The 70,985-nt window shown below is 50.5% G+C and overlaps 4 non-coding genes across 4 annotated transcripts; 3 read left to right on the forward strand and 1 right to left on the reverse strand.

Annotated features, from left to right (window-relative positions):
* Positions 1-4,220: 4,220 nt before the first annotated feature.
* TRNAT-CGU (transfer RNA threonine (anticodon CGU)) lies at positions 4,221-4,294 on the reverse strand. The gene has a single exon. It is a non-coding gene; the product is annotated as a tRNA-Thr (tRNA).
* A 7,684-nt stretch (positions 4,295-11,978) lies between these two features.
* TRNAT-UGU (transfer RNA threonine (anticodon UGU)) lies at positions 11,979-12,052 on the forward strand. Its single transcript has one exon. It is a non-coding gene; the product is annotated as a tRNA-Thr (tRNA).
* An 8,474-nt stretch (positions 12,053-20,526) lies between these two features.
* TRNAA-CGC (transfer RNA alanine (anticodon CGC)) lies at positions 20,527-20,598 on the forward strand. The gene has a single exon. It is a non-coding gene; the product is annotated as a tRNA-Ala (tRNA).
* Positions 20,599-51,806: 31,208 nt separating this feature from the next.
* Positions 51,807-51,878, forward strand: TRNAM-CAU (transfer RNA methionine (anticodon CAU)). Its single transcript has one exon. It is a non-coding gene; the product is annotated as a tRNA-Met (tRNA).
* The last annotated feature ends 19,107 nt before the right edge of the window (positions 51,879-70,985 follow it).

A 70,985-nucleotide genomic window follows, 5' to 3' on the forward strand; every position in this document is an offset into this window, starting at 1 on the left:
CAGTACCGGTCCCATATAGTCTAGTGGTCAGGATTCCTGGTTTTTCGTGCAGGAGGCCTGGGGTTCAACTCCTGGTGTAGGAACAGAGCAGAGCTTTTGCTCAGAGAGGAGGTAGGCCATGAAAGAAATGGGGAGGGATCCTGTCAGCAGGGGAGTTGGACAGTGCTGGGAGGGGATCCCAGAAGTGGGGCAAAGGTCTGGCTGGAGATCAGGGAAGGATCCCAGCAGGGTGGGAAGTGGGCAGCATGGAGAGCGCAGGACTGGCATGGGGCCTGGCGAGAGCAATTGGGTCCTTCTAAACTCACCAACTGCAGGCTTGGAAGAATTACATATTTGTTGGCAAATGTCAATTTCTCTCGAAACACACAACACAATGACAAAATATTTCCACCAATAATCATCAAAACTGACAGACGGGCAAAGTAAGAAACATGCTGCTTGAGAACGTATCCTAGTCCAATCCTACAGGGTTCCATTATGCCTTAGGTGCCACCATGTGGGTGTTTCATTTCCCTCCTCATTTCCACACAGAGAAACAATTTCCTTTGTGTGGCTCCATGAACAGCAAAATCTTCCTGTGTCTCTCCTCTGAGCCAGGGCATTCAATTCCAGTGAAACCTTCTCTCCGGCAATGGCCATGGCCAGACAGACGGGACGCGGCCACCTTCCCCCCAGCAGTGAGATGTTCCCTCTCCTCTTTCTTCATGCCGCTCTTGTTATTCCATGAATCATCAAGGATGGAATAAAAAGCTGAGTTTCCTCCAGGGTGAGGAAGGAAAGGAGCCACCAACTCCCCCAAAAATCTCAGTGTCCCAGAGAAAACCTGCTATTGGAATCACAGAGGTGCTGGGGGTATGTTGGGGACAGGGACCGTCTGAATTGTCATGGCAGGGAATGGACAATCTACAGCAACTTCATCAACCACAGACACGCTCTCCTCATGCTCCAGCCAGAAGGGAAACGGGAAGGAATTCTTGCGGTTCAGCCATGGACACACTTACACAACCGCACAGCAGTCAGTGTGGGTGTCTTGCCATCCACGGTATAAAACGGAGCCAGTCTGGACTTCTGGTCTTACTCTTAGGCAAGTCGACATTCAACGTGTTGCCCCGGCACAATGGCACTGTGTTAATGAAGATGCTCTAAGGCAATGGAGGTGGTGGAATCTCCTTCCTTGGAGGTTTTTAAGGCCCGGCTTGACAAAGCCCTGGCTGGGATGATTTAGTTGGGGATTGGTCCCTGCTTTGAACGAGATGATCTCCTGAGGTCCCTTCCAACCCTGATCTTCTATGAGTCTACGAATAGGAAAGAGCTATCCTATCCTCGTAGTTCATCAGCCTCCCCAAGAGGTGGTAGCTATGTCAGCGGGAGAATCCATGGCTGTGGGTGTGCAAACTGTGTTGTTTACTAAGGAGGATAGCTCAGTGGTTTGAGCATTGGCCTGCTAAACCCAGGGTTGTGAGTTCAATCCTTGAGGGGGCCGCTTAGGGATCTGGGGCAAAAATTGGGGATTGGTCCTGCTTTGAGCAGGGGGTTGGACTAGATGACTCCTAGAGGTCCCTTCCCACCCTGATATTCTATGATGTATAAAATTTAATCAAACCCCATTTTCAAAACCGCCCATGGTCTGGGAATGGAACAGAAGCTCCCTGAAGCAGGGTCTGTCTTTCACGGTCCTTAAGATCATTGACTGGAACATAGCATCATTTGGGGGGTTTAGCTCAGTGGTCGATTGTTGCACTGTAATTCAAGGGGTCCTGGGTTCAAATCCAAGGACCCCCTCAGAAGACTCTTTCTTAAATGAAAACTTTTTCAAGCATGTTAGTTAATGAGTTACACTGGATGGGGATGCTTGAAATGAATTTAAACACAACATTTCCCTGTGTAAATGCATAAAAACATCGTAAAGTTGTCCATCAGCTGAAATCAGTTCCAGTCCTCTAAGTGTCTAGTTTATGTTTTCATCAGTTAAACAAAGGTATAATATGAATGCACATTTGCAGATTCCTGTTCTTCAGGGGCTATGCTGTGTAGAATCATAAAATATCAGGGTTGGAAGGGACCTCAGGAGGTCATCTAGTCCAACCCCCTGCTCAAAGCAGGACCAATCTCCAATTTTTGCCCCAGATCCCTAAATGGCCCCCTTAAAGATTGAACTCACAACCCTGAGTTTAGCAGGCCAAATGCTCAAACCACTGAGCTATCCCTCCCCACCCCACAGCCAGTTGAGGTTCAAGAGTCTGATGAGCAAAGACACCTTGGTGAGGGAAAAGACACCAGCAACTTGCCTCCTTTACATTCAGGTAACGTCTGGGCCCCCAGAACAAGGCATGAGAAGGAGCCAGTAGCTCTGAGCAAGAATGTAGCCACTAAAATGCTGGCTAGAGTTCCCAGGATTCCCAGAAATGCCACCATCCCCTGTCCACGAATATTCGTAGATGGTGGTGTCTGCAGCAGGGACCACAAATGCAGAGAAAAGCCCTCAAAAGTTCTAAGCTGCCAAGACCCAGACGGTGGTCAAGATCCCACCTAAAATCAAGACAGGAGAGAACAAGGCTAAAGCTAACTCCAAAGCACCCAAAGCCAGGGCTAAGAAGGTGGCACGGAGAAAGAAGTAAAGAGATTTCCATTGGGATGACTCCTGCTCCCCAAATGGCTCTTTATGAGTCCCCATGGACTAGCCAGAGAGATCCAGGTCCTGCAGGACAAACAGCCCCGTGGATAGTATAATGAAGGGGTGGCGGGGGGCGGGGGGCAGGAAGTGTTTCTCTCCCAGAGGAGAAGTGCTGTGTTTTGTGAAACACCTCCCAGGGGAGTGATGCACTCAGAAGGCAGCTGCCCACACCTCCCACATGGGCTCCTTCTCTTTGATCTGCTTCTGCGGTTATTTCAGAACCAGCCCTAGCGGGAGTGTGTCCCTGGGACTTCACCAGCTGTACCATAGGCTGTGTCTGCATCTCAGCTTCGATTAACGCAAGTTTTTAATTGAATCTTATTGTGATACTTTCCCAGTGCTCTGCCTCGTTCTAACATTCTGGAGATAGATTGACTACGGGGAGGAATGGACTAGTTTGTGTGACTTTTGGTAAGTACGTTGCCTTGGTATGTGACTGAAAACAAGACTGGAGGTGGGCAGGTTACAAAAAGAAAATGGCAAAGCTGCTCACATCCGTCATCGAATTATACTCCAGATAGTGATGCTTTTCAAAGGTATAGAGCAATGTGTTAATAAACCATCTTTGGTTCAATAAACAGAGTGGCCGACTCTGGGGCTAGTTTTGAAGTGACTCTGGCTATGAATGCAGTAGAAATCCGGCAACAAGTCTCTCAGGTGGGAAGTTTGTGCAGTCACGTTTATTTAGCTGGTTTCTCCCAGCTTGTTTCTACAAACCCCGTAATCCATCACCTCAGTGTATTTTCCATTCCAGTGTGCGGGTCCAGAAAAGAAACCGAAGAAGACGGCACCGGGCAAACCCGATAAAGGTGCCCTGGGAAAAGGGTTTTGATTTTCATTCGAAAAAGTTTTTAAAGGGAAGCACCTGGATTTGAACGATCAGCCCATTGCTATGCGTGTAAATGCTCCACCACCCAACTATGCTCTCAATAAAGAGCTCGAGAAATAGCTCAGACCAGGGATGGGCTTGAACCTGGGGCTTAAAAAACTTTATATGTATACAAACATTTCAGTGTAAACACCTGGGCTCAGGCTCAGTACCGGACTCTGGGACCCCACAAGCTTGGGAGGGAGTTTCGCAAGTGAAAAAGGTAAAAGGGCAGTGGAGTATTCCCTTGGGCTCAATGGCAGTTTTCCATTGGTCTGTCTGCTCTGGGGCAGGGACAATAACACGTCCCGCTGCATTCCTTATTTCAAAGGGTGGTTTAGGATTTTCATTCTCAGACACGGTGCACAAAGCAGGACTCAACCCTGGGTGTAAACTAAATGAGCTGCCCACAGATTCTAGCAGCTACAATGAGCCATTTGGCGTGACAGCTCAGACCTGCCCCTGTCCCAGAGGGAGGGGGGTCATCTGCAAGGGGGCTGAAACACAGACCTACCAGCTCTTAACACCCAAACTTTCAATAACTCTCTTATCAGTGCCTGTGAGTGTAATTTAAACCATAGGAAAAAGCCATTCTTGGCTAGACCAAAGGCCCGTCTAGTTCTGTGTCTTTGTCTTCTGACAGCAGCCGGTACCAGGTGCCCCAAAAGCCACTCAACAAGGCACCACAGGGAGTCGAACCCAGGATCTCCTGTTTACGAAACAGGTGCTTTAGCCAGCTAAGCCATGGTGCCTGCCCGTCCCTGACTCCCTGCCAGACCCACCTGAGCCTGACAAGCTTTGCTTGTGTTTGACTTCCGCAAAGCAGGGGAGCAGGTGAAGTTTTCCTTGCAAGCTGGGGGTGTGTGAATCCTTGGCCAGGTCCGCATGACAAAGTTCTTTCAGCATCATTCTGTTGCTCAGGCGTGTGAAAAGCACACGACGCTCCCTCGGTCGGCAGCTTTTGGCTGGTGCATACACTGCGATGCCACGTCTGGTGAGAGAACGGCCCTGTTTTGGCGACAGAATAAAACCACCTCGACGAGAGGCCTAGAGCTTTTTGCAGTGCACTTAAAGCAACAACGGGTCAGTGTAGACGCTGCCGGTCATTAGATCACCATTACTGACCTCCGCCGGTATCCCACAATGCCCGCCCTGAACCCGCCTGCCCTGCCTTCCTGCTGCAGAGGCTGGGCCCCCCTCCCGTTTCGTCGCTCCGGGAAGCTCTGACGGCTGAGCCGGCGGCTCTGCTCCGGCAGCCAGGAGCAAATCGCTGCCGTGGGACGCTGCCCCCTCCCGCACTGCGACCACGGAGCAGGGCCGACGGAAGCTTCCTCACAGGGGCCGGGGGGGCCACCCGCATCCAAACTGCGGCACCCCCATAATGCCCCTTTCCCCAAGGACCTGCACTCATGCCACCCCTTCTCCCTCAGGCCCCAACCTTACACCGCTCCTTCCCCCCGAGTCCCCGCCCCAGGCCGTGCCCCTGAGGCCACATCCACAAAACACCTTTTCCCCCCAAGGCTGCACCTTGTCCCCCCCCGTCGTTCGTCCTTACGGCTGGTAAACCGTGGTGGGGCCGTGGCCCTCTACCCCCACGTTCCCGTGCCCCCACACAGAGCCAGGCAGGCGGCAGCAGGTGTGTGTGAGTGTGTGTCTGTGACAGAGACGGCTGGGCTGGGCTGAGCCAGCGAGGGAAGCAGGGGCCGAGGTCGGGGTTGTCCCCCTCCCCCTGCCTCCGTAGTGGGGTGTCCGCCTCCCCCTGCCCCAGGACTGCCGGCTTCCAGCGGCCGTCCGCACGTAGAGGCAGCGTGCCGACACACTCCCCGAAGACACACCCGGTCTCTGCTCACCCTGCGGCTGGAAAGCAGCTGGCAATCGAGTCGGATGCCCGTGGGACAGTGGGCGAGAGCAACCTGCCTCGCGCCATGCGGCACCGGCCCACGAGCCACCGCCAGCCCTTCCCAAAGCTCCCCGCGGCCAGTCGCCCAGTGCGAAGGCGACCCACAGTGCACGGCTCTCTGGGGCGAGGCAAGAGCTGCTAGCCTGGATGCGCTCCGCTGGCACAGGGAGGATTTAATTAACAGACTGCAACTCGAGCCACGTAACTCAGTAGCGGAGACGTAGCCTGAGAGCGAGGCAAGACCGAGCTCCGTTGGCCCGAAGGGCGCTCGGGCACTGAAACAGAAGAGCCACAAGTTCCTCTGCCGTTGACAGGGTTTGAACCTGGGCAGGGAGACCCCCAAGGGATTTCTAGCCCATCACCATAACCACCTGGCCACCGCTTCCTGGCTGATGCAGGTTTCTCACGACTCTCTAGAGCTGTTCTCACTGAGTGATCGTTTGGGGTGGGGGGAGAGAAAACCTTCTGAAGTGATAAACACCCATTTTTTCATGGTCTGTGTGTATAAAAACATCTTCTGTATTTTCCACAGTTTGCATCCGATGAAGTGAGCTGTAGCTCACGAAAGCTCATGCTCAAATAAATTGGTTAGTCTCTAAGGTGCCACGAGTCCTCCTTTTCTTTTTGCGTTTCCAATTGCTTCCTCAGACCAGCGTCCACAACACACTCACTGCTGTGCGGTTGTGTAAGTGTGCCCAGGGCTGAACAGCGAGAATTCCTGCCCGTTTCCCTTCTGGCTGGAGCATGAGGAGAGTGTGTTTGTGGTTAATGACGTTGCTGTAGATTGTTGTCCATTTCCTGCCTCGATAATTCAGACAGTCCCTTTCCCTGTCATATCCCCGGTCCATCAGTGATGGCAATAGCAGGGGGCAGGTTTTCTCTGGGGCACAGAGCTTTGCCAGGGAGTTGGTGGCTCCTTTCTTTCCTCACCCTGGAGGAAACTCAGCTTTTCATTCCATCCTTGATGTGTCATGGAATAACAACAGCAGCATGAAGAAAGAGGACGGCAGGGCAGGTCTCAGGGGAGGGTCAGGGAGGTGCGGGCGGTGGGCAGGGCGGGTCTCAGGGGAGGGTCAGGGAGGTGTGGGCGGTGGGCAGGGCGGGTCTCAGGGGAGGGTCAGGGAGGTGCGGGCGGTGGGCAGGGCGGGTTTCAGGGGAGGGTCAGGGAGGTGCGGGCGGTGGGCAGGGCGGGTCTCAGGGGAGGGTCAGGGAGGTGCGGGCGGTGGGCAGGGCGGGTCTCAGGGGAGGGTCAGGGAGGTGTGGGCGGTGGGCAGGGCAGGTCTCAGGGGACGGTCAGGGAGGTGCGGGCGGTGGGTAGGGCAGGTCTCAGGGGAGAGCCAGGGAGGTGCGGGCGGTGGGCAGGGCGGGTCTCAGGGGAGGGTCAGGGAGGTGCGGGCGGTGGGTATGGCAGGTCTCAGGGGAGGGCCAGGGAGGTGTGGGCGGTGGGCAGGGCGGGTCTCAGGGGAGGGTCAGGGAGGTGCGGGAGGTGGGCAGGGCGGGTCTCAGGGGAGGGCCAGGGAGGTGTGGGCAGTGGGCAGGGCGGGTCTCAGGGGAGGGTCAGGGAGGTGCGGGAGGTGGGCAGGGCGGGTCTCAGGGGAGGACCAGGGAGGTGCGGGCGGTGGGCAGGGCGGGTCTCAGGGGAGGACCAGGGAGGTGCGGGAGGTGGGCAGGGCGGGTCTCAGGGGAAGGTCAGGGAGGTGCGGGCGGTGGGCAGGGCGGGTCTCAGGGGAGGGCCAGGGAGGTGCGGGCGGTGGGCAGGGCGGGTCTCAGTGGAGGGTCAGGGAGGTGCGGGTGGTGGGCAGGGCTGGTCTCAGGGGAGGGTCAGGGAGGTGCGGGTGGTGGGCAGGGCGGGTCTCAGGGGAGGGTCAGGGAGGTGCGGGCGGTGGGCAGGGCGGGTCTCAGGGGAGGGTCAGGGAGGTGCGGGCGGTGGGCAGGGCGGGTCTCAGGGGAGAGCCAGGGAGGTGCGGGCGGTGGGCAGGGCGGGTCTCAGGGGACAGTCAGGGAGGTGCGGGCGGTGGGTAGGGCAGGTCTCAGGGGAGGGCCAGGGAGGTGCGGGCGGTGGGCAGGGCGGGTCTCAGGGGAGGACCAGGGAGGTGCGGGCGGTGGGGAGGGCGGGTCTCAGGGGAGGGTCAGGGAGGTGCGGGCGGTGGGGAGGGCGGGTCTCAGGGGAGGGTCAGGGAGGTGCGGGCGGTGGGGAGGGCGGGTCTCAGGGGAGGACCAGGGAGGTGAGGGAGGTGGGCAGGGCAGGTCTCAGAGGAGGACCAGGGAGGTGCGGGCGGTGGGCAGGGCGGGTCTCAGGGGAGGGCCAGGGAGGTGCGGGCGGTGGGCAGGGCGGGTCTCAGGGGAGGACCAGGGAGGTGCGGGCGGTGGGCAGGGCGGGTCTCAGGGGAGGGTCAGGGAGGTGCGGGCGGTGTGCAGGACGGGTCTCAGGGGAGGACCAGGGCGGTGCGGGTGGTGGGCAGGGTGGGTCTCAGGGGAGGGGGCAGAGAGGTGTGGGAGGTGGGCAGGGCGGGTCTCGGGGAGGGTCAGGGAGGTGCGGGAAGTGGGCAGGGCAGGTCTCAGGGGAGGGCCAGGGAGGTGCGGGCGGTGGGCAGGGTGGGTCTCAGGGGAGGGTCAGGGAGGTGCGGGCGGTGGGCAGGGCGGGTCTCAGGGGAGGACCAGGGAGGTGCGGGCGGTGGGCAGGGCGGGTCTCAGGGGAGGGCCAGGGAGGTGCGGGCGGTGGGCAGGGCAGGTCTCAGGGGAGGGTCAGGGAGGTGCGGGGCGGTGGGCAGGGCGGGTCTCAGTGGACGGTCAGGGAGGTGCGGGCGGTGGGTAGGGCGGGTCTCAGGGGAGGGCCAGGGAGGTGTGGGCGGTGGGTAGGGCAGGTCTCAGGGGAGGGTCAGGGAGGTGCGGGCCGTGGGCAGGGCGGGTCTCAGAGGAGGGTCAGGGAGGTGCGGGCGGTGGGCAGGGCGGGTCTCAGGGGAGGGCCAGGGAGGTGCGGGCGGTGGGCAGGGCGGGTCTCAGGGGAGGACCAGGGAGGTGCGGGCGGTGGGCAGGGCAGGTCTCAGGGGAGGGTCAGGGAGGTGCGGGGCGGTGGGCAGGGCGGGTCTCAGTGGACGGTCAGGGAGGTGCGGGCGGTGGGTAGGGCGGGTCTCAGGGGAGGGTCAGGGAGGTGCGGGCGGTGGGCAGGGCGGGTCTCAGAGGAGGGTCAGGGAGGTGCGGGCGGTGGGCAGGGCAGGTCTCAGAGGAGGGTCAGGGAGGTGCGGGCGGTGGGCAGGGCGGGTCTCAGGGGAGGGCCAGGGAGGTGCGGGCGGTGGGGAGGGCGGGTCTCAGGGGAGGATCAGGGAGGTGCGGGCGGTGGGCAGGGCGGGTCTCAGTGGACGGTCAGGGAGGTGCGGGCGGTGGGTAGGGCGGGTCTCAGGGGAGGGTCAGGGAGGTGCGGGCGGTGGGCAGGGCGGGTCTCAGGGGAGGGTCAGGGAGGTGCGGGCGGTGGGCAGGGCGGGTCTCAGGGGAGGGTCAGGGAGGTGCGGGCGGTGGGCAGGGCAGGTCTCGGGGAGGGCCAGGGAGGTGTGGGCGGTGGGTAGGGCAGGTCTCGGGGAGGGTCAGGGAGGTGCGGGCGGTGGGTAGGGCGGGTCTCAGGGGAGGGTCAGGGAGGTGCGGGTGGTGGGCAGGGCGGGTCTCAGGGGAGGGTCAGGGAGGTGTGGGCGGTGGGCAGGGCGGGTCTCAGGGGAGGACCAGGGAGGTGCGGGCGGTGGGCAGGGCGGGTCTCAGGGGAGGACCAGGGAGGTGCGGGAGGTGGGCAGGGCGGGTCTCAGGGGAGGGTCAGGGAGGTGCGGGCGGTGGGTAGGGCAGGTCTCAGGGGAAGGTCAGGGAGGTGCGGGCGGTGGGCAGGGCGGGTCTCAGAGGAGGGTCAGGGAGGTGTGGGCGGTGGGCAGGGCAGGTCTCGGGGAGGGTCAGGGAGGTGCGGGCGGTGGGCAGGGCGGGTCTCAGGGGAGGGTCAGGGAGGTGTGGGCGGTGGGCAGGGCAGGTCTCGGGGAGGGTCAGGGAGGTGAGGGAGGTGGGCAGGGCGGGTCTCAGGGGAGGGTCAGGGAGGTGTGGGTGGTGGGCAGGGTGGGTCTCAGGGGAGGGTCAGGGAGGTGCGGGCGGTGGGCAGGGCGGGTCTCAGGGGAGGGTCAGGGAGGTGCGGGCGGTGGGTATGGCAGGTCTCAGGGGAGGGCCAGGGAGGTGCGGGCGGTGGGCAGGGCGGGTCTCAGGGGAGGGTCAGGGAGGTGCGGGTGGTGGGCAGGGCGGGTCTCAGGGGAGGGTCAGGGAGGTGTGGGCGGTGGGCAGGGCGGGTCTCAGGGGAGGGTCAGGGAGGTGCGGGCGGTGGGCAGGGCGGGTCTCAGGGGAGGGTCAGGGAGGTGCGGGCGGTGGGTATGGCAGGTCTCAGGGGAGGGCCAGGGAGGTGCGGGCGGTGGGCAGGGCGGGTCTCAGGGGAGGACCAGGGAGGTGCGGGAGGTGGGTAGGGCAGGTCTCGGGGAGGGCCAGGGAGGTGCGGGCGGTGGGCAGGGCGGGTCTCAGAGGAGGGTCAGGGAGGTGTGGGCGGTGGGCAGGGCGGGTCTCAGGGGAGGGTCAGGGAGGTGCGGGCGGTGGGCAGGGCGGGTCTCAGGGGAGGGTCAGGGAGGTGCGGGAGGTGGGCAGGGCGGGTCTCAGGGGAGGACCAGGGAGGTGTGGGCGGTGGGTAGGGCAGGTCTCGGGGAGGGTCAGGGAGGTGTGGGCGGTGGGCAGGGCGGGTCTCAGGGGAGGGTCAGGGAGGTGCGGGCGGTGGGTAGGGCAGGTCTCAGTGGACGGTCAGGGAGGTGTGGGCGGTGGGTAGGGCGGGTCTCAGGGGAGGGTCAGGGAGGTGCGGGCGGTGGGCAGGGCGGGTCTCAGGGGAGGGTCAGGGAGGTGCGGGAGGTGGGCAGGGCGGGTCTCAGGGGAGGACCAGGGAGGTGTGGGCGGTGGGTAGGGCAGGTCTCGGGGAGGGTCAGGGAGGTGTGGGCGGTGGGCAGGGCGGGTCTCAGGGGAGGGTCAGGGAGGTGCGGGCGGTGGGTAGGGCAGGTCTCAGTGGACGGTCAGGGAGGTGTGGGCGGTGGGTAGGGCGGGTCTCAGGGGAGGGTCAGGGAGGTGCGGGCGGTGGGCAGGGCAGGTCGCGGGGGGGGACAGAGAAGTGTGAACAGTGGGCAGACCTTGGGGTAGGGGGCGGAGAGGAATGAGCGGCAGGCGAGGAGGCCTCAGGGGAGGAGAAGAGCGAGGGAAAGGTGGACCAGCCGGCCTCAGCGAAAGAGGCAGAGCGGGGGTGGGAAGTGGCCAAATGGGAGTGAGGGCAGAGCAGAGGTGGGGCCTCAGAGGGAGGAGAGTGAGCCATGCGGGGTGCTGTGCGGGGGGGCAGCCCCACGGTCCCGGCACCAATGGCCCCCCACTTCTAGGGAGCTTCCACTGCTCATGCCCAGCCTCCCCAAAGGCAAGAGTCACGGGCCACCTCTTCTCTGGGTCTTCACTAGCCAAGCAGCACCCCAAGCCGTGTTGATGGGAGAAGCCCTCCTGCCCCTGGGTTAGGTTGATATCACTGCATTGCTCGGGAGGGGGAGGGAGGGGTAAATTTTTACACTCCTGACCCGGCGTCCCCGGGCGATGCTCTGGACCTGCTCCCCGCAAAGCCAGGCAGGACTCTGGGGCAGTCTCCTCTCGGGGAGCAGCCTGTCTGCAGGACACACAGCTCCCCCGGCTCCACCTTCCTGGGTCTGACCTCGGAGCATCCAGCCTCCTCTGCCTCTCCGTGCGCTTCCCACAGCGAGTACACCCAGGCGGGTCCTGGGGGGGGCAGAGGGTCCTGCCCCCCAACTCCGCAGTCAGACGGGACTCTCAGCCAGCCAGTAACACAGAAGGTTTATTAGACGACAGGAACATGGTCTAAAACAGAGCTTGTAGGTGCAGAGAACAGGACCCCTCAGCTGGGTCCATTTTAGGGGGGGCAGTGAGCCAGACAACCCCGTCTGCCGTTCACTCCATGTCTCCAACCATCCCCAAACTGAAACTCCCTCCAGCCCCTCCTCCCCTGGGCTTTGTTCCTTTCCGGGGCCAGGAGGTCACCCGATTCCTTTGTTCTCCAACCCTTTAGCTCTCACCTTGCAGGGGGGAAGGGCCCAGGCCATCCGTGGCCAGGAAACAGGGTGTTGGCCATTCTCTGTGTCCAGACCCCTGCACACACCTGCCCTCTAGGGCTCTGTAACGATCATACACCCTTACCCCACCCCCTAGAGACTTAAGAACTGCCTAGGGGAAACTGAGGCACCCCCACACTATTCAGAGGAAACATTAAGAACAGTCCCACTTCGTCACAACTCCTAAGTATTGTACCTACACTGACTTAATTTTGTAGCGTAGACCTGTCTAAAGAATCACACACAAAACTTGGGAGCAAAAGTTCACCTGCTCCATTGTTTTACAGAATCCAAACACAAGCAACGCTTGTCCAGCCGTGGTGGGGGTGGACAGGGAGTCAGGTGTGGGCAGACACCATACGTTAGCCAGAGACGGGCACCATGGCTTAGCTGGCTAAAGCACCTGTCTTGTAAACAGGAGATCCTGGGTTCAATTCCCAGTGGTGCCTTGTTGAGTGGCTTTTGGGGCACCTGGTATTGGCTGCTGTCAGAAGACAAGATACAGAGATAGGTGGACCTTTGGTCTAGCCCAGTGATGCTGGTTTTGCTGTTTAAATTACACGCACAGGCACTGATGATAGAGTGACTGAAAGTTTGGGTGTTAAGAGCTGATAGGTCAGTGGTGCAGTCCCCTCGCAGATGACCCCCTCCCTCTGGGACAGGGGCAGGTCCGAGCTCTCACACCAAGTGGCTCATTGGGGCTGCCAGAATCTGTGGGCGGCTCACTCAGTTTACGCCGAGGGTTGAGTCCTGCTTTGTGCACCATGTCTGAGAATGAAAAATCCTAAACCTCCCTTTGAAATAATGAATGCAGCAGGATGTGTTTTTTGTCCCTGCCCCAAAGCAGACAGAAAAATGGAGAAATGTCATTGGGTCCAGGGGAATACTTCACTGCGGTTTTACCATTTCCACTTGCTAAACTCCCTCGCAACCTTCTGGGCTCCTAGAGCAGGGTCCTGAGCCTGAGCCGAGACATGTACCCTGCTACTTTACAGCCCAAGCCGCTGTCCTGGATTAATGTGATATCTGCACCCCAGTTTTGAGCCCCACAGCTTGAGCTCCAGAAGCCCACGTCAGCTGACCCAGGCCAGCCCTGCTGCCATCTTTATCCCGGGAGAGAGGGACTCTACGGGGACGTCTCCATTGCAATGTCAGCCCAGGGGTGGCAGGCTGTGCTCAAAGCAGCACCCTGGAAGCCCCATAGTCACCACTCTCATAGAATTAAGGTGTGGTTTGTACAGAGTCGGCCTGGTGAGCTATCATTGTAAAAGTCGTGATCTGTTGAAGGCTAATACCTGGGTGGATGGTGTGTGCTAGGCTTGTCTGGGAAGTGGTGGAGTTTTGCTCTGGGTGCGTTTTTAATACGAAGTGTAAGGAGGGTCTGAATGACCTCCCCCCTCACATCTAGTGATGAGCTGGGGGAAAGACTTCAGGAACAGACCATGTTTACATAGACAGGCCTCCTCTGCCTAGGTATGCAGCAAGTATCCTTTGTACAAAACAAACAAACAAAATATAAAGGTAATTCTTCGGTTTTCCTGCAGTCAGGCAAAAAAATGTGAAAAGAAAGGGGCATTTTTAAGCAATCATCTGTCCCCACCCAGGGGATGGGGAATGTTTATTTTGTTTTTCAGACACTTTCTGGTCAAGCTGGCGCCAGTGGAAGAAAACCCAGAACGCCGTGGGTCCCCTGTCGCAACAAAACATTGTGTTCTGTGTTTGTCTTGTTGTTCCTGTTATTTTGGTGGATACTGTAAATTCTTCAGGCGTGACACCCCCTTTTAATTGGGCATGTCATGCTGCCCCTTTCGGGGCCAAGGGAAAATGTACCCTAATTCAACCTCTTCCACCCTCTACTCCGCCACCTCCCTCCAAATTGCCTCTGACACCCCCATCCCCACGGTGGCCTACCCCCATCTAGAGACCTGTGGTTCTTAATGCAACTGGTTTACAAATGACTATCGCTCTGTTCCCCACTCACTGGTCTCTCAGTACAAGATTTCCTAACTGTTCTCAGGTTTCAGAGTATGCATCCGATGAAGTGAGCTGTAGCTCACGAAAGCTCATGCTCAAATAAATTGGTTAGTCTCTAAGGTGCCACAAGTCCTCCTTTTCTTTTAACTGTTCTCAGTTTACCAAAGTAGGTGAAAGAATGTTGCTATGAGTAATTTCAAACTCATTTGAATTGGATGGATGGGAATTAAACAAGAACATCCGAAAACGGCGAGCCCTCACAAGTTACCTCTGGGAAGGCTGAAACTCACTGCAGGAAGCTGACTCAGCAGCTCGAATCCAACGCTTGGAACGTGCCCTGGGGCTGCTGGACAGAGGGGGATTACGAGAGGGATTTGCACTTAGCTCAACGGACCGTTTGTTGGGAAATGTTATTCTAAGCCTTGATCAGGGTTGGACGAGACCTCAGGAGGTCATCTAGTCCAAACCCCTGCTCAAAGCAGGACCAACCCCAACTAAATCATCCCAGCCAGGGCTTTGTCAAGCCGGGCCTTATACACCTCTAAGGAAGGAGATTCCACCACCTCCCCAGGGAACCCATTCCAGTCTTCACCACCCTCCTAGGGAAATAGTGTTTCCTAATATCCAACCTAGACCTCCCCCACTGCAACGTGAGACCATCACTCCTCGTTCTGTCATCTGGTACCCTGAGAACAGTCTAGATCCATCCTCTTTGGAACCCCCTTTCAGGTAGTTGAAAGCAGCTATCAAATCCCTCCTCATTCTTCTCTTCTGCAGACTAAATAATCCCAGTTCCCTCAGCCTCTCCTCGTAAATCATGTGTTCCAGTCCCCTCATCATTTTTGTTGCCCTCCCCTGGACTCTCTCCAATTTGCTTCTGTAGTGGGAGGGGGCCCTGAAAACTAGGAGCAATGCTCCAGATGTGGCCTCATCAGTGCCGAATAGAGGGGAATAATCACTTCCCCCAATCTGCTGGCAATGCTCCTCCTAATGCAGCCCAATATGACCAGTTACCGATACTGAATGCAGGCTCAGCAATATTTGATAAATTGGTTACCGCTGATCTGCTTTCAATGCTTCTACTAATGCAGCCCAATATGACCAGTGTGACGCAGCAGGGAGTGGGGTGGATTGACTGGGGAATGTCGTCTAGTTCTGCTGGGACTGTCTGCACGGGGGATGGGAGAGCAGGGGATGACTGCACCTGAGTGAGGAGACCTGAGCCTGTAACCTGAGCTGGGAGGGGTTGGACCCAGGTGACACCTTTGCCCGGGAAACTGGACAAAGGCTGGAGGAGGAGCTGGGGGATGGAGGAGTGAGACTGGGGGAGGGGGTTTGTTTTCAGTTTTGGGCTGGGTGGTCGAATGCAGGGAACCCCAGGGCTGGGGTCTAAGCTCCCTGACCCCCAGAAGGACTTGACTGAGGGGTTCTGGTTGTACCCACAAGCTCTGTTTTGGACTGTGTTCCTGTTGTCCAATAAACCTTCTGCTTTACTGGCTGGCTGAGAGTCTCGGTGAATCCCAGGAAGAGGGGTGCAGGGCCCTGACTCCCCCACACTCTGTGACAACCAGTTACCCATATTGAATGCAGGCTCAGCAATATTTGATAAATTGGTTGCTGTCCATTCAGTCGGTTATTTCCTACTTATTCATAATTAATGAAGATGCTCTAAGGGGATGGGCGAGAGCTGTCCCGTCCGTGTAGTTAATCCACCTCCCCGAGAGATGGAAGCTATGTCAGTGGGAGAAGCTGTGTCGGTGGGTGGGCAAGCTGTGGGGTCTACATGTATAGATAAAGTTTAATCAAACCCCATTTTTAAAACTACCCATGGTCTGGGAATGGAAAAGGAGCTCTCTGAGCAAAATCCTTAAGATCACTGACTTGCCTATGACAATGCCATGGGGGTGTAGCTCAGTGGTCGAGTGTTTGACTGCAGCTTAAGTGATCCTCGGTTCAAATCCAAGTGCCCCCTTACAAGCCTGTTCCCTTAACAAAAATAAGCACATATCCATTTCCATTATGTTCGGGAGCTCCACTGAATAGGGATGAATGGAAGCACTCAGTGTTTTCCTGTGCAAATGCATAGAAACCTAGCAAACAGGTCCCTCATCTGAAATCAGTTCCAATCCTCTGAGTGTCTAGTTTATGTTTTCGTCAATGAAACAAAGACACATGAAGGCATATTTGCAGGTCCTTGGTCTCCATGGTCTACAATGCGTAGAAGAACAAGAACCCCATCCCCTTGGGAGGAATGGACTAGTCTGTGTTACATTCGGTAAGTAAGTTGCCATTGGGACTGAGAACTCTACTGGAGGTGGACAGGAGTCTGCTCCAAAAATAAAATAACCAAGATTTACCAAACTACCTGTTACACATTCGATCCTCTCTTTGTGCACACAATATAAATTGGGGCTTGAATAAATGGCCACCTTCCTTTAACACAGATTGTTGTTCCTTGTGACTGTCAGATGGCAGTCAATGGCAGCTGTTGAAAGGGAACGTGCTTCAAGTTCATGATCACCCGCAGCGTCTCTGTAAGGTTACCAACCACAGAGCCGGTTGTGGCTGCATCTAAGTAACCGCAGAGTTAGTGTAGTACCAGATCGTTAATTGCACAGCGTCACTTTCTGGTCTCATTGATCATTTGGGTAGAAACAGGAATGGTTTGGTGGGTTTGTTTTTGTTTTTTTCTCCCTTCATTTTCTCCTAAGGAATGTGTGATCTTGAGCGTGTTATGTTAAGTTCCCTGTGGGTCGGGAAAATTCCATCTCCTTGAAATAGGTGGGGAAGTGGCCTGTTTGTATCACCTAACATAAAGGAACTTTTGTAAAGCAGTTTCGTCTTTAAATATGCTGGGATAAAAATAGGAAACAGTAAATTCCACGGCCAGACGCCAGGCCAGGATCAACTGATGGGGCCGGGATTAATTAATTACAGAAGAAACAAACTCTTGGGAAGTAGCTGTAATTTGTCCCCAAACCTTTCTTTGTTCTCATATGCGATCAGGGATTCTCTTCTAGAGGGCAGAGTTAAGGTTATCTGGGAATGTACCGTCGCTCTGTATTCCCTGTTCTTCCAGAGTTTGAGTTTTACTGAACTCAGTTTCTGGAAGGGTAAGAGATATTCACAGTCAAAGTTAACTCTGTGTTAACAAAGACTGTTGTTAGAGACAAATAATGACACTAATCCCTCACTGCAGTAATTCCACTGACTTCGGTGTACTCTTTCCCCATTTCTAGCTCCAAAAACATAGCCAAATTAAAACAACCTTGAGAACTAAAATGCTGTGAGAAAGTGGAAATTTTAGTAGCTCACATAATTCCGTTTCTGCTGTGTCTCGTGCGTGTGTAAATGGCACAACACGTTAATTTATAAGCGCATCGTTCTTAACTTCTTTAAATATCATGTCGTACATTAACTATATCAAGTGGGTTGTTCAATGCCATGAGGTTTTCACGCACTCCCAAAGCGTATTTTTCATATTACTTAAACGAACACAACTCACTGAGCATAAAATTGTGTATTTCATGCTGTGAAGTGTGTTGGTAGCTCAAATTAATAGGTTTATTTTCTCTCTCCCTGTGAGACACAACAAAATAATTTAGTGATGCTGAAAATGTTCCCGTCTCCTCCAGAACTGCCTTGGAATCACTTTCCCTTTGTAGATTAATCTGCTCCTCTGTCTCTAAGAGGAAAATATGGTTTCTATGAAAAAAAAACAATTTTTTAATTCAAGGGACTGAGACAGAATGGCCACCTGATGGCGATACAACGTCAGGAATGAGAAAAGGAGTACTTGTGTACTCTGAAAAATGTCAGGAATGCAAAGCAACAGGTTCCTTCCTGGTTTGCACATTAATGGGGACAAGGGATTGAATTCGACTCCCCTCTTTTCACAGACACATTTGTTTAATTCTCTGAGGTCAAACATAAGTTTAAATGTTGTACTTAGTACTCTGCCTTGTAGCTTCAACAGATGCAAGATGAATTCCAGCAGCCTTGAGCTTGTTTCCATGTTTAGGAGATTTTCACCTAACTATTCAAGCAACTCACAGTAATGTCCCGAGCTCCCCAAGTCCCATTGACAGCTGAGCTCTTCCTGCCCATTGAGCCCAGCAGAGACAATGGGTGGTGGGTGAGTTTGTACCCAAATAACTGACAGAGCCGAGCAAAGAAATGTTTCCTTCAGTCACTAGGTCTCTGTCTCTATGGCTCACTCTCTCTCCCCTTCTCTGATAACGAGCAACGGTAAGAGAAGAAGAGGTTCAAACATGTGCTAGGTGGTGGCTAGGGTGGGATGACAAATTGAAAACCATCACAGAGCCCTCTACTGTGACACTGACATGATCCCATTCTGACCTTTTACTGACACTTCATTAATAACGGTTCCCCTGACGTACGTTGCTAAGATTATTTCAATAGCTCCTACACCGATACCTCCTGCCCCTTCTGGCTGGTTCATTGCGCTGTTTGGAACCTGCACCTAAAATCACCCCCTGCCTGGGAGCAAGATTCAAAACTGCCCAAGGAAACCCCATTGGGTTTCAAGTGCCGCACAAGTAGGGAGGCAAAGGGACAGTACAGGGTCGCAGAGCTTCTCCTTTGTCCCAGGGAGAAGGGTCTAGGGGGCTAGATTAGGGGGGCTAATAGTCATGACTCCTGGGTTCTATTCCTGGCTGTGGGAGGAAAGGGGTGTCGAGTGGATTAGAGTGGTGGGGGGCCTAGGAGTCAAAGAGAAAACACCTCCCTTTTTAGCTTCAATGCACATTGAACAAGAACATGGCTTCTCATGTCTTAGGTTCTGATGCCATCGTGTGGCCGTTTCATTTCGCTTCTTCTTGTGAAAAGGTTTGGGTGCCTTGCACAGACACGTTATTTCCTGGGGAGAGACGGAGAAGTGGAAGCTGCATGGATTTCATCCTCCGAAAAATAGATTAAAATAATCCCCAGACAGCTCAGTCTCACCCGTCCCCCCTCGCTGCTGCCAGTGAAGCTCAGTTCTGCCCCGCAGCCCCGAGAACTGCTGGGTGCAAGCCCTGGGCCTGGTGTGCAGTGGGGTGACGCTGTCTGCCTGGACTTTTCAGGAGAAAAAGTCAGACATGACGCCATGCCTGGTGCAGGAGATGCAGATGTGTTTCTTGATTGTTTTTCTCATTTTAAATGTACTTGATCATTTTGATGGCAAAAATATTTGAAAGAGACGATGAAAAAAGGAAGAAACCGTGAAAATACCCAAGAGAGAGAGGGGGTTTCTGAGAGCCGGGGTAGCGATGGAGATTTTCATGAAACGGGGACAGGCCAAAGTAGGGAGCAAAGGGGAAGGTTTTTTGTGCAGTTCTATTTTAACCAGCCTCACATCCTGGAGTCCCTAATGTCCCAGCTTACCCGCAACGTGTGACCTACAGCCTCCCCACTGGCAAAGCCAACTGTGACTCCTGAGACAGCCCCACTGGTCTGGCCCTCCTCCCCCCTGCAAAAACTGCAGATCCCCCAGTGCTCCCTCTCCGAGCCGGACTCACTAGCAACCAGATGTCTCTGCAGAACCGCCGTGGTTACTCTCCTGAGTGTCTGTTCAAGGATAGCTACCGGCTTCTCCTGAGAATGCAGTTGAGGAATGGCTCTCCCATCTCTAGATGCTTTCCTGTGGGCTCTGAGAAGGAGGATGGGGCGTGTATGATAAAGTCCACGCAACATTCCCCTTTCATCCCAGCCCTGGGACGTCACCAGTTGCCACCTATCCCCTGCCAGCAGTGAAGGATGTTTCCCACTGTCCAGGAGACACCAGCCTTGGACCAAAGGCAACTTCAGGCTTCTTCTCCCCCCCTTCTTGGAATCAAGTTCATGTTTTTTCCAAGAGTTAAAGCAGCCCAAACCCCCAGGGTCTGGATTAATGTCACAAGTTTGCAATCTCTCCCTGGAAGACAACTTCTTAATGAGAGGAGTTAAATGAGATGAGTGGAGTTAAATCAGTTCTCAGCCTGAGTCCTTTGCTCTTAATCCTGAGGATATTGTCCCAGCGTGGGGCCATTTCCTGCCTCTCTTTCACACAGAAGGACAATTTTCTTTGCGCAGACGCAGGAACATCAAGATCTTTCTCTGTCCCTTGTGGAAAGCAGAGTGTCAAATTCCAAGGAACCTTCCTCTTCTGCGATGGAAACAATGGAGAAGCAGGGGGCCCTGGGCACCTCTAGCCCTGGCCGGGAGATGTTCCCTCCCTGCTTTCTTTGCGCTGCTTGTTGTTATTTCATGGAGTGTCTGGGATGGGGCAAAAGCTGAGTTCACTCCAGGTGGAGGGAAAAAAGGACCCTGAGGATCTCAGGGCTTCAGGGAAAACCCAACCCCTGCTACCGGGATCACGGAGGTGCTGGGGATTTGAGCAGGAAAGGGACTGTGTGAATTGTCCAGGTGGGGAATGAATAACCACAGACAACTAGATCCACCTCATTAACCACCGACACAGGCTAATCGTGCTGCAGATAGAAGGGAAACTGGGAGCAATTCTTTGCTGTCAGCCATGGAAACAGTGACCCGAGTGCACTGCAGTGAATGTGCTGGGGAAAGCTGGACTTTACAGGCAGGTGGAAATAGCAGATCCGAGAAAAGCCTGGAGCCCCCCCGCACCGGTTCTTCCACCGGGGTGAGGTGTTGAGCGACTCACAGCGCCCCCCAGCGCCGTTACCTTTCAGCAGGGGCTGGCAGCTCCAGCCAGTCAATGCAGGGGAGAGGGGCCGAGTGTATCTCTGCACCCTGAGTCCAGGGCAGGCCCTCTCTCTCCCCCACATAGAGAAACTGGCCCTGCTGCAAAGTGACCCCTGAGAACCAGCAACCTCCAGGACAGAGGGTTTGGCCCTCAGAGCAGGGAATGTGTCCCCCATGCTGCCGTTAGGCCCCTGGAGGCTCTGGAAACAGGAGGGCTTTGAGTGTAACCCATCCCAAACAGCCCCCGTCTGGGGATGTAGCTCAGTGGTAGAGCACATGCTTCGCGTGTATGAGGCCCTGGGTTCGATCCCCAGCATCTCCAAGTTCTCTTTTCACCCTGCTGCTTTGCTCAGGCCCAGAGGGGATGTGGCCCAGCAGTCTCCCTGCAGGAGTTTCAGTCCTGCTCAGTGCGGGGCAGGTGCCCATTGCACGGAAGGTCTGTGGGGGTTTCTGCTCCTAAGTCACCTTGGTACATTTAAGATTCCCACCCAAGGGGTGGCTTGGGACAGTAGCGGATGAGAAGGGGGAATCCTCCAGCCCTGGAGGGAAAGGTCCCGTCTGCCCAGACTGAGGGGCAAGGAGACGGAGGGGCAGTCAGTGCTCAGAGAGGAGAGAGCTCAGTGATTTACACCCACCAGGGGACACTGTCTTTTTGAGGCGGGTGCAGCTGGCTTGGGATGGTGCTGACGATGGATAGAAAACAGGCTGGAGTCAATGACAGATGGGACCACAGAAGGGGAAGGGGAAGGGCAGCTCCACCGAAGGTCCTGGGTGCTCAGATGCTCCAGGTCTAGGCACCCTGGCCTGTCCTAGAGAGAGAAAAGACAAGGAGGGGCCCAGCCCCCCGACAGTCATCCCATGGAGAAGAATCTGGTTGGGAGTGGGGTGAAGGTTCCCGCTGGACAAAGGGGAGCTGAAATCCCGCAGCGTCCTGGAGTTTAAGCAATCAAGCTTCAAACCCTGCACGGGTGGGGGCTGAGGGGCACCCGCAGAAGGTTGGGCTGGACAGGGGCGGCAGGCTTGTATAATTTTTGGTGGTGCCAGAAGGGTCCACTGGGCTGCGGCCTCAGCTCTACCTTGTACTGGTCTGTAGTGATGCCGTACCCAAGGCAGGCCCTTTCAAAATTTTCTAAGAAGGCCTCTGTATCATCGCCTACCTTGTAGGTGGGGAATTTTTTGGAACGGGGAGCGGTACCTGGAGAAGGAGTGTTGGGGCTACCTGATTGATCCAGCTTAGTCTTTTCCAGCTCTAAGCGTTTCAGCTCCACTTCTAAGCACTTTACCTCTCTCCTCTCCTCCGCTTCCGCCTCTCCTCTCCTCTGCTTCCAAATCCAAGCGCTTCGTTTCCAAGCTCTTCTTCTCTCTTCTCTCCTCCAAGCATGTTGCCTCTAGGAAGAAATTCCTTTCTGCCTCAGTTGGAACTCGGCCTGGGTTGAGGGCATCCCTCCATCTTGGCAGCTGGATCTTGGTCAGGGGAGGGCTGACTCTTCCCTCCTGGGATGTGCCCATTCCCCCATCCGCTCCCTGCATTTCCGTCATGGAGCTGGATGTCTGGGCTTGATCTGGGTCTGTCTTGTCCGTGGCGTGCCGCTTTGGGATTTCGGTGCCCGACCTCACCCTCATGCACAGGCTGCCCTACTCTAGCCTAACTATTTCATTGCCATGAAGATAGAAAAGAAAAAAAAATAAAGCGTTTGTTGGACTCCCTGGCTTTGCAGGCTGCCAAAAGGAAAAATGTGTCCTTTTAAAATCCTGAGACCTGTGTTTCTGGGTTCAAAATGATCCCACCGCTCTGCCACCATGTCAGAGCTGATTCCCCACTCTGGCACTGCGAGTGCGGAAGGTGGGGGCCCGCCAGGATTCTAACAATTCATACGGGCCACTCCAGGCTGGTATTAAACTCCCAGGGTTACAGCTTCTCTCTGACCTTGGCTTGGTAAACGCTGCCACCACCCAAGTGAAAAGCTGCCTCTTGCAAATCCTGGAAAAACTCACTTGGGAAGTTTTCCCTGAGACCCCGCGGCTTTTTTACCCCTCCCTTGGGGAAGCCAAGAAAGAAACAACAAAAAGGAAACCCAGCGGTTGCCACCAGCTAATTGAAAAACATATGTACAGACCTTTTCAGACATAAAACCAATCAGGTTCTTTAAAAAGATAAATTTAACTAAAAACAAAAAGAAAGAAAATACATCCAGAACTTAGGCTTTTGCTAGATTTTAAAAGAAACAATTCCAAAAATTAAGCACCCAAACTAGCTTTCTGGGGGATTCAGCTTAAAGGTTACAAGCAAACAAAAGCATCTAGGGTTAGCACAGAGGAGTCCACAAGCCTTACAGAAAATAAAAGAAATAAACCTAATCGCATCTATCTAAACATCCCCTGTCCCAGTGAATTCTTCTAGGTATGGACAGTGAATTTTCATACCTGGTCCAAACTTTACACAGCATTCCAGATGCCCCTGTCTCTTCAGCCCAGGGAGAACAGCAGAGAGAAAAAGGGAAAACTTTTTTCCCATTTTAAAAAGTTCTAGCCTTCCCATTTGCTCTTTTGGTCAGGTGCCCACTCACTTTTCTTAACCTGGGGGACTTTTTAACCCTTTACAGGTAAAGCAAGCAGCCACCAAGAGGGACTTTATAGCTAACTGGCTGGCTGAGTGCCCATAAAAGGGAGCTCCCCCACCCCCCATTTATCACAGAGCCAGGTTGTGTTTGGTGTCTGGGGAAGATGCAGCCTTGAGCACTCTCAAAGATAAAGGAGAGTTCACAGAAGAAAGGGGCCCTGGGCTAAGAGACAATAAACTGTGACTGTATCAGAGAGAAGAACGGCCCAAGCAGGGATCCCTTACAGAGTGACTTTGCTGGGGGGGGGCTAACTCATGAAAAGTGGTTCTCAGCTCTTTGAACTGGACAAGTGATGCAAGGACTATTCTCTGGGTGAGAAACACCTTATTGGCCAGGAAAGTGACTTGTTAGTAAGTACAGGCTATAAATTGTGTTTCGTGTTTCTCCTTTACCTGTAACCTTGGGTTTTCAACTCCTTATACTGGCTTTGATTTGAATCTCTGTCTCCAGCTCTATTAAATAGATTTCAGTTGGGTTTTACTACAGCCATGTCCCATTGCCTACTGTTAAGGAGAGTGTTGGAATGAGGGGAAACCAGTGATCTGGGGTGCCCTGCTTGCACAGAGGCAGCAGCTGGTGGACATTGTGGGTATCCAGAAGATGGGGGACTGGGCACTCGAGTGTAACAAAGAAGGGGGGGCGGGTGTAGATTGCTAGCCTGCGTTGGAAAAGAGCAGGGCTCACAGAGCCTGGAGCAAAGTGGCTGGGGAGTGGACGCAGACAGGGCTCCCTCGCGCTGTGACTAGGTGATGGTGATTCATCCCCAGACGCCTCGGGGTAACCCTGAGAAGTGTCACAGACAGTCAGGCACAGAGGCCCAGATGCACAAAGGAGTTAGCTGACAGTCCCAGTTTCGGGACCACTGCGATGCACAAAACTCCTGCTATACCCTAGAGGCTCCTAAGTTTTCAGAGTGAAAAATTCCCTGAATGCCCGAGTTTCTGCCTTTGAGTGCGCCCCTATCTCCTGCCTAAGCCCCCCAGTGACTCTCTCAGCACCTAACTTGTGTGAGGGCCCAGCCCTAGAGACGTGCTGAGAGGCTGTTTAGTGGATCGTGTCACATTCAAAGTCCAGCTGGGGGAGGTGTTGGTGCCCACCTTTAACTTTTAGCCCAGTGGGCAGAGCATCTCTTGGAATGTGGGAGACTCAGTGTTAGGATACAGATATTCAGGCCTGTCCGTAAGGGCCAAGACTCTGAGAATTTAGGTGTATTCTTATCACTTGGCTAGTTAGAGGAATAAAAGAAAGAATCAAAATCACTGTCTGACTGTATAAGGCCTTTTCTCACTGTGACAGTCGGAGGCCCTGTGCTTAGGCTGAGATCTCTGGCTAAGCAGCAGAGGCAGCCATAAGCTGGGAAGCGACCGGTCACCTCCTCACATCCCAAACTAGTCACATTGAAAGGAAGGTGCTATGGAGCTGTTAGGATACAGTCCTGTCCTGATAATGCCTACCGCCTCCAGAGAAAGGGAAGTGCCTAGAAGATGTAAAAGGAAATTGAGGTTGATAGTTTTCTGTCTGGTAAGAACTCACTTATCAATAGACGCAGCTGGGAAACCCTTATGTCTTTATAGATATAGTTGTGAAATCCTCACTTCTGTATTGTTTTGTCATTATAGTTCCCACTTTGCTGTTGTTTATTGGCATGGTCTCTGTCTGGTTCTGTGATTGTTTCTGTCGGCTGTATAATGAATTTTGCTGGGTGTAAACTAATTAAGGTGGTGGGATATAATTGGTTCGCTAATCATGTTACAATATGTTAGGATTGGTTAGTTAAATTTCAGTAGAATGATTGGTTAAGGTATAGCTAAGAATATTACTATATAAATTAGGGGCAAACAGGAAGTAAGTTGGGATTCGAAAATAAGGAAAAAGGAACTTGGATTTAAGCTTGCTGGAAGTTCACCCCAATAAACATCGAATTGTTTGCACCTTTGGATTTCGGGTATTGTTGCTCTCTGTTCATGCGAGAAGGACCAGGGAAGTGGGAGAGTGAAGGAATAAGCCCCCTAACACTCAGGTTCAATTCTATCTCCTCTTGGATTTTAAATGGGGCCCTGCAGATGAGGTAGATGGAGAAGCGCCCATCCTCCTCTGATTTGTGAATCACCCTGGGGTTTAGGTGGGCAATGGGAATCTGGATGCACAGAGGGAGGTAGCAGTGTGCAGGGCCAGAAGCAGAAACATAGGCATCTAGAGCTTTTACCCTGAAAACTTAGGCACCGAGTGAGTTTAGGCACGTACAGGGTTAGGCAGAAGCCAAGCTGATGTTCTGTGGATTTCTGTGCAGCCTAGAACAGAGACTGGGCACCTAACTCTGATGTTTAGACACCTCAGTACATTTTTGGATTGAGGCCACATATCTAGGGCACGGCCTTTCCTATCAGTCCACCCAGCTAAAACTCTTGGCCAGGCTTTCATCTTCCTGCATCTTCATCACTCCAACATCCTTTTTCCTGGCCTGGGCAGAGGCCATCTTGCCCCACGTATATCCATTCAGAATGCTGCTGTGAAGATCGTTCTCCCAGACAGTTGTTTTGACCCCTCTCTTTGCATCCATCCACTGGTTCCCCCTTCTCTAGCACATCAAACAGAAGCTACTTGTGTTCAGTGTCAAGGCCCCTCACAGTCTGTCCACACCCTGCCTATCCTCTCTCATGCGGTACTGAAAGTTTGGCTCTTGCCTCTGATTGTCCCAGGACTCCAGCCTCCATCGCCCTCTTGTTATATTTTCAAAAAAACACCTTCTCCCATGCTGCTGTATTGATTGGAAAGAGCTGCTCATAAATATCTGCAAAACTTATGAATTAGCCTCCTTTAAACCCCAGCTTAAAACTCTCCTTTGCCCTGACACCTACAAAAAAAATGTGAGAACTGTTAGGCTACTGGGGAGCAGAGTCCACAGCCAATCATGCTGCCCAATATTATCTCATGGTTTCCTTGTTATCCACAACTTGCATGTATCCAAGTGTTGTCTTTTGTCTTATAATTAGATTGGAAGCTCCTTGGGGCAGGGACCATCCTTTTGTTCTGTGTTTGTCCAGCACCTAGCACAGTGGGGCCCTTACTCCACGATTGGGGCTTGTGGGTGCTACAATAATAAACAGCAATAATAAAGGGATAGAGGGGAATCAGTCTATGACTCTCCTATTCAGTGACTGCAGGGGCCATCCCAATCTTTGCATGTGGACTAGACTTTTAATATGCAGAGATAACCCAGTCACAAAGCTTTGCTGGACCCAGAGAGCACTGCGTCAAAGTGATGCCTAGGCTCTTATCACAGTGACATCTGTCTGTCTGGGCCCTGCTGTGTTTAGGTCTCCGATATCAGCGGGGAAACAAATCTCTGAACAAACCCTGATCCTCCCCACCCCCAGATAACTGCAGTTTGAAAACCAAACCAAACACTCAATCCTCATATGTGAGCAGAGAGGGAGGGTGGGACGGGCTGGGTCACAGAAACCCCTTGGGACCTGCCAACTGATGTGCCTAGACTAGCTCTGAGCCCGTTTTCCCTGCCAGCTTGGGACTCCAGTGCCCTGCCTTGTTCAGGCAGACACGCCAGCCTGCTGCAAACACAGACCCAGGTCTCAACCACGTCGCCCACAAGCTGCAGGCTTAACTGAAAACAGCTTAAGAACTGCTCCTGTCTCCAGCACTCAGATACCCAACTCCCAATGGGGTCCAAACCCCAAATAAAACCATTTTACCCTGTATAAGCTTTACCCTGTTTGCCCTCTATAACACTGATAGGGAGATATGGACAGCTGTTTCCCCCCCCCCCCAGGTATTAATACATATTCTGGGTTAATTAAAGAGTAAAAAGTGAGTTTATTAAGTATAAAAACTAGGATTTAAGTGGTTCCAAGTAATAACAGACAAAACAAAGTGAATTACAAAGCAAAATAAAATAAAACACGCAAGACTACGCCTAATACAGTAGGAAACTAAATGCAGGTAAATCTCACCCTCAGAGATGTTCCAATCAGCTTCTTTGACAGACTAGCCTCCTTCCCGTCTTGGTCCAGCAATCACTCACACCCCTGTAGTTACTGTCCTTTCTTCAAGTTTCTTTCAGGTATCCTTTGGGGGTGGAGAGGCTATCTCTTGAGCCAGCTGAAGACAAAATGGAGGGGGTTCCCCGGGGTTTATATAGTTTCTCTCTTGTGGGTGGAAACCCCTTTCTCCCCCTGTGTAGAATCACAGCTCAACATGGAGTTTTGGAGTCACATGGGCAAGTCACATATCCATGCATGACTCAGTTGTCTGCAGGCCAAGCCGAAAGCTCAGATGTGGATTGGCGTCTATCAAGGTCCATTGTGAACCAAGTACTTCCATTTACTTGAATAACTCCTTCACACTATGTTGACCAAATTTACCTTAAGTGCTTCCTACAGCAAACACTTTAAGTACAAGCATAGAGCCAACGCTCATAACTGCAGCTATAAAAATGATACACGCATACGAATAGGATGAATTCATTCAGTAGAACATAACCTGTGCAAAGATAGGTTACATGGCATTTCTAGCATAAAACATATTCCAGTTATGTCATATTTACACTCACAAGCGCATTTCTATAAAGCATTAGGGGGTGCAATGTCACAGAGGGTCACAGATCAGCACCAGTCTCTGGGCGATGCCTCATTTTCATGCCACAAGAGGGTTGAAATTTGGGAGTTGCAGCAAATAGTTATTTTCCCCCTAGTCCAGAAGGAGCTGATCCCCCAGAGCCTAACAGAGTCCAGGGGTGTATCCAAGCCCCACTGAGGGGTTGCCCATATCAAGGCGCCCAGGGGACCTCAGAGGTGCAGGATATTTTGAACATCTGCCTGAGTTACTTTGAGCAGCATCTCGGTTTGGTAACTCCCGTGGGAGAAGCTGATTCTGTGGGAGGAGCTTGGAATAGTATTTCCACCGTCATTGCAGGTGGGACTGCACACGAAGGCGAAGGAGGGACAGGAGGAGGAGATACAATATTGTCCAGATTCGTTGCTGTACGTCAGGACATGTCTGCACAACCTCCCTCTCCTCACGATGTGAAATGCAGGATGTTGCCCGGCTGCCTCCATGAGCCCAGCTGGCTCTAAGCAGGTCAGGTGGAAGATACCGGCCCCTCCCGGGGCATGGCACCCTGAGCGGTGGCTGACCTCGTCCACCCCTAAGGCCAGCCCGGCTTGTGAGCTCTGCCCTGAACGCTGACGTCCCCTCCCATGGCCACAGCCAGGGGAAAGAAGCGAGACGTTCGAACTGGATTTGGACATTGATAGAATCTGAATTTTAGTTACCTTCTTCTACAGGTGCTGCAGTTCTTCCCAGACCTGAAATCAGCGTTGAGGGCTCATCTGAACACGTGTATTAACAGAAGTCCGTGTGGTTGAGAGGTCACTCGTCCGGAATGAAAACGGACCATCGTCTTTTTGAGAGGTTTGTCCCCTGTCTAGCACTGGGTCAAAAACAGACCTGGTTTTGTTGAGTGTTGAATGCCCCCTCCATCTTTTAACAATGGTGTCCCGCAGGTGGTGTGAGCTTGCACAGGCTATCACACCGGCAGGCGTGTGGTCACACCAGAGGGGGTGGGGTGAGCCTGGCAGCGGTGGGCCCACGCCATTCCCGGCAGTCAGGAGATGTACGGTGTCACGTGAACGTGTGAGTGGCAACATTAATGATATAAATAAATAAAATCTCAATACCCCCAGTACCCAGCGTGTGAGCATTTCTCTGTCAGTGGCTACACTGTTACCAGACTCTTTTTTATGATCAGAATAGCTAGTCCCTATACAAGTGTTAATAACTATAAGTTAGACTTTCCCTTCTGTCGTGACATTGCAAGCCTGCTAACAAAGACCCCGTTCTGTTGCCGTTGATGTCACTGGCCAATCTCCCCTTGAATTCCATGGGAGCAGGTCTGGGGCCAGGAAGGGGAAATCTGAAAGGGGGTAGGAGGAAACTGTTTTCTTTTGACTCCTCTGAATATGATATGAAGGCTAGAGGGCAGCTGGGGCATGGGAGAAGATGTGATATTTCCCCTCCAGAGTTGCCTAATGTAGCAAGTTTTTGTCCCTGAAGACAGTCTGTTGGGGTTAGGGGTCACCATCCTTAACCAAAGGCAGAGAATGAGCATGAATGTGTTGGCTCCGGGTGCAATTTTCAAAATCTCCAAAGTGCCTAAGCCCTATTTTCCAAAGGCACCTAGGACACTAAGTCCAATAGAAACCCAGTCTTCTCTCCCCACCACCAAACTCATGCCCCATGTTACCCTTCATCTAGTCTAGTGACCCTGAATAGAAGCAAATGATAAAGGAAACATTTCTTTTGCTCCCATTCCTCTGCTGGCTTGTTGATTTCCCAAGCTGGATGGTTCATCTTCCTGTCTGACACTGGCCAAGGCCTGACTAACTCAGCAGACACATGTTAACACACATACACACCTCACACACCCTTTGGCTCAGCCTGATGCAATATCAGCCCCATCACACATTGACTGCAAAGATCACAGTGTTTCTGGGGTTGGACCATTAACCAGTCCCCCTTGTGTGTGTGTATTATGATACAATCTCCAATTACATGATCACACACTGATTTTGGCCACAGGACCCCTGCCTCATACTTTCACTGCCCTGGATGGAGGCACTAGGGGTGAGAATTAAGGCTGTAAAGGGAAGGATCAAACTGCCATTTCCTAACTAGCAAGTGTCTGACACATTGTAACCTACATCATTTTCTGTTCAGGGGTTTTGTGTAATATTCTATACGTTTACCATGTCCCCTCTCGCTCCTCTCTTTTATCCAGGACTTGACTAGCCTGAAGAAGTTTGTATCAGAGGGAAATTTTGCTACCTCACTTCTTGTCACGTCCTTCTTGTGCACAGTAGGTTGTAGGGCTCCTACTAACAGGTCAGGCTTCTGTACCAGATATGGCAAGACGTGTCTTTTCTTAGAGCTAGTCTGCCCTTGAAACGACTAACATGGCTGTTACTCTGAAACCTGTCATTATGCAAGGCACTGCATTTAGCCGTATGGAGTGGAAATCTATCAACTGCATGAAAAAACTTGCACAGATACAGACAGACATCATCTTCCTTTCCAAATGCAAACAGATGGACCATGTACATCGGTCAAACTGGACAGTCTCTACGTAAAAGAATAAATGGACACAAATCAGACGTCAAGAATTATAACATTCATAAACCAGTCGGAGAACACTTCAATCTCTCTGGTCACGCAATCACAGACATGAAGGTCGCTATCTTAAAACAAAAAAACTATCACTTTAGATAAGCTATTACCAGCAGGACAGTGGGGTGGGAGGAGGTATTGTTTCATATTCTCTGTGTATATATAAAGTCTGCTGCAGTTTCCACGGCATGCATCCGATGAAGTGAGCTGTAGCTCACGAAAGCTCATGCTCAAATAAATTGGTTAGTCTCTAAGGTGCCACAAGTCCTCCTTTTCTTTTTGCGAATACAGACTAACACGGCTGTTACTCTGAAACCTATCACTCTGGAGGGGCTTTCCCTTCCCTGTGGTTAATTCAACTCCCCAACTAGGGTAACCAGACATCCCAATATTATCGGGACAGTCCCGATTTTGGAAGATTTGTCCCGCCTCCCGAACTCACATCGGTCGGGACGCCCTTCGTCCCGACATCTGGACCGTCCGGGCCGCGCCGCCGCCGGTCACCGCTTCCTAGGGCAGCTCCCGCCGCCCGCCCGCCCGCCGGCAGGAGCGCCGCATGCTGCAGGGGCGGGTCTTGCAGGCGCCGGGCGGGGGCAGAGAGCCCTCCACCCCCCCCCCCGATCCAACCCAAGAGCCCTCCGTCCCCCCCCACCCCGACCTGACCTGACCCGTGATCCTAGGAGCCAGAGGCCTCCCAGCAGGGCTGGTGAGTGCGGCCAGGGAAGGGGTCAGGGTCAAGGCTGGTGCAAGAATGTTTTGCACCCTAGGCAAAACTTCCACCTTGCGCCCCTCCCCCCCCCCAAGCCCTGCAGCAGCTCCCCAATCCCCCCTCCACCCTGAGGCGACCCCCCTGCTGCAGATCCCAGCTGCCGCTCAGCCTCCTTCCCTCCCCCACCTTGGCCCGGGGACCCACGTGCGGCAGCTCCCGGCCCCAGCTCACCTCTGCCCCGCCTCCTCCCCGAGCATGCTGCAGCCGCCCCACTTCTCCCACCTCCCGGGCTTGCGGCCGATTGGTTGCACCGGCCCTGGGCAGGGTGTGATGGTGAGTGCCCGGGAGGTGTGTGTGGGGTGCTGGGCTGGGAGGGTGTGGCGGGCGTTGGGCAGTGTGGGAGGTTTGTGTGTTTTGGGGTGCGAGGCAGTGGGGGCCTGTTGGGGGGTGCTGGGAAGTGGGGGAGATCTGTGTGTGTCAGGGCACTGGGCGGGGGGGGGTCTGTGGGCGACATTGTGTCGTTGTGATGGTGGGGCTGTGGAGAAGGGCACTGGAAGGGAGGGAGGGGAAATCTGTGTGTATTGGGAATCTGTCTCTTCTTCCCCCCCCTCCCGGTCGCCCAATGTGTCCTGATATTTCACTCTTGCAATTTGGTCACCCTATCCCCAACAGGCGGTACCTGGTCAATGGAAGAATTCTTCCATTGATCTAGAGCTTTCTACGCTGCCGGTTAGGTCAGCTTAAGAACGTTGCTCAGGGCTGTTCACACCTGAGCATTGTTTCTGGGTCGACTTAGCTAAGGGCAGGTCTACACTGAAAAGCCACTTTAATGCACGGCTAGCTTGGCTGTTACTCGCTCACCGCTTACCGCTGGCACCACCTAGTAGCTCAATACTACAATCGTTTTATCATTCAATTGCACGGCTCCTGTCTCTGGGCTCCACGATCATTAATAAATAAATTAAACAACACTGGACCTAGTCTCTATAAACTTGAGGAACCTGCTGTTAACCTTTTCTGCGATAAGTGATTATTTATTTCTGTTCTTTGGTTTCTGTCTTCTGGCACGTTTTTTACCCTTGACAATACTTTGTCTCACTCCATTACTACGTAGGTTCTTGAATAGCCTCTTGTGAGGGACTTCCCCAAAAGCCTTTTCAAGGTCTAAGTATAGGATGTCACCTCATTCTCCTTTACACACTAGTTTACTGATATGATGAAAGAATCCTAAGAGATTAAAAGTGAGTCATGATTTTCATTTGCAGAAATGTTGCTGACTTGAAACTATCTTATCATGATCATAGAATCATAGAAGGTTAGGGTTGGAAGGGACCTCAGGAGGTCATCTAGTCCAACCCCCTGCTTGAAGCTGGACCAATCCCCAATTTTTCCCCCAAATCCCTAAATGGCCCCCTCAAGGATTGAACTCACAACCCTGGGTTTAGCAGGCCAATGCTCAAACCACTGAGCTATCCCTCCCCCAAAATCTCCCAGGTGTTTTGTGATTCTCTTTTTAATTATTGTTTGTAGTGATTTACCAGGTACAGTTGCAAAACCTCCCAGTGTGTCATTCCCTGGAGCACCCCTAGGTTCCTTTAAAAATATAGGTACCATGTTTGCTGCCCTACAGTTCTCCAATCCATCTCTTTAAACACCTGATCTCCTTCAGAACTCTTGGATGTGCCATATACAGCTGGTGAAATTTTACTTTATAATATCACTTTCTTCTGCTCATACCTCAGTCTCTGACAGTACCTGATGTAAAGAAATCTTTTAGCTTCTTAGCAACATCTGTCAACTCCTCCCTTCCCTCAACCCCAACCACACCCGTCTCTCTCACACTTCCCCATTGAACATCAGTGACATGATGATTGCATGGTTGGTGCCAACCTCAGCTACAGCCCCCTGGAAGAAGTATCATTCCTCTCAGGGCCCATGCTCACGATCTCCTGCGCATCCCTCCATTCTTCTCCCACTCCCTAGCCCTAAGCTTACTCATCCCCCATTACACTCCCTTCCTGTCCAACCTACTCCAAGAAATTCCAGAACTGTAATTACCTGGACAGACTATGATCCTTCTCCAGTCTGAAACCAAACACAGAGAGAGGGATGAGAACTCTGCTGAGCAAATGCAACAATATCAAGGCTTTGCTGATGAAGGCTTTGATGAAGAGCAGCAGGCTTAAGCTGAACCCAGGCAAGACCAAAGTGATTCTGGTCAAAAAGAGGGAAATATTTTGATGAACTAGATAAGACACTGCCCCTTCACTCCATTGAATTTCTACAGCCCCCGTTCACGAAAGAGGTGCAAAGCCTCAGGGTCCTATCTGACCCCTCCCTATGCTTAGGTGACCAGATAGCGTCAGCGACTAAAGATACCAGCTTACTAGGATGCTCTGCATCTTCCTGTGGACAAGAATCTGGCCACAGTGATCCCGGCCTCTGCCACCTCCAGCCTGGATTACTGTAGTTCACTGTACCTGAAGTTGAAAGTGAAAGCTCTAGCTGGTACACAGTGAAGCTGCCTGCCTTTTCCAGGGCTTAGGCCACCATGAAAAAATCAGCCCCACGTTCAAATCCCTCTACTGGCTCCCAGTCACCTTCTGATGCCGTGCCAATTTCAGGCCTTGGTCCTAAGCAGCAAATCAATTAAAGAACCTCTAGGAACGGCTGCAAAACCTTCGTGTTCCAAAATGCCTTTCCACTACAGCAAGAATGAAACCCTCAACTCTGATACATCTTCTACTAACCAAACAAAAAAAGCAAAAACCCTACCCCAAGCAGAGTTTTTACTGTCAAAAGGAGAAGAGCCAGAGACTCCAAGAAGTTGTTCAGGGACTTTGTTATTTGTATCGAATTTCTCTACAATACCTCACTCACCTTGTCTCTCTAACATCCTGGAACTGACATGACTATAACTACACGAGAGAGAAAAAAGAAAAGGAGTCCTTGTGGCACCTTAGAGACTAACCAATTTATTTGAGCATGAGCTTCAGCTAACTTCATCAGATGCATACCGTGGAAACTGCAGCAGACTTTATATATACACAGAGGGAGGAGGTATTGTTTCATATTCTCTGTGTATATATAAAGTCTGCTGCAGTTTCCACGGTATGCATCTGATGAAGTGAGCTGTAGCTCACGAAAGCTCATGCTCAAATAAATTGGTTAGTCTCTAAGGTGCCACAAGGACTCCTTTTCTTTTTTCTCTCTCGTGTAGTTATAGTCATGTCAGTTCCAGGATTATCACTTTGGATGGGCTATCACCAGCAGGAGAGTGAATTTGTGTGGGGGGGTGGAGGGTGAGAAAACCTGGATTTGTGCTGGAAATGGCTTTTAGATAAGCTATTACCAGCAGGACAGTGGGGTGGGAGGAGGTATTGTTTCATATTCTCTGTGTATATATAAAGTCTGCTGCAGTTTCCACGGTATGCATCTGATGAAGTTAGCTGAAGCTCATGCTCAAATAAATTCGTTAGTCTCTAAGGTGCCACAAGTACTCCTTTTCTTTTTGCGAATACAGACTAACACGGCTGTTACTCTGAAACTTATCTAAAGTGATCACTCTCCTTACAATGTGTATGATAATCAAGGTGGGCCATTTCCAGCACAAATCCAGGTTTTCTCCCCACCCCCACCCCCAACCCCCCCCACACACAAACCCACTCTCCTGTTGGTAATAGCTTATCTAAAGTGAGACATGTAGTGAGAGAGCTGAAAATAATAGGAGGTAAAACCCAAGGCACTGGGCCGGGTGGTGTGGCTATGTAGAAGAGGTACAGAATCCCTCTGGTCTCCCACTTCGTGGGGACTGCAACACTAGGTGAATTTCACTCTCAGTGAAGATGAAGTGAGCTGCAGCTCACGAAAGCTCATGCTCAAATAAATTGGTTCGTCTCTAAGGTGCCACAAGTCCTCCTGTTCTTTTTGCGGATACAGACTAACACGGCTGGGACTCTGAAACCTATTTTAAATAATGTTTTCTTTATGATTTGCTGCTACCTACATACTGAATTGTTATCAATTCTGTATCTCTGATATTTCATGTGACTTTCAAGTTGATGTAACCTTTTAATTATTATTTATAATTAATACGAATAATAGGGGTTCAATTAAGAGAAAAACTGAACTAAATATTTTAAAAGATATTTCCCTAAACATAGATAAATAAAGCAAAGAGAAATATGTAAAAGTGAATTTGGAATATTTTCAGTTAATGCAGACTGAAACGAGTGTTTTCATTATATCAATTTCTAGAACCTAGATACTAATTAAACATTTTATTCATGCTGAATAATTTTGTGTCTACACTACAGATAAGGATCAAAAAGTAACTTGTCATTTGCAAGGATTTATCATTCTAAAGTTTTGAATTCCTTATGAGATTAGGGCCAGATTTTTAAAGGTGTTTGGGGCCTACCCCGTTGATTTCAATGGGAGTTCCGTTTCCAAATATCATAAAAAAGGTAGCCCTTAGAGCCCAGTCCTGATTCCTTCTATATGATGTATTCCCATTCACTTTGCTGGGAAATTTAGGGGTGCAAGGAATGTAAGAGCCGTTTCTAAAATTATCAACATTGTTCTTTTAGTGATATGACTTGTGCATTCCAACACCCACTGAAATCAAAGTCACAGCTCTGATTCGCAAAAAGGAAAGGAGTACTTGTGGCACCTTAGAGACTAACCAATTTATTTGAGCATGAGCTTTCGTGAGCTACAGCTCACTTCATCAGATGCATACCGTGGAAACTGCAGCAGACTTTATATATACACAGCGAATATGAAACAATAGCTCCTCCCACCCCACTGTCCTGCTGGTAATAGCTTATCTAAAGTAATCATCAGGTTAGGCCATTTCCAGCACAAATCCAGGTTCTCTCACCCTCCACCCCCCCACACAAATTCACTCTCCTGCTGGTGATAGCCCATCCAAAGTGACAACTCTTTACACAATGTGCATGATAATCAAGTTAGGCCATTTCCTGCACAAATCCAGGTTCTCTCACTCCCTCACCCCCCTCCAAAAACCCACCCCCATACACACACAAACTCACTCTCCTGCTGGTAATAGCTCATCCAAACTGACCACTCTCCAAGTTTAAATCCAAGTTAAACCAGAACATCTGGGGGAGGGGGGTAGGAAAAAACAAGAGGAAATAGGCTACCTTGCATAATGACTTAGCCACTCACAGTCTCTATTTAAGCCTAAATTAATAGTATCCAATTTGCAAATGAATTCCAAATCAGCAGTTTCTCGCTGGAGTCTGGATTTGAAGTTTTTTTGTTTTAAGACAGCGACCTTCATGTCTGTGATTGCGTGACCAGAGAGATTGAAGTGTTCTCCGACTGGTTTATGAATGTTATAATTCTTGACATCTGATTTGTGTCCATTTATTCTTTTACGTAGAGACTGTCCAGTCCATAAACCAGTCGGAGAACACTTCAATCTCTCTGGTCACGCAATCACAGACATGAAGGTCGCTATCTTAAAACAAAAAAACTTCAAATCCAGACTCCAGCGAGAAACTGCTGATTTGGAATTCATTTGCAAATTGGATACTATTAATTTAGGCTTAAATAGAGACTGTGAGTGGCTAAGTCATTATGCAAGGTAGCCTATTTCCTCTTGTTTTTTCCTACCCCCCTCCCCCCCCAGATGTTCTGGTTTAACTTGGATTTAAACTTGGAGAGTGGTCAGTTTGGATGAGCTATTACCAGCAGGAGAGTGAGTTTGTGTGTGTATGGGGGTGGGTTTTTGGAGGGGGGTGAGGGAGTGAGAGAACCTGGATTTGTGCAGGAAATGGCCTAACTTGATTATCATGCACATTGTGTAAAGAGTTGTCACTTTGGATGGGCTATCACCAGCAGGAGAGTGAATTTGTGTGGGGGGGTGGAGGGTGAGAAAACCTGGATTTGTGCTGGAAATGGCCTAACCTGATGATCACTTTAGATAAGCTATTACCAGCAGGACAGTGGGGTGGGAGGAGGTATTGTTTCATATTCTCTGTGTATATATAAAGTCTGCTGCAGTTTCCACAGTATGCATCTGATGAAGTGAGCTGTAGCTCACGAAAGCTCATGCTCAAATAAATTGGTTAGTCTCTAAGGTGCCACAAGTACTCCTTTTCTTTTTGCGAATACAGACTAACACGGCTGTTACTCTGAAAACAGTTCTGATTGATGCTAGTGGTCCAGCATCAGGGCTTTAATCTTCTTCTGGGTTAAAAACATGAAATTTGAGGACACAAAATTGTACAAAAGGTTTCATCGCAGGAGGAAAGAGTATGACACTTACTAATTACTGCATCGTGTGTCTCTAAAAAATAAACAGAAATAAAGATAAATTCTTATTAGGAGCATTTTTCCTTGGTTATAGGGTTGTCTGAGTTTTGTGAAAGTTGCACAGTGATTATATGCTTCATGAGTCTTCGATGGGTTTAATGTTTTCAACACCAAGAGAAAAACATTTTCCTTTCTCCATCTCTTAGGTGTTATTTCTCACTAAATTTCACGTCTATTTGAACTCCTATTTTCTACGGTGTATAACTTTTTCATATTACCTATTGGGGTAATTTATCAGGCTTAGTCTCACCCCAATTCCTTTTTAACATTAAATGAAATGACAAACAACTGCTCCCAAAATGAAATTACCCACAGTCTCTGTGATGATTCAACTTTGGCCAAACTATTTACTTGTCAGATGAGGACATTTGGGGGCACACAGTCTTCCTGGTCTCTCCAGTGCTGAGAGAATTTCACCCTCAGTGAAGATACATTTTAAAGAATCTTTTCTTTATGATTTCTCATTATCTACATACTAAGCTATTATCAATACGTTATTTTGTGTCTACACTAGAGTCAAATATCCAAAAGTAACTGATTATTCTTAAGGACTTATAGTTCTAAAGATTAGAATTGCTTATGGAATTAGGGCCAGATTTTTAAAGGTATTTAGGTGCCCAACTCCCACTGATATCAATGGGAGTTTGGTGTCCAAATATTATTAAAATGCTAGCCCTTAGAGACCAGTCCTCCTTCCTTGCATATTACACAGTCCTATTGGCTTTGCTGGGAGTTTTAGGCATGCAAGGAACGTAATATCAGGCCCTAAAATTATCAGTATTATTCTTTTAGTGATGAGAGTTGTGTGTTTAGTGTTTGATCCCACACCCACTGAAATCAAAGTCACAGCTCTAACTGATGTTCGTGGTGCAGTATCTGGGCTTCAACCTTTGGATTAAATAATTAAACTTGAGGAGACAAACTGGTACAAAAGATTTACTTCTTGGAGGAAAGAATATGAGACTTACCAATTTCTCTACCCCGTTCCCCTAAAATAAACAGAAACAAATATAAATTATTAAGATTTTTTCCCCTTTGTTACGCAAGTGTCTGAGTTTTGTGAAAGTTGCACAGTGATTATATAATTCATAAGCCTTTGAGAGGTTTAATGTTCTCAACACCAGGGGAAAAAAGGGTTTCCTTTCTCCATTTGCTACATGTTTTTTCTGACTATTGTCAAGTACTCAAGTTTAGGATGAGAGCTGATGTCTATTCAATCCCCTGCTTTCTACTGTGCATAACTTTTTCATATAACCTTTTGGGGTGAAATTTATCAGGCTTTGTCTCATCACAATTCCTTTTTAACATTAGATGCAATGACAAACAACTGCTCCCAAAATAAAATTACACACTCTTTATAATGACCTGACTTTGTACCAAATATTTACTTGTCAGTTGAGGAAAAGGACCTTTACTAATTCATAGTGTCTACTGGGACTGAGGAGGGTTCCCCTGCATTGCCCAGTGGAAAATTTAATTCTTGTTCTTTTTTCATTTATTAGAAGAACGTTTCTTGCTAATTTCACTATATATTCTCCTATAACATTTACCTTTTATTTTCAGTAAATAAACAGAGAGGCCAAGGACACCAAAAAAACCCACCAGGATCAAACACAGAGCCACCAAAAAGAACAGGAGGACTTGTGGCACCTTAGAGACTAACCAATTTATATGAGCATAAAGTGAGCTACAGCTCACTTCATCGGATTCACCCTTGGGAAAAAGTGACCTGTAAAATAAAACCCCAGGATTTGCATTAGTTTGGAAGCAGGGACAAAGTCAATTTTTTTTGTATTGCACACATAAATAAAAACTCCCTGGCAACACTTGAGTGTCATAAGAGTGAAAACATGACGTCATCTACCCTAAAGACCAGAAACAGATTTTAAAAATGACTCCAATCAACACAGCTTTAACAATGATTTACCTGTTTTGATTTGATTCATTGGTATTCAGAGATTCATAGAGTTCAAGGGAAAATTCTTTGCTCATAAAACGCTGTTGACTTCAGCGGAGTTATGCCAGCAAATAATTTGGCCCTGACTATTCAGCAACTTCCAGAAATTGCCAAATTAATGAGAATATTTTTGCCACGCACTACTTTCTCCAAATATTTGGATGAATCATAATCACACTTAATCCAAAGAGTAAATGCAGCAAATTAATTCATATTCATTTGTTGTTCTTGAGTTTACAACATTTAAGTCATCTAGGTAGGGTGGACATTTCAAACATGCCTAGGACCTTCTCCACACATGATTTGTGCACTGGTTTACTGAAATTGATGCAACATTGGTGTAGTCATTCTTAAATTAGTCAGTAGATGACCACATAAAAAGACTGCCCCAATTTAACTACACTAATTAACAGAACCTTAAATTGCAAATCAGCTTCATAGTGTTCTATATTCATTTAGCATAAATCAGTAAGGAACTGACTTAAGCTAAATATATAGGACACTCTGAAACTGAAAAAAGAGTGTTCAGACAAGAGGTATCATCAATAGCTAAATAGAAAATCAGGGCAACTTCTGTGAGTAGACAAAGGCAAAGTGAGTGATGAGCACAAGTCCCATTGAATGCCAATAGAAAGAGCAGCACATAAGTTGTGGACATTTCATGTAGTGAAAAGAGAGCAAACAAACCATATTATAAAAATTGCTACATTCAAAAACTGATTGAGGTGAAGTTAGGTTTGTAGGAACAAACTGTTCCAATGGTTTGATGAACATTCATTCTCAAAATCATTCTTTTTTTTTTTAAAGTAAGAGTTTCAGGAAATGCAGAGTTAAGATTTAATTTACATGAAACCCAAAACACTGATAACTCTGAATATTCAAAATGAAGGTAACTAGATTGCTTAAATTTTGACCCTGTCAAGATACCAGTCTCCCATCTTCTTTGTTTGTATGTAGATTGTAAAACAGGGGTGGGCAAACTTTTGGGCCCGAGGGCCACATCTGGGTGGGGAAATTGCATGCAGGGCTGGGGCAGGCGGTTGGAGTGCGGGAGGGAGTGCGAGGTGTGGGAGGGGGTGCGGTGTGCAGGAAGGGGCTATGGGCAAGGGGTTGGGGCCGAGAAGGGATGCGGAGTGTATGAGGGGCCTCAGGGAAGGGGGTTGGGGTGCAGAAGGGGTGCAGAATGCAGCAGGGGGCTAGGGGAAGGGGGTTGGGATGCAGGAGGGGTGGGGGATGCGGCAGGGGGCTCAGGGCAAGGAGTTGGTTTGCGGGGTGCAGGAGGGGTTCGGGCTCCAGCCTGGTGGCACTTACCTGGAGCAGCTCCGGGGTGGCAGGGGTGCGCACCGGGGCCAGGGTAGGCTCCCTGCCGGCCCTGGCCCCGGCCCCAGCCTGCTGCTGCTCCGGGAAGCAGCCGGCACCACACCCCTGTGGCCCCTGGAGTAGGGGGGGCAGAGGGCTCCATGCACTGCCTCGCCTCCAGGCACCGTCCCCCGCAGATCCCACTGGCCGCGGTTTCCTGTTCCTGGCCCATGGGAGCTTCGCGGGAGGTACCCACAGGCAAGAGCAGCGTGCAGAGGCCCTCGCCCAGGGCTGCAGGGACTTGGTGCCGGTCGCTCCCCGGAGCAGCGGGGCCTACACATCCACAGGGCTGGCAATCCCACAGGCCGGATCCAAAGCCCTGAGGGGCCGGATCTGGCCCCCGGGCCATAGTTTGCCCACCCCTGCTGTAAAATCTGTACCACAGATGCTTCTGTTCTTTGTTTCCTACATTTTGTTTTGTTTCCGCGGTGGTGATTTCTGTGTGAGTTTGGCTGGTAACTGACCTGCTATATAAATTGTTGCTTCCTTTTCTTGATTGAGAAAGGTGTTCCTGATCCAACGGGACAAGTTTTGGTTTGAATGTTCTTTTATATTAACAAAATTTTCTCTTTCAAACAGGCCATTATCCCCCAGGGATTTTGCTTCAGAGAGTGATGGTAATTCTTGCCCACTGAGATCTCTCCACAGCACCTCGGGCTCTGGATACCACCCAGTCGATTGACAAACCACCCGGATCCCTCCATCCTGGTAACTCTCCACAGAGATAAGAGGATTGGAGCCCAAACCTAGAAGAAAATTACATCAATGTGTGTTAATTCCATGACTTAGCCGTGAATTCCCAATACTCACGTACACAGAAAAACAAGTAAACGAATATTTAAAATAATTTCACTGAATCAGTAAGACATATTGCCCTCTCAGCCCAAGAGCAATCTAATGTTGAACACACTGGGAAATCTGGCCACTTCATTTAAATATCGAAATGGGATATGATTTTTTTCAAAAATCCATTTTTAGTGCATTGGATAGACATTTTGTTGGCTTGCTTTTGAAATTAATAAATCTAACTTGCTCCATGGTTACAGTGTCAAAGCAGCAGGGGACAAATGCTCAACCTTACCTACTAGTGGTAAATACAAAACTTCTATCCCCCATCCCCATTATTTGGCCTCCGCCAATCAGAAAGCCGCAGGTGATTTTGACTGTACCCCTAAATAACAACCAGTAGTGACCCCATCCGAAGGCCATATAAACCTAGCAGTCCCACCTTAGCCACAGGTCCTCAAGATGACTGCAGAGAAATTGGAAGGCCATGAGCTTGTCTTCTGTTGACCCAGTGCTGTCTGCCTGGAGACTTAGGCTATGTCCACACTTGCAAAGTTTTTTCGCTGACAGGTTTGTCGGTGATAGAAAATCTCTGAAATAAAAACACTGGTTTGTGTTCACATTGTTTCCCACAGGCAGCAGAGCGCGTTTACATAGGCGGCAATTGCATCACAATGAAAGGAGTGCACTGTGGTAACTATCCCACTGTTCACTGCTCCAGGACGCAAAGCAAGTCGTTACTGTGGCAGGAATGGATGTGTGTGTGTGACAGCCACCGGAAGCAACCCGTCCTGAGGCAGGGGGACAGGGAGACCCCGACCTCAGCCCCCGTCTCCTTCCCTGACTCTGCACAGCACTTTCTGCCTGCCTGCCTCTGTTCGCATTGTGGGAGGCAGCAGGAGCATTCCACGACAATGATTTGTTTTATGTCCTGGAGCCGGGACAGCACCGGCTGTCAGAACAGAGTTAAAGGAGAGGGGTGCGTACCTACAGGCAGGACTGCTGAGTTGCAAAGAGCAGCCACTCCCGCTCTGCTTTGTGAGACAGTTCCTAATTGTCTAGTGTAAATCAGACCCATATTTGTCTAGAAGTCCTTTCCCTCCTAACTAAGGGCCCCTTTGGGAGTCAATCAAGAACTTCTTTTGGGCAAGGAAATCTCTTGACCGTTCTGCAAATGTCTTTAAGGAAATGTTGGAAAAGTTTTCAACGTATTTTCCAAAGTATATGTCTGTGGTCATGTGGTGAAATCTAGACACCCTGTGTTACTCTGCAATAATTCACAAGTTGTTAGTCACAGTTGTTGCAGTAGGAAAGAATAAAACCTGCAGCCCACGCTAAGATAATACAGGCATGAGCTGCTGACCTGCTACCTTCAGTTCCAACAAAACTTCTTCATAAAAAAGACCATCTTGAACAAAACAGTTGTATTGTCCTTCATCAGAGCTTCTGATATTAAGAATCTGCAAGGAACCATTCCCACCCAGAATGCCATCTTTCAAAATCTCTGTCCTTCCATGGTATTCTGCCATCTGCTGCCCATACAGACCCTTGCCCTCATGATAGCGGTGAACAACTGAAGAGAACTCAGGTCGGAACCATCTCACCTCCATGTTCTCAGCGCTAATCCTGGGGGACAGGTAACAAGGTAACACAATGGCCTCAACCACAATGGCAGGCCAGCTTTGGTGTCACTGGCAACTCCACTTATATTCATTTTAATATGCCATAGAGGCATTTCAGTGCCCTATGAACGGGCAGAATGATCTGAGTATACAGACTGTAAACCTGAGCTCTGTGATCTGTTCTGGCTTTCGGTATATTTCTGTTGTGATTCTCAGTGCTGGTTTTAATACAAGAATAAGTCAGTAGCAAAACTCCCAAGATTTCACTCTAGTGTTTTGAGACCCAGCTACTTTGGAGATCAGCTCTCTCCTCATATGACACAATTTTCTCTGAGATCAGCTGAAGTTCCTAAGCTAACCGTTTTTCTCCTCTGCCCCCCTCGTCCTGTTTTTAGTGGAACTGGGTCGCTGCCAGGATACTTTCAGTAAAGGGTCTTGACTTGGTCTCACTGAGCCCAAATCTCTTCAGCTTCAGGCCAGGCCTCCTGGGTGTTGGACAAAGGGTTAGATCACAGAGGATGTAAGCATGAAACATAGGGTGCTCAGATACTGTGGTGATGAGAGCCGTGAAAGTACCAAGAGAGATAGAGATACTGAGTTGCTTTATGTGCAAGTGAGTAGAGAATTACTCCTCCTGAAGGGCTGGGGAGGAAGTGAAGACTTATTCTTTACCAGTATTGATTGAATCTGGAATTTGTTGTAGTTTTTGTTCAGTTTTGTATAAAGGAATAGAATAGGCATGATTAATAAATCACTGTGATGAAACAAATCCTATAAGCAGCAGTAGGAGCGACGGGATTCCGACCTGATTCCAGCTTGTCAATGTGACAAGTAATGAAGAAAATGATCAAACCGGACAGAGAAGAGCTGCCTATGGAGCTAGGACAGAATGAGAGAAGTGAGCTGTAGCCCACGAAAGCTTATGCTCAAATAAATTGGTTAGTCTCTAAGGTGCCACAAGTCCTCCTTTTCTTTTTGCGGATACAGACTAACACGGCTGCTCCTCTGAAAATTCATCTTCCCTGTAACTTGATCTAGACAACAGGACAGGGAAGAAAAAAAAACAATTTACAGTTAAATCAGATTTGTTAAACAAAGTAACTAATATCCATAGTTAGTGAATTGAATTGATTGTTTCTGGTGACCCTGTTCTTCAAGATTTTAGAGCTGGTGTAGATCATCCTCTCACACCTTATTCTTATTGATAGGTTGGAAGAGGAAAACAAGCTTTCCTGCTTTTTCAACTCCCAACAGGTTTCTCACCTTTGAACGAGCTAGTCCTTGAACAGAGCTAGTGGGGTTCACAGAAATGAAGAAAATATTTTCTCTGCACCTGCAAAGGAGAGGCTATTACTGTCAAAAGCTGTTTGAGCCCTTCAACAAATTCCGGTTCCCGGAGCTAAGCCAGTGACTGCCACCAGTTTATCCATCTGACTTTCTTTGAAACTTCTGCAGCAAACGTATGCAACTTGAATATTATTTTTATATATAAATACAAATGATATTGTTAGGCAAGAGTTAAAAACTCAGTTAGCAGCTACGGCAGAAACCCACGTAACCAACAAGCCGCCCTACCAGAGGCCCAAGGACAATGGCAGCTGTGAACACTTGATAACTTAAATGGTCAGATGTCCACCCAGTAACTCAGCTTCTCAGTGAGGAAGAACAGTACAACCCCTCCACAGCTCTCCAGATACCTGTGAACACCCACCCCCCACCCCTACCCGTACCCCTTCACCCTAAGGGGAGTCATAGGTAATTGATGTAATCAGAATGGTTTCTATGCGTATGTTCTCTTCCTGTCATTATCATGTTTCAGAGCAGCAGCCGTGTTAGTCTGTATCCGTAAAAAGAACGGGAGGACTTGTGGCACCTTAGAGACTGACCAATTTATTCGAGCATAAGCTTTCGTGAGCTACAGCTCACTTCATCATGTTAAGTGTTCTCTCTCTCTCTCTCTCTCTGAACCAATGTTTGTCTCTGTAAGCACAAGATAAATGCAAATGAATTGATAAGAAAATGTATATAACTGGTCACTGTTAACACCATACTTTTAAAGCTGTCTATCAGTCTTCCCAGTGCCGTGAATAAACCTCTTCAGTATTGTCTCTGCTGCCTGATTCTTGCGGAAAAGAATCTCCTTGCTTCACAATATTAATAGATTATACTGAATTTAGGCCTTAACATCAGTTGTCATCATTTTAAATTAGAAAACGAAACGAGTATTTAACTAAAATTTAAAAATCCAAGGTAAAGAAAAGCCTCTGGTCTAAATTAAAAACATCATCTTTTAAAAATCAATTTTCATCCACTCTGAGCGTCTGATATTTTCTTGGGACCTCTTTTGCCAAAGAACTACAGCACTTTGAGCAGTTAAATTAATAGACGTGATCGTCCCCCTCTATTTGACATTGGTGAGGCCTCATCTGGAGTACTGTGTCCAGTTTTGGGCCCCACACTACGAGAAGGATGTGGATAAATTGGAGAGAGTCCAGCGAAGGGCAACAAAAATGATTAGGGGACTGGAACACATGACTTATGAGGCGAGGCTGAGGGAACTGGGATTGTTTAGTCTGCAGAAGAGAAGAATGAGGGGGGATTTGATAGCTGCTTTCAACTACCTGAGAGGTGGTTCCAGAGAGGATGGTTCTAGACTATTCTCAGTGGTAGAAGAGGACAGGACAAGGAGTAATGGTCTCAAGTTGCAGTGGGGGAGGTTTAGGTTGGATATTAGGAAAAACTTTTTCACTGGGAGGGTGGTGAAGCACTGGAATGGGTTACCTACGGAGGTGGTGGAATCTCCTTCCTTTGAAGTTTTTAAGGTCAGGCTTGACAAAGCCCTGGCTGGGATGATTTAATTGGGGATTGGTCCTGCTTTGACCAGGAGGTTGGACTAGATACCTCCTGAGGTCCCTTCCAACCCTGATATTCTATGATTCTATGATTCCTTGGTTTGCGTAGATTGCATGAATTATTGTAGAAAGCTGAAATTTGTTTGTTTGTCGCTTTCAAAAACTGAGCAGCAGCACTGCCAACCCCAATATTCAAAAATCAGAAGTCAGTGTAACTCCCACCCTAATGTATTATGTCTGTGTGGTATTGTCTGGTTTTGTATGGTCTCGTCTTGTAGCCTCCATTAGCCGTAAAACTGCAGAATGCTATTCGAGTATCCACAAAGAAAGTGGTATGTGGCAACATTTGTATGCTGTAATTAATTTTAAAATGTACGTTTGTTTCTTTATGAAAATCAATACCAAAAAAAAATCCCCCCCCCCACACACACTAATTTGTAAAAAAAAATTACAAAGTGGGTCAAAAAAGATATGGGATTGACTTAAAAATCAATATAAAAAAAAACATTTTAGTTCCTATTGCTTGCTTTTGGTTTCTGAGCTCTGAGGGTGCACTCATGTCATAGTCTTAAACTTTCCTCTGCAACCATAGGGGCTAGAAATTTACTTTTACTTTAAATGAAATCTGAGATTCAATAAGGAGAAATGCACAGTACTTCACTTTGGAAGGAACAATCCGTTGCACACATACAAAATGGGAAATGACGGCGTAGGAAGGAGCCCTGCGGAAAGGGATCTGCGGATCATGGTGGATCACTAACTAAATATGAGTCAACAGTGTAAAGCTATTGCAAAAAAAGCAAACATCGTTCTGGGCCGTATTAGCAGGAGTGTTGTAAGCGAGACACGAGAAGTAATTCTTCCGCTCGACTCCGCGCGGATCAGGCCTCAAGTGGAGGATCGTGTCCAGTTCTGGGTGCCACATTTCAGGAAAGATGCGGAGAAATTGGAGAAAGTCCAGAGAAGAGCAACAAAAATGATGAAAGGTCTAGAACAGGGGTCAGCAACCTACGGCACGCGTGCCAAAGATGGCACGGGAGCCGATTTTTAATGGCACGCTGCTGCCTGCCGGGTCCCAGCCGCCGGCCCCGCTCAGCGCGCTGCCGAACCCCGGCCGGCAACGGGCTGAGCGGGGCCGGCGGCCGGGACCCCGGCAGGCAGCAGCGAGCCATTAAAAATCCTGCCCCTCCCCGGCCCCCCGTGCAGGGGCAGGGTGAAGAAGCTTGGTCCTGCCGGCTGCTGCTGCAGGGCAGGCGAGCGCCCCCCTCCTCTGCCTCTTCCCCCAGCTTGCTGGGGTCCTGCCCCTCCTCCGCTCCCTCCCTGACGCCAATCAGCTGATGGCCTTTGTGCGGGAGGGGGAGAAGCGTGCTCCCTGCTGATTAAATTGGGGATTGGTCCTGCTTTGAGCAGGGGGTTGGACTAGATACCTCCGGAGGTCCCTTCCCACCCTGATCTTCATTGATTCTATGATTCTGTGCTCCGGGGAGGAGGCGGAGACGAGGTGGGGACAGGGCCGTGGGGAAGGGGGTTGGAATCAGGGCATATCCCCTCCAGCCCCCTGCCGTGAACCGCTCTGGGCAGGGGGCTGGGAGCACCCCCACGACCCAGCCTACACCCACACCCCCAGTTCTCTGCCCTGACCCCTGCACCCCTTCACACACACCCAGCCCTCTGCCCTGACCCCTGCATCTCCCACACACCCCAGCCCTGACTCCAGCACCCCCCCCCACATGCCCCCAGTCCTCTGCCGTGACTCCTGCACCCTCCTCACACACCCCCAGCCCCTGCCCTGACTCTTGCACCCCCCCACATTCCCACCCCCACCCTGAACACCAAATGGGAGCTCCTGCACCCCCCCCCCCACATTCCCACCTGCACCCGTCGCACCAAATGGGAGCTGCCCAGGTAAGCGCTCCACACCCAAACCTCCTGCCCCAACGCTGAGCCCCCTCCCTCATTCTAGCGCCTGGCCAAATCCTGCATCCCAACCCCCAGCCTTCTCCTTCACCCCCAGCCCTGTGCTCAGTGCACTCCCACCCTCAGCTCAGTGCAAAGAGAGGGGAAGAGAAGGGGGTAGAAAAAGGGAGAAGGTAGGTACCCACTTTATGTGGGCAGGGCCGGGACCCCAGACAGGCAGCGGGCTGAGCGGGGCTGGCAGCCGGGTCCCTGGCTGGCAGGAGCTGGCGGATGGACCCAAGACCAGCAGTGGGCTGAGTGGCAGCAGGCTGAGAGGGGATAGCCTCAATCCATTTAGTAAAAGGATCAACAATCACCAGACAATACTGATTTCCCCTTGTTGTCCTGTTGCCCAATAAAATCAATTTGCAGTCTGGCCCATGGTCCCTCTAATTCTTTCCTGGGTATCTGGCTGGTGAATCTTGCCCACATGCTCAGGGTTCAGCTGATCGCCATATTTGGGGTGGGGAAGGAATTTTCCTCCAGGGCAGATTGAAAGAGGCCCTGGAGGTTTTTCGCCTTCCTCTGTACAATGGGGCACAGGTCACTTGCTGGAGGATTCTCTGCTCCTGGAAGTCTTTAAACCACCATATTTTTTACTAGTTTTACTCCCCTCCAATGGCTTTTCACACACGAGGAGATGCTCTGTCACACAATGTATAAATCTGACTTTTTTTAGTTATGTCCTGATGTTATACCAATAAAATAAAAACCAGCAGGATCTTATTAAAGGGGAAAAGGCAAAATACCACATTTATTGTGAATACAGACAGAATCATAGTAAGCAGTTAGTTATAGCTATAACTTTCCATTCAATCTCATATTTATTCACACATTCATTCATACACACACAGTTCTGCAAGGTTGTTATCATAGTTACCAGCCTTAGAGTTGCTTGTGCCAAGCCACTGGCCAGGTGGCCTGGACATGAGGAGGGAGCAGGGCCTTGTCAGATGCTCATCTGATGCTCCTGGAAGTTGGTTTGCAGAATCAGGCCCCAAAGTTCTCACTTTCTAGAGGCCATTTTTATAGGAATTTCTTCCTATGCCAGTCTATGGGAATTGTTTCATCATGCTTTTGCTGAATCAATTAGCAGATGTCACATTCCTGACGGCTCCGTGCTGCTAGATGTTATCTTGTTCTTTGGTTCTCCCATCCTTGAGGCTGTTGGGTGGATTCCAGTTTGCCCTCTGGGGGTCCTCTGGTTATTTCCACTTGACACCTTCTTCAGGTGATGGACACTGGATTCTTAGGCTGGCACCTCCCTGATCATTCAGTTATTATCCACACCAAGCATCCATCCACATCCATCCTCTATCTCTATTTTAATCCCAATTGTTAACAAAGCAAGATGAATACAACAAAAGGGCGGGGAGGCTCTGGGTGCTGTTTCTGTTGTTAAAGAGTATTGCTTTGAGTCTCTCTCTGTCTGAGTAGTTGTTATTACAAAGAATTGCTCTGAGAACAGACTCTGTCTTAGAATGTACTAACACAATTAGCAGCTTGCAAGTTTCACACATAGCGGGAGAGAAACAGTACCAAAAACCAAGAGACCTCTTCATTAGTAATACCCTGGAATTTAAACTATGGGGAATCAAACTCATTTGTGATTTTAATACAGAACTTCTTTAATATGATCCAACACTGAAGTACCTACTCAGCAACACTCTTAAACACGTGACCAACTTTAGGCACATGCTTAATTCCCACTGATTTCAGAAGGAGAAAAGGATGCAGTTTTCTGTTTTGATTGGTTCTGGACATAATTTTAGTTTATACGGAAGCAAAAGGATTCAGCCCCACCGTCAAGAGATAGAAAACTGCAATGACAACAGGCAGAAAACTAGACTGATGGCAGCTAGGTTTGGTGCAGTAAAATTCTTCCCTTACTCAAAATATAGGAAGTTGTTTGTTACAAATCTTCCCCTGAAAACAGTATGGGGCCAAGTAATCTTGCCCCACAGTAGCAAAAGAAATAGATTATTAATTCAACAAGATGTAAAAATCTCATGTTACATTGCTAGGAAAATAATCTGCAGTGTATTTGACAGTGAATCATTTTTAAGGTACATGTCATGTAAATCTTGGATGAAGAGTAAAACAAATTATTACAGGATTATTTAATTATTTTTAATAATCTGTCCAAGCAATAAGAAGCATGTATGAGCGGTTATAAACAGTTATTCTGAAGCAAAGTTAACCCACCTGGTTGATTCTTCCAACAAATTTTAAATCTTTAGGGTGTGGTCAGACCTTATTCCTTTTGTTGAGATAGTTACATGTTAATTGACTACTCCAGTTTATCAAGATGCTCAGCTAATTCTGGCTATAAAATAGCTGCAGAGTTTTCTCATCGCTTTTCCATAATTTTTAAGAAACATTTTTTTGTTCCAAACTGATAAAATGTGCTTTACCCTTGCAGCATTTGCCAAGTTGGAAAGTGAAAGTAACACCATAACCTGAAAGTTGCATAGTTTCAAACCCTGTCATGTGAGGAGATTAGAGTCTTCTCTTAAAGAAACAGGAAACTGCCACAGTCCTGCTGAGCTGGAATTGCCTGCAGACTCAAATATTCAGGCATCCGAAGTTACCTGACTCCAGTAATGATTTCAAAGAGAATCTTCTGACTGCTTTTTTGTGGATTGCAAAAATACCTTTGTTAATATAGAGTTAAGGTTTCCCAGTGAAGCTCACATGCCCTTCCAGAAGGTCAAGTGCATCAATAGTTATTTGCTGTGTTGCTGTAGCTGTGAGGGTCCCAGGAGATAGAGAGTCAAGGTGGGTGAGTGGGACACTCTGTGCCTCTGGGGAACATCCTGAACCCCCTTGTTCATCCTTGTAATAAGATTGTGTGGTATCCAATGCAAAGTTGGTCATTTCGGGTGTCTTTGGAAGGCTCATGATGCACTGTGCATCATTGTTATAGTAATGGTATAGGTTGTAATTTCATGTATGTATATGAGGCTGAAAATGTGTCCTCATGGCTTAAGCAAGCCCAGGCAAAACTCTTCAGGAACAGAGGGGCCGTTCACACCTCATCAGGGCAGGGATGGGACAAACCCAGCCCAGCCTCACAGAAACAAAGGACATTGGCTTAGGCAGCAACAAAGGATCTGTTGGACTCTCAAGTGAGTCACCCCCCTTCCCTTGGTCAGTCAGGGACTACGATGAGGTAATGCTCACCTGACACTGAAAGGGCGGGGCAAAGCCAAGATGGAAGAAAGAACATGATAAAAGGGAGAGACGTTTGCCATGCTCTTCCTCCTCTATCTACAGTCATCACCACCAAGCGACTGAAGCACTGATCAAAGGGGAGGGCCTGGCTGAAGGGCAACCAGCCAGCCTGTGGTGAGAAGCATCTAAGTTTGTAAGGACGCTGAAAGTGTTAAGATCAGCTTAGAATGTGTTTTGCTTTTATTTCATTTGACCAAATCTGACTTGTTATGTTTTGACTTATAATCACTTAAAAGCTATCTTTTATAGTTAATAACTCTGTTTGTTTATTCTACCTGAAACAGTGCCTTTGGTTTGAAGTGTGTCAGAGATTCCCCGTGGGAGAACAAGCCTGGTACATATCAATTTCTTTGTTAAATTGACAAATTCATATAAGCTGGCACCATCCAGCGGGCATAATTGGACACTGCAAGACGGAAGGTCCTAGGGTTGTGTCTGGGACTGGAGATATTGGCTAGTGTCATTCGGTTGCACAATCCAAGCAACTTACATGCCAGAGGCCATGTGAGAACAGCCTGGGAGTGGGGGTTCTCACAGCAGAGCAGGGTAAGGCTGGCTCCCAGAGTCGAGGATCAGAGTGACCTAGCAGATCACGGGTCCAGATAACACCAGGGGAACGTCACAGTGAGGTAATGTTTTTTATTGGACCAACTTCTGTTGGTGAAACCAAATGCAGATGGAGTGTCTATTCCACAGAAACAAGCCCACACATGTCAAATGTTATAACCCCCATCCTTTCACAACCCTTTCATCCTTACTCACAAGAGTGCATTCAACACTGTACTTTCACTTACTTATAATTAAACACACAGCCAGCTCTCATATCCCACCACCCTGCTGCCAATCTCCATGGCAAGAAGACCCCTGTCCCCTGCTGCTATCACAGCCTCAAGTCAGCTTTCAAGCTACACCCAGCAGAGTGGCGCAGCGGAAGCGTGCTGGGCCCATAACCCAGAGGTCGATGGATCGAAACCATCCTCTGCTACTTGGTTTTTGGGGGAGGGATAGCTCAGTGGTTTGAGCATTGGCCTGCTAAACCCAGGGTTGTGAGTTCAATCCTTGAGGGGGCCATTTAGGGATCTGGGCCAAAAATTGGGGATTGGTCCTGCTTTGAGCAGGGGGCTGGACTAGATGACCTCCTGAGGTCCCTTCCAACCCTGATATTCTATGATACACAGTCCTGAAGAATAGCTCAGAAGCTTGTATTTTTCACCAACAGAAGTTGGTCCAATAAAATATATTACCTTCCCCACCTTGAGTCTCTAAGTTCATCAAAAGTCAAACGTCTGAAAACCAGGAAATGCAGAGTTAAGGTACACACTAACACCACCTTAACCCTGCCCCTCTGTTGCTGGGAATAGTCACTGGGAATTATCTGCATACCCTCCAGCTGCATTCACTGTGTTAGGTGTAGCTGTATCGAAGGGCGAAGGAATTAGTTGGAGCATCTTGGGAGAGGTGTAATTGGGATATGAGGAGATTGGGGGATTAGTCTGAGGACTGTCTCAGAGCTGTGACAGTGATATGAGATCGGAGTTTGAGGCCCCCATGTCTGTTATCAAAGGCCAGAGGTGCAGGTGTACCTTGAGGGATCCAGTTACCCAGCATGCATCATTTCACCACCGAGTTGGGTAGGTGGAGTCAGCAGCGGGGCACAGGTAGGGCTCCACCAAATTCATGGTCCATTTTGGTCAATTTCATGGTTCTTGGATTTTAAAAATTGTCGATTTCATGATTTCAGCTATTTCAACCTGAAATTTCATGGTGTAGTAATTGTAGGAGTCCTGACCCAAAGAGGACTTGCATGGGGGTCGTTAGGTTATTGTGGGGGGGGGGGTTTTGCGAAACTGCTATCCCTTACTTCTATGCGGCTGCTGGCGGTACTGGGCGGTCGGAGAGCGGCGGCTGCTGGCGGGGAGCCCAGCTCCGAAAGCAGGTCCCCGCCAGCAGCAGGGCAGAAGTAAGGGTGGTGTTGAATGGTATTGCCACCCTTCGGTCTGTACTGCTGCCCTCAGAGCGCCCAGCCAACAGCTGCCTCTCTCCAGCCACCCAGCCCTCAAGGCAGAGCAGAAGTAAGGGTGTCGATACCGTGACCCCCCTATAATAACCCTGCACCCTCCCTGGAACACTCTTTTGGGTCAGGACCCCCCAAGCTGAGAAGCACTGATGTCCCAACGAAATCTGTACAGTGTAGGATAAAAGCATGCAAAAGACCAGACTTCACAGGGAGAGACCAGATTTCACAGTCTGTGATGTGTTTTTCATGGCCGTGAATTTGGTAGGGCCCTAGACATAAGGGGCCTTCTTGCCATGGGGACTGGCAGCAGGGTGGTGGGATATGAGAGCCGTCTGTGTGTTTAATGATAAGCCAGTGGAAGTTCAGTTTTGAATGCACTCTTGTGAGTAAGGGTGAAAGCGTTGTAAAAGAAAGAGGGGGGGAAGGATTGGACATGTGCGGGCTTGTTTCTGGGGAGTAGACTCAGTGATTGATTGCAGAGGAGGTGCAGGGAGCTCCTGGCCAGGACAGCTCATCTCAAACCCAGTTTTGCCTTAGCAGAAAGAAAGTGTTTTGTTCTGTACTACAGTTATGTGCCCTATGCCCTGAATGCTATGCACAGTCTGCAAAGGCAGCGTGAAAGGATGTGTGCGATGGGTGTATTAGATCACTGCTCGAAGAGGTCAGAGTTAAGGCTGTGTTGCCAGGTACATTAACTCTGTATTTCCTGGTTTTCAGAAAGTTTATTTCTGATGAACTTGACGTTCTGGAAGGGTAGGAGAAGTCACTGGGGAACTTTAGCTCTATGTTAACAACATTGTAGAGTTCTTTAGTTGATTGGTTGGTTTTTGTTTGTTTGTTTTGCTATTTAATTACCTAGTTTCTTTTTATAATTGAAAGAGAAAGGCTTGTGATAAGAGTTTGAGGTGATTTAGGGAGTTTTACTTCTCACCCGTGTTTTGTAACAGAGACACTACTGTGGCTAGGAAATAACAAAAAGACCTAGGAAGAATTTGAGGTTGACATCCCCCTCCTCCCATTCCTAACCCCACGAATTCCTCTGCCACCCTCCCCATATCACCATTCACATTTCTCCAAAATAATAATAAAACTTAGACAGAGGTGGATGTTACCCACATAATTACAGATTTTCACCCAGGGTGGGGTTCAAACTTCAAAGTTGGTAGAATCGATGAATTTTATGAAATGCTGTGTTTTTCTTTTGCTTTGTGGGGTTTTTTTTAAAGTGGCCTGTATCTCAGGAACCCTTGATTAAATGGCTCTAAATTTGATTTACTAACCCTACCCTACCCTGCCTTCCCACAAGGCATAGTAAAGTTCAGGACAATCCACATAAGCACACTATTTTGGAGAGCTTAAAAGAGTCTTCATTTTTAGAGGAAGGATGGATAGAAATAGCGTCTCCACCCATCCAGCTGCAGCATAGCAGGGGCAGAGAGATGTGAAGCAGCCCATTGAACTCAGTGTGATTGTCTCAGCTAAATGAGAACACCATGTGGAGATGCATAGAGTCTGAAACAATAGGTCTACAATAGGTTAAAGAGCTGTAGGCTTTTGTTGTTGTTGTTTGATGGGCTGGTTGGGGTTTTTTTAAGTGTATTCAGAACGGAATAAACGCTAACAATGATATAGGTCTATCAGTAGATGGAGATGGTAAAATTGTTAATAATGATGCAAAAAAGGCAGAAGTGTGTTCAATAAATATTTCTACTTTGTATTGGGAAAGAAGCTGGATGATGTACTCATGTCACATGAGGATGATAAAGTATTTTCCAGTCCCTAGATGTTGTTCAAAATCCATCCTTAGTTATTATGGAGGATTTTGAACATCTAGGAATAAATATTTTTAAATCATCAGGCCCAGTTAGCTTGAACCCAAGAGTCCTCAAGGAGATAACTGAGGAGATTGCTGGCTCCCTGATGTTGCTATATAAGAAATATTGGAATATCTGGGAAATTCTAGAAGACTGGGAGTTGTGACAATAATGTTGTGACAATATTCAAAAAGGGCAAGTGGGTAACTATAGGCTGGTTTGCCTAACATCAATACAGAACAACATAATGCAACAGATAATTTGGGTTCAACTACTAAAGAATTAAAAGGTAGGAATATAATCAATGCCAATCAACCTGATTTTATGGGAAATAGGTCATGTTAACCCTGATTTCATTCTTCGATGAGATGATAATTTGGTTGATAACAATACCTGTGTGGCTGTAATAGGCTTTTTTAAGGCTTGTGACTGTATCACATGATCGTCTGAGTTTTAAAAATGCATTGGACAATATAAATAAAGCCTCCATTAAGTGGATTGGGAACTGGCTAACTGGCAGATCTCAAAAAGTACTCGTCAATGGGGAACGACCATTGAATGGGTGTGTTTCTAGCTCTGCAGGGATCAGTTTAAGGCCCCATGTCTGTCAACATTTTCATTAATGAGCTGGAAGTAGACATCTCATGCCTCTTCATACTGGGGGGGGAGGGCACAAGCTAAAGAAGGAGGACACATGACCACCCATCTGTCTCCTCCCCAGCCCTGTGCCCAGCCACGCTATCCCCGCCCCACGTGACCTGTCGGGGCCTCTGTCCTTCTCCCGCTGTGCCTCCGGCCAGCACATTCGCCCACTCTCCCTGGCCTCTGGGCCTGGGCAGGGAGAGGGACAGAGCCACTTTTCATGCAGCTGAATCTGGCCGCTCCTAATCGCTGCCTTTGTTGGAGAGGGGCAGCAGCCCACTCCCTCCCCAGGCGCATGACGGGGGAAGGAGGGGCTCCGTCTCACACGACCCCGGACCCTGGCAGCCGGGCCTGGGGGGGCCACTGCCCCTCCCCAGCCAGTCTCTCTCGAAGGCAGCTGCTGCATTGCACAGACCAGCATCCCAGCGGCCAGCCAGTATAAGAAGTGGTTCTGGTCCCACCCCTTCCACTCCCGGCCTGGGCCAGCTGCTTATGGGCACTTGACCCCGCGTGGCCCCACGCCTCACCTCTGAACAATCTCTGCTCATGGACTTTGCAGAAGACAAGGATCTAGGGGTCATAGTGGACAAGGAACTCAGCATGAGCTGGCAGTGCAATACCGTGGCAAAAAGGGGCTAACGAGAGCTTTGAATGTGTAAGCGGTGTGACAGACCCAGACCAGTGGGGTGCAGGAGTCTGGTCGTATTGGGATCCAGGCAGCGGCCAGGCAAAGCCCGCCCACTGCGAAAGGATCCTCCCCCAGCCTAAGAGGGGGGTCCACAGGAACTGGAAACCCAAATAATTACGGGGGACAACTAATGAACAACAGGGACAGGAGTGCGGTCAAAGGGTCAGACGGAGGGAACCGGATGGGGACACCGAGCAGAGGACCCCGGACAGCGCCCACTGCTCCTCAAAGGCATCAAGGGAGTCAGTGGACACCGCCCAGAGGAACTCTGCCCGGTGGCGTGAACGGACAGAGGATCGGAAATAGACCCCGCAGTCACAAGAGACTCCATCGGCCAACCTCCTCACCCTGGTTTGATAGATGGCCACTTTAGCCAGGGCCAGGAGGAGGTTGACCAGGAGGTCCCGCGCCTTAGTGGGGCCACGGACAGGGCGTGCGTAGATAAGGAGGTGAGGGGAAAAGTGCAACCAAAATCTTAACAAAATATTCGTGAGGAGCCGGAATAGGGGCTGCAGCCTGGCGCACTCCAGGTAGACGTGCGCCAGGGTTTCCCTCACGCCGCAGAGGGGCAGGTGTCCGGGATTGGGGTGAACCGCGCCAAATACACGCCCGTGCTCACGGCCCCGTGAAGGAGCCGCTAACTGATATCCCCGGCGGGCCTCGGGACCAAGGTGGAATATAGGCCGGCTCACCGGGGTTCCTCACCCTCTAGAGGTGGCAGGAGATCCCGCCACTTTGTGTCAGGGCGGGACGTGAGGGTGAGGACGTGAAGGGTGTGGAGTATGAGTGTGTAGAGATGTTTCTTTGGCACGGTCTGGAACCGGACCGGCTGCAGCTCGTGTAGCCGGCTCACGGTGAACTGGCGGGGGGGTCGGTCGGGTCCACGGAGCAGGGGCCCGATGAAAAGGTCCGGAGGGCCTGGCATGGAGGGTGGGCGGGGCGCGCCCTCCCTTAGAACCCAGTCGAGGTAAACCCGAGCAGCGGGCGGCAAAGCGGCCCTCACCTCCTGAAGTACGCGCAGGGGAGTACGAGGTCTGGAGAGCCCCATGCGCTGAGCGAGCGTCAGGGGATCCAGCCAGTCTCCCCGGTCGTAGTCCAGGAGGTCTCCGACTCTGGTGACTTCTGCCAGAACCAATCTCTGGCGCACCGAGGGGGACTCCACCACCTCCACACGGAGCTGGGGGTTGTGTAGCAGGGGCTCCGCGAGGAGATCTTCCCCCACGGTGGCCGCCACGGACCTGGTCGCTGTGAACAGTTTCCAGGTCCGGAGGAGGTCCTGGTAGAAGACTGGCAGCCTGGAGAGGTCTCGCGGAAGACCTCTCGGATGGAGATAAAGGAGCTGCCGGTCGTATCAGAGCCCTCGGAAGCAGCGCAGGAAGGCGTTCACCAGTACGCTCCACGCCGGACTACCTGCACCATAAAGGAGCCTCTGCATGGCCTAGAGGCAGAAGACATGGACCTGAGTAAGCAGACACTTCAGGCCCTGCCCTCCCTCCTCCAGGGGTAGATGAAGAACCCCTGCAGGGACCCAGTGCAGTCCTGACCAGAAGAACTCCAGAATCAACGTCCGGAGGTTGGCCAGGAAATCTGGGGCCGGGACCAGGGTGTTGAGCCGGTACCAGAGCATGGACAGGACTAGTTGATTAAGCACCAGTGCCCTCCCTCGAAGGGAGAGGCACCGGAGGAGTCCTGTCCATCTCCGGAGCCGCTCTACCACCCTGCCCTCTAAACCGTGCCAGTTCTCCGGCGGAGACGGATGCGTGGCAGAAAGGTAAATGCTGAGATAGAGCAGCGGATCCACGCTCCATCGGATGGCCTGAAGCACGGGTGGGAGGAAGCTCGCCTGCCGCCAGTCCTCTACCACCAAGCCAGAGCTCTTGACCCAGTTGACTCAGGCGGAGGAGACTGCTGAGTAAACGGCTTGGCAAGCCTTCACCCGCGCCAAGACACCCGGGTCCTGGACCACGAGGAGCACATCGTTGGCGTACGCTGACGGGAACAGCTGCAGCTCCGGGTCCCACAGCACCAACCCCATCAACCTCCTGTGGAAGAGACAGAGGAAGGGCTCAATCACCAGAGTGTACAGCTGGCCCGAGAGAGGGCACCCCTAACGTACTCCTTGCCCGAAGCTGACCAGTTCGGTCAGGGTCCAGTTGAGCCTGACCAGACACTCTGCGGAGGCGTACAGCACCTGGAGAAAACTCACAAACTGGGGTCCGAAGCCAACCACTCACAGAGTGTTCAGGAGATACCCGTGATCCACCCTGTCGAACGCCTTCTCCTGATCCAGGGACAGGAGGACGAATGACAGACTTTCCCTACACCCGAGTTCCAAGAAGTCCCGGACCAGATACAGGTTGTCGAAGATGGTGCAGCCCGGGACAGTGTAGCTCTGGTCTGGGCAGATCACGTCCGCCAGCACGGACCCTAACCGCAGCGAGATGGCTTTCGCTACAACCTTGTAGTCCGTGCTGAGGAGCGAGATGGGACGCCAATTTCGTAAATCGCGGAGGTCCCCATTTTTCGGCAATAAGGCGAGCACGGCTCGCCTGCACGAAAGAGGGAGGACCCCGCTCTGCAAAGACTCAACCCAGACGGTGACTAGGTCTGGGCCGAGGACGTCCCAGAACACGCGGTAGAACTCCACGGTCAGCCCATCCATGCCCGGAGATTTATTGGTGGGCATGCGATAGAGGGCTTCCGAGAACTTGGCCAGAGTGAGAGGCAGCTCTAGCTGGTCTCGGTCACCCGCGCTGACCGTCGGGAGTTCATCCCAGAGCACTCTGCAAGCGTTAGGATCGGTTGGATCCAGGGATAAAAGGCATGTGTAGAAGGCCCTGGCCCTCCCGCACATCTCCGCCGGATCCGTGAGGGGGGTGCCGTCCTCTGCGAGGAGGTAGGTGACATGCTTCTTGGCCCCCCTCTTTTTCTCCAGGGCATAGAAGAAGTGGGAGCCGCGATCCATCTCCCGAAGGAGGTGGATGTGGATGTGGGATCGAAAAAAGGCACTCTGGGTCCTCGAGGGCCCGGAGCTCCTTCCGCTTCTCCCGGCACGCTCTGCAAAGGAACAGGTCCTCGGGGCTGGCAGCCAGACGCCTCTCCAGCTCTAAGACCTCCCGTTCCAACTGCCCTATCGCCGCACCCCTCCATCGGCTGGCGCCCCGGGTGTAGTCGCGGCAGAAGAGCCGGGCGCACACCTTCCCCAGGTCCCACCACTGCCACACCGAGGGAAAGGCGCGCCGCTGCCCTTGCGAGGCCAGCCAGAACTCCCAGAAGGATGTCACAAAGCCCTCATCCTCCAACAAGCTCTTGTTAAAATGCCAGTAGGCTAGCCCCGGCCTCTCTGCACAGAGAGAGGCTGTCACGGTGGCTAAATGATGATCGGAGAATGGGGCCGGCCAGACGCTGGAGGAGTGGGCCCGTGAAAGGTGGAAACGTGATAAGTAAATGCGGTCCAACCGGAAGTGGTGCAACCGATGGGCCTCCACCTGGACAAAGGTGAACCTCGAGACGTCGTCCGGGTCGTGGTCACGCCAGACATCCACCAGGGAGTGATGGTCGACTATCTGGAGGATGTCCGCGGTGGCCGGGCACTGCTCGGTCCCCGAGCGGTCCCGCTCCTTTAGGGTAGTATTAAAGTCCCTGCCCAGGACCAGGCACTCACGAGGATCCTAGGTGCCGAGAAAGGTGGACGCCTGCTGAAAGAAACGCAGCCATTCCGGGCCCGATGTTGGGGCATAGACGTTGACAAGATTGACCACGAGCCCCTCCATACGGACCCGGAGGTGCAGCAGGCGGCCCGGCACAGCCTCGGCGACCCCCAGAACCTCGGGCCGTAGACCGGGGGAAAACAGGGTCGCCACAGTGGGGGTGGGGGTTGGGGGGGACACTCAGATGGATTGGGGGGGCAGGCTCCACGCCACCCCCCCTGCGTCCCCACACACAGTCAAAACCCCCACCACAAGAGCACAGTTCAAAAGTCACTCAGCCTTCAGGCCCTCTCCAGGCCAGTCGGGTTCAGCCGGGGAGTCAAAAGCAGATCTACTGGCCACTGGATGAACAGGTTTCTGGTCCCTGAGTGACCAGAGCAGGCAATCAGGAACCTGCCAGGCAAGCTAATCAAGACACCGGGAGCCAATTAAGAACTTTCTAGAATCAATTATGACAGGCAGGCGAATCAGGACCCCTGGTTTAAAAAGGACCTCCCATCAGTTAGTGAGGGGGTGTGCCAGGAGCGGGGAGTGAGAAGGCGTGCTGCTGGGGGACTGGGGAGTACAAGCGTGATCAGGCTTCAGGAGGAAGATCCTGCAGTGAGGATAAAGAAGGTGCTGGGGGAAGACCATGGGGAAGTAGCCCAGGGAGTTGTAGCTGTCGCACATTTGATACAGGGAACATTGTAGACAGCTGCTATCCACAGGGCCCTGGGCTGGAACCCGGTGTAGCGGGTGGGCCCGGGTTCCCCCCAAATCCTCCCAACGCCTGATCGGACACAGGAGGAGTTGACCTGGTCTGTGAGAAACACCAGAAGGGAAGGTCTAAATTGGAAAGGGATCTGGCCTGTCCCCGACCCACTAGGTGGGACACAGAGGCTGTGGGGAGTATTCTTGTCAGCAAGTTAAGGAAGTATGGGCTGGATGAATGCACTATAAGGTGGGTAGAAAGCTGGCTAGATTGTCGGGCTCAACTGCTAGTGATCAATGGCTCCATGTCTAGTTGGCAGCCGGTATCAAGTGGAATGCCCCAGGGGTCGGTCCTGGGGCCGGTTTTGTTCAATATCATCATAAATGATCTGGAGGATGGTGTGGATTGCACCCTCAGTAAGTTTGCAGAAGACACTAAACTGGGAGGAGAGGTAGATACACTGGAGGGCAGGGATAGGATACAGAGGGACCTAGACAAATTGGAGGATTGGGCCAAAAGAAATCTGAGGAGGTTCAACAAGGACAAGTGCAGGGTCCTGCACTTAGGACGGAAGAATCCCAGGAACCGCTACAGACTAAGGACCGAATGGCTCGGCAGCAGTTCTGTGGAAAAGGACCTAGGGGTGACAGTGGACGAGAAGCTGGAGATGAGTCAGCAGTGTGCCCTTGTTGCCAAGAAGGCCAATGGCATTTTGGGATGTATAAGTAGGGGCATAGCGAGCAGATCGAGAGACGTGATCGTTCCCCTCTATTCGACATTGGTGAGGCCTCATCTGGAGTACTGTGTCCAGTTTTGGGCCCCACACTACAAGAAGGATGTGGAAAAATTGGAGAGAGTCCAGCGAAGGGCAACAAAAATGATTAGGGGTCTAGAACACATGACTTATGAGGAGAGGCTGAGGGAGCTGGGATTGTTTAGCCTGCAGAAGAGAAGAATGAGGGGGGATTTGATAGCTGCTTTCAACTACCTGAAAGGGGGTTCCAAAGAGGATGGATCTAGACTGTTCTCAATGGTAGCAGATGACAGAACGAGGAGTAATGGTCTCAAGTTGCAGTGGGGGAGGTTTAGACTGGATATTAGGAAAAACTTTTTCACTATGAGGGTGGTGAAACACTGGAATGCGTTCCCTAGGGAGGTGGTAGAATCTCCTTCCTTAGAGGTTTTTAAGGTCAGGCTTGACAAAGCCCTGGCTGGGATGATTTAACTGGGAATTGGTCCTGCTTCGAGCAGGGGGTTGGACTAGATGACCTTCAGGGGTCCCTTCCAACCCTGATATTCTATGATTCTATGATTCTCCGTTTCCCCCATGCTGGCCAGCGATGAGGTTAGCTGGGTGAATGGCAGGTTTGAGCCTCTAGCAGAAGCGGCCAAACTGAGGCGAGCAAATCTGCCAAAAAGCGCAGGACCCCCCAAGGCAGAGGAGGAATTTTCTCACAGCAGGGACTCGATTACAGTGAATAATTATCTTCCTAGGGAAAAAATATGGTTTCCTAAAGGGCTATTTAATCTAGCAGAGAAAAGCGTAACAAGAATCATTAGCTAGCAAGTGAAGATGACATACTCAAATTAGAAATCAGGCACAACTGTATAACATGAAGGGTGATAAACCTCTGAAACAAACTGCCAACGGACATGGTGGGTTCTCCATCTCTTGATGTTTTAACTTTTGGACTGGATGTCTTTCTGAAGAGATGAATTAATCAGACACAAGTTACTGGACTCAACAAGGGATAACTGGCTGAAATTTAATGGTGTGTAAGGTCAGAATAAATGATCTAATGGTTCCTTCTGGCCTTAAACTCCATGCATCTCTGAAAGTAGATGTTGTTGCCGGCACCCAGTGCTGAGAGGCTGAACAACAGCTTGAGTTGGTTCGTTACCCGGTGTGCTGCACCCAATAATTACAGCGGGGTGGAGAAGCAGAAAAGTTTATTTGCAGCTGCAAAAAGGTACAGGGAAAATAAAATTTTAAATCCTGCACAACAGAGCAGGAAGTTACACAGGCTTTTATACATTTTTTTTTTAGCATACTTATTTAATAGCAAGCTGCCCCAAGTATCCATATAGCCAGCCAATCCAGTTCCCAGCTAGTTCCCCGATTCTCTGTATCATTTGTTAAACTATACATAAAGCTGCTTTATTTAGCATTGTTTTTTTATATTTTTTTTGTTTGGCCTTGCTTAGTTTTAGGCAGTCTGACTCTGCAACATATTGTTGCAGATTTTCAGCATAACTGCTGTGTGTGCCTCCAGGCGGGGGGGCCAAGGACACTTGGGCCTAGTACGCAGAGCTGCTGTGTATGCCTCCAGGCAGGAGGGGGGGCCAAGGACACCGGGGTCTAGTGCAAGGGGGCTTCATCGACACTCGTGGTCTTTCATCCCCTCGAGTTACCTAGTGGCCATGCCCCAGTGTTCCCAACAACTCCCCCCTTTGAGAACACTCAACAGCCTTGGCTCTGAGTTTTCTCACTTGGGCTACTTATTTTTTTACAATATGACTTTGCATAAGCACTTTGTGATAACCCTGAAGAGAACGACTTATTAACTTTTGCAAAAGGGCCCTGACACATGATACTGCACAGCATAATACCAGTAATACAAGCAATACAGGAAAGAGAATTTTTAATAGCAGGCTAAATAAACCACCAAGCCAAGACGACAAACCCCAGCCTGAAAACAAGGTTTGCAACCAATCGTTTTCTGGGGCAGTATAGGCAACCTGTGCTTCGGCTCGGGCATGGGCCTCAGCCTGTACCACCTTTTTATAGATTTCATAACTGCTATCATTTACATATACACAACATCGGGGCCCGACGAGGGCACAAACCCCTCCTTGGGATGCCAAGAGATAGTCCAAAGCCAGCCTGTTTTGGAGGGAAAACGTCCTGAGCTGCTGTACCTTTTTATTTAAAGTTTTTACTGCTGACCCTAAATTACTAACCGAGTTTTTTAACTTTAAGGCTACCTTTTTAAGTACCATTTGCAGCCTTACAGTATAGTGGCCTATGCATGCCATGGCTGGCCCAGTAAACAGTGGTGCTATTTCCAGTACAGAGCACCCTACCAGCTTCTCGGTTGTGAGGGGATTCTTCATATTGCTTTTTAATGCCGTAGTCAGTCGCCACAGGGTCTTTTTTTGTGACTTAACAGAGGTGTCTTGGGCATTTTTAATTTTTTTTTGGGCAGTGTGGCAGTTATGGAAAGATGAGGAACTCCATGAGCTATATAACAGCTACCTGTCCAGTTGGCTGGCAGCACCTTGTAAGCCTTTCGGCCACATACAAAATAGTGACTTTGTAGGGCCCAGTAAGGACTGTTTTTAAGGGGATTCTTGGGATATTTAAGGCTGCTTTGGCTGCTTTTTTAAACAATTTATATGCCTTTATGGGAGCATTTTATTTTTTTGATTGGGTACAAGTGGGGGCGTTTCTAATTGTGCTGTTTAAATTACACTCGCCATAGGGATTACTATAAACCCACCATTGACTTGCTACATTGGAGATATTAACTGGACGGCAAGTTACATTTTTAAACCCCTTTTTTGTGGTAAGATTATTTGTAAGTGTTTTTTTAAAAGGGGAGGAACCATTACACCCACACTGTTGGCCTCCCCTGTTGGTCTTTATTTAATACCCATTAGCTCACTGTGTAATAACACAGGAGCTTTCTTTTACAGGACGCCCATAGTGATCAGATTGGTTTCAGGTAAAACATAATACTTTCTCAGTGAGTACTGCAACTGAATACTCCTGGTCCTGATAGGTGGCTTGCTGTAAAGAGATTTTGTTTCAGAACGGTGAGTCCGTTCTTTCCTGCTCTTTGGTGGTGGCTAATTCTGCTAGGGTCAAGGGCAGCATGTCAAGGGGCATTCCCGTTTTGGGGGATAGTGGAGTTGGAGCACACACCCAGCAATCAGTCTGGTTCGTTAAATTAGTAACATGGTGCGCAAGCAAAACAGAGGAGTTATGCTCCCGATTTGCACAGTTTGGAAATATCAATACAGAGAATAACAATGTTACCCAATTAATTATTACCAGAGTTTTTTTAACCCAGGGTCTTCAGTACCTGGGTGGGCCCATTTTAGCATTAAGGTGCCCACTATTTGTGTCTTTTAAACAGTAGCTTTAGCCCGAGATCGTCACTAGATGAGGAGTCAGCAGGTTGGACGGTCCACTGTTCTGCTGATGAGGGGGCGGGTACTGCCTTCAGACGAGAGTGATGGATTCAGTTCTTGTGTCCCTCGATCTTTGCCGCTGTATGGGAGACCAGCAGGACGGTATAGGGTCCTTTCCACTTTTCCTGGAGAGGCTTGTCTTTCCAGGTGCAAACAAGCACAGAGTCACCGGGCTGTAAGGAGTGAACGGGAGAGTCCAAGGGGAGAGGCTGGGAATCCTTGGTATACCTGTGAAGAGACAAGAGAACAGCAGACAGGGAACACATATACTGTGACAAAAAACCATTACCCAACTCCCATTCCCCTGACAGAACCGGGGTGCCATTCATAGGCCATGCCCTTCCAAACATAATTTCAAAGGGACTGAGCCCTAATCTACCCTTTGGGAGAACGCGGATACGGAGTAGGACGAGGGGCAAAGCATCAGGCCATCGCAGTGAGGCTTCTTGGCACACTTTTGAGAGATGCCGTTTAAGGGTCTGATTGATACGCTCCACGACACCACTGGCTTGAGGTCTCCAGGGCGTATGGAGTTTCCGGGGGATCTGTAAGGCATGTGAGATGCTTTGAATGATTTTTGACGTGAAGTGTGTTTCATTGTTAGATTTTATTCACAGGGGGAGTCCAAAGCGAGGAACGATCTCCTTAACAAACTTGAGGGCCACTGTCCTGGCAGTGCAGCTACGGCAGGGGAAGGCTTCTGGCCATCCGCTGAACCGATCCACTATAACAAGGAGATATTTGAACCCTTGGGTCCGGGGAAACTCAGTAAAGTCTATTCGCCACACTTGTCCAGGGCCCGGAGTGGGTTCTAGGGCAGCTGGTGGCAGAGGACGTCCCGGTTGGGGGTTATTCTTTTGGCAGACTAAGCAGTCTGCTTATACCTGGGCAGCCAGGGGTCGGAGTCCGGAAGTGATAAAGTATTTTCCCATTAGTTGGATAAGTGCTTCCCTGCCAGCATGAGTGGTTTGATGTAGTTTCTGCAGCACCGGCCGGATCAGGCCCTTTGGTAAGAGGACCTTCCCTTCCGGGGAATGGAGCCATCCCTCCTTTTCCCAGAGACCGAGTTTGTCAGTTAGCTGTCTCTCCTCCCCAGAGTACTGAGGGGTTGGAAGCTCCCCTACTGATGGGATAAGGGCATGCAGATGGGCGTTTTCAGTCTGAGGGGATGGCAGGGTGGCAGCATGCTTAGCCTCTCTATCTGCCCGGGCGTTACCTCTGGCCACATCTTGATCCTCCCTTTGATGGGCTTTACAGTGTACCACTGCCACTTCTGAGGGGAGTTGTACAGCTTCTAGGAGCCGGAGGATTTGGGGCCCGTACTTGACTGGGGAGCCTTGGGCTGTCAGCATTCCCCTTTGCTTTCATAGGCCAGCATGAGCATGCAGCACACCAAAAGCATACTTTGAATCAGTAAAAATGTTGACCCGCTTTCCTTTTGACAGTTCAAGTGCACGGGTCAGGGCTATTAGTTCGGCAAGCTGGGCAGAGGTCCCAGCAGGCAAACCTTCAGCTTCCACAGTGTCATGGAGGGTCACAATCAGCATAACCCGCCCTCCTTTGCCCATCTATTACAGTACTGCTACCATCAGTGTACCACTCATAATCTGCATTTGGGAGAGGTACATCCTTTAAATCCGGACAGCTGGAGTACTGGACATCTATGATCTCTAAACAGTCATGTTCCTGTTCCTCTGTTTCTGGCAAGAGGGTGGCTGGGTTAAGGGAGGGGCAAGGCTGTAAGGTGACTTCAGAGTTCTCTAACAGCTTAGCCTGGTACCGAGCAGTCCGAGCCTGGGTGAGCCAAAGCCCTCCCTTTGCATCCAATAAGGCTCGGACCATATGGGGAGTATAGATTTGCATAACCCCTCCCAATGTTAGCTTCTCCGCTTCCTCAAGCAATAGGGCAGTCGCTGCGACCGCCCGTAAACATGCCGGCCAACCCTTTGCAACCTGATCCAATTGCTTAGAAAAATAAGCCACGGGACGTCTCCATGCTCCTAACAGCTGTGTAAGCACTCCTAGGGCCACCCCCCTTCGTTCATGTACATACAACTGAAACGGCTTAGAGAGATCCGGCAGGCCCAGAGCCGGGGCTTCCATCAATTTTCTTTTCAGGATTTTAAATGCCCTGTCAGCCTCTGGGGTCCAATAGAAGGGGTCATGATTTGCTCCTTTTACACAGTCGTACAGGGGTTTAGCCCACAGTCCAAACTCTGGGATCCATATCCTGCAAAAGCCTGCCATACCCAGAAATGCCCTGAGCCGCTTACAATTATTTGGAGAGGAACTTGACAGATAGATTCCTTTCTTTTTTTTTGCTTGAACGCTGACGCTCCCCTTGCCTTAGCTGCAACCTGATCCCTTTCCACCTCAGACAACAGGGTTCTCAGGAGGATATTACAGTCGTCTCAATCGGCTTGTGACTACTGAGGCACTCCTCAAAGACTGAAATAAACCTGCTTGCGTTCGCTGAGAATTCCCCAGCCTGTGTTTTAAAAGCTGCTAAGTCTATTGGATTGAATGGCACATGGGTGTAAACTTGCATAGTGGTAGCCTGACGTCCGTCTGCCCCTGGGCAAGCCACAACAGTCTCGGTAAGCAAAGGATAGAGTCCCACCGAGGGGGCAATCTCTGTAACCCGAGGCATCCTACCCTTATATGGTGGGGGTGTGGGGGCCGAAGGGGACACCGGCTCTGCCATTACAGTGGGGGTAGGGGTCTGGGGACTAACATTAGCTACTACTGAACCAGTCGGAGTCAGATTACAGCGCTGTAAAATATCTGGTCGAGTACATAAAGTCAGAAACAAATGCGCATACATATGTTCATTCCATTTTTTTGTTTTTTGACAGAACAGGAGTAACTGAGGGATCGTGTTGTAATTAATTGACCCTCCTGGTGGCCACCACTCCTGGTCCTCTAGTTGATATTGAGGCCAGTCAACTGTACAGAATTGTTTTAATTGGCTTTTAGTTATCGGATCCGCACCAAATACCTTCCAGTTTGCTAGAATGCACTCTAGGGGCGTACACCGTGCCCTAACCTCTGAGCTCTGTCCCTGTCCCATACCTACAGGGTAACTCTGGGCGTCCCCAGGTTCCAACAGAGCATATAATCCGGATTTCAAAAGTTTCCTACTTTATCCAAGGGACCGGTTCTTCACCGTGGCCTGCAGCTGCTCCTCCCCCACGTCTAAGGGACCGGTTCTTCACCGCCGTCCACAACTGCTTCTCCACTATATGAGTGCATTGCACCGTTGTGCCCTCCGGGGTCGATCAAATCGCGTCTCCTCCGAGGCCCCCGATGAACTCACCGGTGCGCGCTGGGCGTCGGTTCTCGCCGCAATCCTCGACCTCCAGGAGGGGTCCGGGCAAGGCTAAATTGCAGCCTCGTCGCCCACCCAGGGACGCCAAAAGCTGTTGCCGGCACCCAGTGCCGAGAGGCTGAACAACAGCTTGAGTTGGTTCGTTACCCGGTGTGCTGCACCCAATAATTACAACGGGGTGGAGAAGCAGAAAAGTTTATTTGCAGCCGCAAAAAGGTACAGGGAGATTTAAATCTCAAATCCTGCACAACAGAGCAGGAAGTTACACAGGCTTTTATACATTTTTTTTTAGCATACTTATTTAATAGCAAGCTGCCCCAAGTATCCATATAGCCAGCCAATCCAGTTCCCAGCTAGTGCCCTGATTCTCTGTATCATTTGTTAAACTATACATAAAGCTGCTTTATTGGTTTTTTTTATATTTTTCCTGTTTGGCCTTGCTTAGTTTCAGGCAGTCTGACTCTGCAACATATTGTTGCAGATTTTCAGCATAACTGCTGTGTGTGCCTCCAGGCGGGGGGGGGCCAAGGACACCGGGGCCTAGCGCGAGGGGGCTTCATCGACACTCGTGGTCTTTCATCCCCTCGAGTTACCTAGTGGCCATGCCCCAGTGTTCCCAACAATGTGGTTATATTTTAGCTACACTGTTATCATTAAAAGCTCAGCATATCACCAAAACTGCCCATCCTCACTGGAGGAGGTAAGAATAAGCAGGTTCAGCACAGGGATATGTGCTGAGATCTGGTGAGTTGAAACTTCCCAGTGTGGACAAGCTTAAATTTGCTGTATGTTAACTCTTGATTTCCTGGATTTCCACGGTTTTCGTGGAGGAGCCCTCAGCACTTGGGAGGGGAATGAGGCAGCCCTGGACAAGTCTAACTCAGCATTAATGAAGGGTTTTGTTAGTGAATTTTCCAGTTGTTTGGTAAAAATCGAAATAGTTAGAACTTGTCACCGGCTCCCCCCAGTCCCCTGCACGCAGGCCAGACGCTGACTAACTGTGGGAAGGAGTTGAGGACGGGCAGTGGCATTCCCAAGGATGCCTATGCCTGTGTCCCCCTCGGAGCTGGCTCTGGGCACAGTTTGCACAGGGCAGTGCAAAGAGGTGCCAGGCACTGGGCTGCTCCTTGCAGGTCGTGGGGGGGATGGGGGGGGGGAAGAGCAGAGGAAACCACACCCACAGCACAGGGATTCCCAGACAGCTGCATCCCCTTTGGGAAGGACCCAGGTGTCCCCTCCCTTTCCCTTTCCCCCCCACCCTCCTTCAGCTTTCCCTTCCCTTGTCCTGCCCAGCTGTGAGAGGTGTGCACTGCCCTACTCACTGCCCTACTCACTACCCCCTTCCACCTATGTGCCTGGGCCCTGGAGGGAGCCTGCTCATTCTCACCTACCCCAGACTAAGCGCTGTGTCCCTGGGCCATGCAGGCCTGCAGACAGCAATTCTGGGCCTGGGGGTTTGTTGATAGCAGCAGCTCCTCTGACTAATCAGCTTCATAAGCCAGGAAATATCCAGGGAAGCAATTCAGCCGGAGTTGCAGTGAGCGACCCCCCCCCTCACCTGCAGAGTCCAGTGGAAGTTGTTCCTGAGCCGGTCTAATCTCCGCAGGCGGCTCCCAGCTTCGCCAGCACCCAGAGCCCTTCTCTCCAGGGCGCCCGCCGGCTCCCGGGGCCCGCTTCCCTCTCCCGGGCTGCAACAGCCGTGCCGGGGGTGGGAGGGGGGTCAGGGAGCCGCAGGGTTTAACCCCAGCCTGTTTATCTGAGCATAAGCTTTCGCGAGCTAGAGCTCACGTCATCGGATGCCTACTGTGGAAGTGAGCTGTAGCCCACGAAAGCTGATGCTCAGATAAATTGGTTGGTCTCTAAGGTGCCACCAGTCCTCCTTTCCTTTTTGCGGATACAGACTAACACGGCTGCTCCTCTGAAACCTGAAATATTCTTCATTCCCATCCCCACCCTCCAAACACACGCAGGACTTGTGGCTGAAAAGGCTCATTGACACAAAATTAACCAGTGATTCTTTGGGGGACAGGGTGGGTTGCTCTGCTCTCCAGTGGCCCAGCCCCACTCTCTGGGCCTCAGCTCCTCCAATGTTGTTCAGACAGCCTGGCTCAGACACTCATCTTCTGGACTCCAGCGTCTGTGCTGTTCTCCGCAAGAAACAGGTCCCAGCAAGCCAGGGAGACAAAAAAACAAGATGGTGCCTGGCTGCGTGCAACAAACCTGCTGAATTCCCTGGGATCTTGGAAAAAATGCTAAATTCCATCACTGTGGAACGTTGTGATAATTGGGCTACAAATGTACCCAAATTGTGAGCTGAGCTGTGAGAAGTGAGCGAAAGTTAATAAATATCACAATAACCTATAACAATAAATGCTGACAGGAAAAGCTGCAAACAGAGCCGGTGCTATCCCATCGGGGGCCCTACGCAGGACTTGGGGGGGTGGCCCTTATCCACCCCCTGAGAATTCTAATTGCATTATTTCCACAACTGGGGGGCCCCTGAGCTGCTCAGGGCCCAAAGCAATTGACAAGTCTGCTTATGTCTAGAGCCGGTTTTGGTGTGAAACAGGCAGACTTAATCAAGCCAAACAGACAGGCCTCCTGATGTAAGTCAAGGACTGTGTTAAGATTATGCCTGGTAAACATGAGAAGTGTGGGATGGGAAATCAATGGACCAGAACGGGTGTCTCTTAAATTAGACCTAGCTGGTGAACAAAATAATGAAGGGATGGGCTATTCCACCCACCACTTCCCCTTGGGGTTTTCTTGAAGAAATGTTTTGGGGAAAATTAGGAGATGCTGGCTGCCTGGGAGATGGGTGGGCCAGAAAGAGTGAACTTCACCATCATGGCTGCCACCCCCACTTTCTCTTGGGACCTCAGAATCCACCATTACACTGTTGGGCCTTCATAGTCCTGATCCAGAGAGATGCACTGATCAGACTGAGCCAGGGAAAGAACAGATGACATCACCATGGGTCCCTTCACTGCCTCCTCCCCTGAGCGCGT

The sequence above is a fragment of the Eretmochelys imbricata genome, chromosome 28 (genome assembly GCF_965152235.1).
Source record: "Eretmochelys imbricata isolate rEreImb1 chromosome 28, rEreImb1.hap1, whole genome shotgun sequence".
In the NCBI taxonomy this organism is placed as follows: domain Eukaryota; kingdom Metazoa; phylum Chordata; order Testudines; family Cheloniidae; genus Eretmochelys; species Eretmochelys imbricata.